Source organism: Pinus tabuliformis, chromosome 3_1 (genome assembly GCF_031772625.1).
Source record: "Pinus tabuliformis cultivar Carrire ecotype Pingquan chromosome 3_1, CPIR1, whole genome shotgun sequence".
Classification (NCBI taxonomy): Eukaryota; Viridiplantae; Streptophyta; class Pinopsida; order Pinales; family Pinaceae; genus Pinus; species Pinus tabuliformis.
In genome coordinates, this window is record NC_142301.1 from 917202004 (window position 1) to 917274092 (window position 72089).

The 72089-nt window shown below is 38.0% G+C and overlaps 2 pseudogenes; one reads left to right on the forward strand and one right to left on the reverse strand.

Moving 5' to 3' along the window:
* Positions 1-14515: 14515 nt before the first annotated feature.
* On the reverse strand, positions 14516-15846 carry LOC149190690 (putative inactive purple acid phosphatase 27 pseudogene; annotated as a pseudogene).
* A 9-nt stretch (positions 15847-15855) lies between these two features.
* Positions 15856-20291, forward strand: LOC149190691 (nucleotide pyrophosphatase/phosphodiesterase pseudogene; annotated as a pseudogene).
* Positions 20292-72089: the final 51798 nt, after the last annotated feature.

The following is a 72089-nucleotide window of genomic DNA, read 5'->3' on the forward strand; positions in this document are numbered from 1 at the left end:
GGTGTTTGTTCCGGATGTGTACTCGGAAAACATCATCGGGACAGTTTTGACAAACGTGCCTCTTGGCACGCCTCAGCCCCTTTACAGCTTGTGCACAGTGATTTATGTGGTCCTCTTCCTGTTGCTTCATTCTCTGGCTGCAAGTACTTCTTAACTTTCATTGATGATTTCTCTAGACGCACTTGGGTATACTTCTTAAAACTCAAGAGCGAAGTATTTACCACCTTTTTGGCCTTCAAAGCATTCGTTGAAAAACAATCCGGACATCAAATTCTTAAGCTAAGAACTGATAATGGTGGAGAATATGTTAAAAATGCATTCATCACCTTTTGCACCGAAAATGGAATTCAAATGCAACATACTGTTCCATACACTCCACAGCAAAATGGTGTAGCTGAAAGAAAAAATCGCACTTTAAAGGAAATGGCTAATTGTATGCTGCAATCTAAAGGACTCAGTCTTAGTTTTTGGGCCGAAGCAATTAATTGTGCAAATTATATAATCAATCGCACTCCTACTAAGGTTCTAGAGAATATCACTCCAGAAGAAGCTTGGAGTTCCATTAAACCAGATGTAAGTCACTTTCGTGTGTTTGGAAGTGAAGCATGGGCCCATATTCCAGATGAAAAGCATAAAGCCTTAGAACCTAAGAGTGAGAAATGTACTTTTGTTGGATATTCTGAAGATGTAAAAGGCTATAGACTTATTCCATTTAAGTCCAAAAATGTTATCATTAGAAGAGATGTAAAATTTGATGAAAATAAATCGGCCTGCGAGCCTAGTCCGGCGGATGTGCCACCTCTTCCCATCTCTTCTATCTTTGAAAACATTTCTTCTTCTGATGATGAAAGCGAGGATGATAATCCTTCCCCACCTTCTCAGGATCCTCAACTTCCAAGATGGGTCCGTGCTACTCGGGATGCAGCAGGTGATCTTGCCGGTGATCCTACAGATCAGCGACGTACACGTTCTCAGTTTGAAAGAGCCTCTTCTTTACTGGCTCAAGCTCCAGTGAATCATGATCCTGACACTTTTGCAGAAGCTTCAGGCCATCCACATTGGGAAACAGCTATGAATGAAGAATATCATTCATTGATGACAAATGATACATGGGATCTTGTTCCTCTACCAAAGGGACGCAAACTTGTTAGATGCAAATGGGTTTACAGAACCAAGTATGGACCAGATGGGAAAGTTAACAAACATAAAGCTCGTCTAGTTGCTAAGGGCTTTTCACAGGTTGAAGGCATTGACTACACTGAAACCTTCTCTCCAGTTGCCAAAATGAACTCTATCCGCCTTGTTCTTTCCCTTGCTGCCTCTTTAAAATGGGAAGTCCATCAAATGGATGTTAAATCTGCCTTCTTGCATGGGGACTTGCAGGAAGAAATCTATATGGAACAACCCATTGGCTTCATACAAACAGACTCCAGCCTCGTTTGTCGACTTAAGAAATCCCTTTATGGCCTCAAGCAAGCTCCTCGAGCTTGGTATGCCAAAATGGATAGCTTTCTTTTAGAATCTGGCTTTTCTAGGTGTCATTCTGACAATACTGTCTACACCAAGAAAGTGGGCAACTCTCTCATCATCCTTGTTCTTTATGTTGATGATCTTATTCTTACTGGTAGTGATCCCAACCTTATAAACCATGTGAAGTCCAGCCTTAAAAAGAAATTTGAAATGACAGACTTAGGACACTTACACTATTTTCTCGGTCTTCAAGTCTTGCAATCCCAAGAGGGTATTTTCCTTTCCCAGTCCAAGTATGCTTGTGATATTCTTCGTCATTTTCACATGGAAGACTGTAAGCCAGCCCCTTCTCCCTTTCAGTCTGGAGTCAAACTTTCAGTCTCTTGTACTTCTCCTGAAGTTGATGCTACCTTATACCGTCAACTTGTCGGAAAACTCTTGTATTTAACCCATACTCGTCCTGATCTTTCCTTTGTTGTTGGCCTTGTTGCTCGTTTTATGCAAAACCCCCGTGAAAGTCATTGGAAAGCAGCTAAAAGAATACTTCGTTATGTTCGAGGTACAATACAGTTTGGGATTCATTACAGTGCCAAAGCAGCTCCTCTGTTAGTTGGTTTCACTGATTCTGATTGGGCTGGTGACCTTGATGATCGGAAGTCTACTGCCGGTTATGTCTTCACTCTTGGTTCAGGACCTATTACATGGGCTTGTAAGAAACAGGCTGCCATTTCTCTTTCGTCAGCAGAAGCAGAGTATCGTGGTGCCGTGGAAGCTAGTAAGGAAGCCTTGTGGCTTCGTCAGATCCTATCAGAGTTTGGCTTTGAGCAGCAGCATCCAACCACACTTTGGTGTGATAATCAAAGTGCCATTCAGCTATGCAAAGATCCAGTCCAGCATCAGCGCAGCAAACACATTGAACTACACATGCACTTCATCAGAAAGCTCATTCTTGACCATGTTCTTGAAGTGCAATATTGTCCAACGGATGATCAGGTTGCAGACATCTTCACAAAGGCTCTCACAGAGGCGAAGTTCACTAAACTTCGATATATGCTTGGAGTTCAGGAAGTTGTCACTAAGGGGGGATAGGCTCTAGTGCCTCCTTCCTTCTCCTATTGTGTCATATTTGTAAATCCTTCAATCCTATCCCAAGTTGTTCTTAAGGGGGGATGTTAGGATATTCCGACACATAGGATATAGTTAAGTTCAACTTGGTCTAGTATAGAGTTAGGTTAGAGTTAGGTAAAGTGTGTTTCTTTACCGTTGTACATTTTGTAACTTACAATCCGACGGTCACGATATGTAGTGATCCGACGGTTCACTCTCACCTCGGTATTACCGACACTTGATCCGTGGCTTGACACCCGATTGGTCCATGAGTTCTATTTAAAGCGCATGGAGGGTCATTGTTCGGGCAATCCGTGCATGAGAGAAGCTTATGTAAATTTTCATTCTTTGATTAATAAATTGTCTGTACCCACGTTGGGACAGGCCGTGGACTGTTTCCCTCCTTGCACTCTGAGGGTTTTAACCACGTCAAAAATACTGGTGTATTGATTTGAGATCTGGTTGTGAGCGGTGTCCTTTTGGTATTCTTCTGTGGAACTTACCCTGTAAATTCCTACACATACAGGGTGCATTTACCAACACTCAAAAAAACAATCATCGGGAGAGATGTGAAGTTTGAGGACATAACAAATTTGAGGAATTCTTTAGAGTGTGAGATGACTACTAAATAGGAGGATGAGTAGTAGGCTCCCAGGTAGGAGGCCCTACCAACACCTCAGACTATAGATAAACATGTTGATGCGTAGGCCAAGAAACATAAGGACGAGGCAGGCACACAGTTGGAGGAGAGAGTTGAGCCCACTGAGGCCGTGACTCCAAGTAGTGGGAGAAGCAGAGTGAGATGGGAATATCAACTAATCTAGGAAAAACAAGAGTGAGTTGGTGTTCCTAGTACATCAGTTTGAAAAAGTAGACAACCATATAGGTATATAGGGCATATGGCGCTTATGATGAAGTTGTTGTATGCCGAGCCTTCAAGTTACCAAGAGGAAACCACTCAACAAGTGTGGAGAGATGCCATGGTGGAGGAGTATGCATCTATAATGAAGAATGATGTCTAGGTTTTGGTGTCAAAGCTAGAGGGAAAATGTATGGTGGGCTCTCGCTCGGTCTACAAAATCAAGCATGGGGTCGATGGGAGTATCGAGAAATATAAGGCAAGATTTGTGGAAAATAGGTTCTCACAAGTAGAAGGGATTGACTATGATGATACCTTTTCCCCAGTGGCCAAATATACATTCATAAGGAATATCATATTGATTGCAACTAAAATGGGGTGGAAGATCAACCAAATGGACATTAAAACAACATTCCTCAATGGGGTTGTTGAGGAGGAGATTTATATTGAGCAACCATAGGGGTTTGAGACATGCAATAGAGAGACAAACATATGCAAACTCAAAAGAGCCTTGTATGGGTTCAAACAAGCCCCACAAACATGGTATGTTTGGGAAAACAATTACCTTCAGGGATTGGTCTTCTCTCCAAGAGTGAAACGAACCCAAACCTCTACTACATTATTGTTGGAGGTGAGTTGCTCATTCTAGTATTATATGTGGATGATTTGATTTTTACAAGTGCAGGCGAGCTCATCTAAGAGTGTAAGAGATATCTTGCAGGTGAGTTTGAGATGAGGGAAATGGGGCCGATGCATTATTTCGTTGGGCTAGAGGTTTGGCAGGGAGATGGGGAGATATTCTTAGGGTAAGGTAAGTACACCTTAGAGGTTGTGAGGAGATTTCACATGCAAGATTGCAAGCCCATGACTACACCTCTAGTCACAAATTGGAGGAAGGTTGACATATCTAGGATGGGGTGAGTAGACCCCACAGTCTACTGGCGGTTGATAGAGTTGCTTATGTATTTTGTAAATAGGCATCCAAACATATGTTTTGTAGTTAACTCTTTGAGCTAGTTTATGGTTGAGCCTACTAGAGCGCATTGGGTTGCTGGAAAGCATGTATTGAGATATCTCAGGGGGGAAGTAGAGTACTAATTGTGGTATAAAAAAGTTGATGGGGTGAGGCTTGAGGGCTTCACCGATGAAAATTGGGTAGGGAGCTCCACATACAGGAAGAGCACATTAGGCCACTCATTTAATGTTGTACCAACTATTTCATGATTTATCTTGAAGCGGATATCAATCACATTGAGTTTAGCAGAGGATGAGTACATGGTTTTTAGTCTTATAGGGGATGAAGCTATTTGGTTGAGGAAGTTGCTCGTGGGATTGTTTGGGTAGGAGCTACATCCCACATGATAAACTGTGACAATAAAAGTTGAATCAAACTCTCTGAGAATCCAATGTTTCACAATCGCTCAAAGCACATTGACATACATTATCATCACATCAGGGATATTTTTGAGAGAGGTATAGTTACACTCTAATATGTACCAACAGAGGAACATACAACATACATTTTGACCAAGGTTTTCCAGGGAGAAAATTTGTTTACATCATAAATAAATTGGGTGTAGTGGATAACACCTTCCTCTCTAAGAGGGGTGTTGATTGGAGTATAATAATAAGGGATATACTTTTCTAGGTGCCAAGGCTAGCAGAGGGACCCACTTGATAACTGCTTAGCAGAGTATTAATCTATTTAACTATTTCCTAGATTTAAACTTAGGAAAAATTTAAAATCCTAAGTTAACTTATGATTTAATCTTATCCCTTCTTCAAGATCTAATCTCAGTTATTGAGAGTGATGCTAGGTTTAAGGTCGAAAATGTAAGAGGAGATAGAGCTAAGAAGTGATCAGTTCGAAGGGCACAAAGAGGGTGTGATTGGATCAATAAGAGAAGTTAGGGTTTTTAGTAGTTAGGGAGTATATCAATGATCAATAAGGAGAAAGGAAGGGATCAAATAACTTTAACCTAGCTCAGAACTAGCGTGTCCATACAATGAGCCATAGTGTGCAAGAGAAGGCCATTTTGTGTGGTCAAACCGTTTGCATATGTGCGCACAGAAGTAGAACCAACGTGACCATATGCTAGCATGTGTGTGTAGGGGTTGTATTGCGCCTTGTTTGGATTAGTCATTGAGTGGATTTTTTGTAGAAGGGAAGTATTCCCTTGTTGTATAAATCTTTGGAGTTTATTATTTATTGAGCTAATATAAAACACACATAGTTTGCAGGTTTTCTCTAGCGTTGGGGTTTCCTGGGTATATCTTGTGTTCTATGTGCTTATCTTCAAATTTATTTATTTATTTCTGTTGTGCATGCTAAGTTAGAAAACTCAGTGTATTTGTAATTTAAGTTTCCAGAACAATAATAGTTTGTATTTCTAGTTGGTCACTTAGAAAATTGCAAATCAATTACTCGGTTTTAAGGGAAACTAATAGTTCATACAAATAAATTATTGTAGGTCACACATCACAATGGGAATCCTTTACATAATTTCAAAATCATAAAAAATAATGTACTCTTAAATGAGCTAAGACTTGGGCCTCATAGCCTTGACTAAGACACCTTTGCACAAGATGAAGATACTGATAACACCAACATCTTATATGAAACATTGCACACTAGCATTATCATGCAACCTTTCACACTAGCATTATCATGCAAGAAGAAATACAACATAAAAATACAAGCTTGTTCACAATTATACAACTAAGAAAAAAATTGAGCAAATTTCTCAACCATCTTCAATGGTCATCTTCCAATAACCCTATCTCTTACACTTCTCATTTTTTTATATAAATTTGTTATATGGCACCAAAAATGATGGGAGATAAACCTATTTTCTTCCCTCAACCATTCTACCTATATTGATTGACACTTGATATGGGTTATTAATACTGAAATGATTAATGTTGTTGATATGTATTATTGTACAATTGCTTTGTTGATAAGATGCCATAGATTATTTGTTGCCCAAACTTTTTTATTAATCTCTTTGTACTAAGTTGGTTTGATTTGTTAAATTATTGAATGGTATATCATTTCAATTATATATGGTGAAATTGAATCTTTGTAAATTAATATTATGTATATACATTTCATAAGCACAATATCATTTTAATTGAACTAATACCAAAGCATTAGATTTGCACACACACACACACACACATATATATATATATATATATATATATATAAGTTGTGCACAATGCATGGTGAATACCCACACTGGGTTTTCTAGTAAAAAAAATAAATTAAAGACATTTATATACATGGAAATGAGGGTTCTTGAGGAAGAAATCACTAACCACGATAACAAAATATTTGATTTGGATCAAGAAATGACGCATAACACTCAACTACTATAAACTTTGAAAGATGGTGTCATAAAGCTATAGGTGGGTATTTCCCAAGGAATTCATATGAACAATTCCATTTTGAATACAACTAACATACCCAACCCTCCATTCTTAAATTTAGAATCCTCTCTAAAATTGGAAACCATAGTGGAATTTTTTTCTATTTGATGTTTAGTTGGATTCTCTACAACTTGATGATGGTTTAAGATAGTCTGATTTCTATTTTGATGTGCAATAATATGTATATTGGGACAAGGTTGAATTCATAAATATAAGAAAGCATGAAAAAGTTTTACTTTGGTGGATGCCACTCAAGCCATGATGTGAGATACAAGTTTAAAATTATTGTCAAGGACAAATTTTATACTATCAACTATTGGAAGGATTAATGACAATACTTGTAGTACTTGTGATAAAAGTTGAACAAATTGATATATACCATTATAACAATTAGTTTAAAGTGATGGATGAACAAACAAAGTTAGTCATTGGGTTCACTAGAAAATTGGTTACCTAGGTCAAAAGAAGTTTGAGATAGTTAATATCCACACTATAGATGTTACTTGTCACAAACAAAAGTTAATAGAAGAAATAAGAAATTAGAGGAAGCACCATTTTTTGATGCTAGTTCTACATAAGGAAATAAGATAGTAACTAAAGAAAATGTGTAGAAGAAACCATCCAATACTCTACACACTAGAATATTGGCTGCAAATATTTAAAGGAGGGGAAAATGTCATGCCAAAGAAGGAAAGTACATTTATGCATCTAATGTGAGTGAAAATGCTACTCAATATAGGATCAATTGAAGCTTCATTTGGAGAAGCACTCAAATTGTGCACATACAAAGAAGATATAAACATAGGTATTTGTGCTTGAATATACCATCAAAGGTATTTCTCTTATGTTTAACATCCATCCTTGTAAAAGTGAGTGTGACATTAGGCCTCCCCTTAGACGCGAAGAGTAGTGCTAACATCTACTATCTATCCATCTCGAAATATTCTTTCAAGAACCAATTTAATGGAGAATTCATCATCACCATATTCTATATTTGTAGCCAATGAGACAACCTAAAAAGTAGTAGCGAAGAATCATAGCTTGTCCATCGTCATGCATCATGAACCTCACCCCTTGTGTTGTCTCTACAAGAAAAAGGACTTGTGCATCCAACACAAGTTGAAGGAAAACTTCATCCTATAATCAATTAATTTTATTAACAAAGTAGAGTTCAATGTTGTAAATATGAATTTAACTACTATCATTTTTGGCAATCCATACTTGTGAGGTTACAATGAAATCTACCAATGGCTTAGAAATAAAAAAACTTTTAGAAAAATAGGACAAAGATACTTGGTGACAACATAGAAGAATCCAAAACCCTTATATTAGTTTTAGTTGTCAAATCGTAGATACTTTTTAAGAACTTAGAGGAAGTTTCATTGGTCATTCAACATGTTAGGGTCAATAGTTTTTTATTTGTCAAATGTCTTCGAATAGTATTGATTTTCAGTTTGAATAAGTCGAATGTATAGTCACTGTCGTTGCCATAAGTTCAAGAGTCACCATATGACATCACCATGAGTCTAGTCATCAAGTGATCCAATCGAAGTCATGAAGCATTATTGAGTCATTGGGAGTCACAATTACATATTGTTTTGAATAGTCAAGTCATGGGGTATGTGTCAGTTATGTGTCTGTTTGAAAAGTTCTCTCAAGTTCATCACAGTTGAAATTCTGCTACTCAAACAAAATGGACTTTTCAGAATATCCTATTACTTTTCCCTTTTCTAATCTACCCTTGCTTCCCTAATTCCATAACCTATATCTCCCAAATTTCCCATTTCTCATTTGTAAATCCCTTTCCCTATCCTCTACTCATTAATCATATGACTTCATATTTTCCCCATCCTATCCTAAACCCATCCCCTCAAAAGACCATAATTGCACACTATGCATGCCATAACCCATGTCTTCCCCACTATCCAACAACGTATGCTCCCTAAGGTTCTAATGATTCTTATGCCCAAATCATCATGCCATTCCCAATGGAGTGCCTTATTACATTGCGATGTGTGATAAATTAAATGATAATTCAAAATTAAACAAGTGACCACCTAATTTTCATCAAGTGTTCTTATGTTGGGCCATGTTGTGCAGATTATAAAACTGGGAGTTCACAGATCAAACCTTAGCAGAGACTAAGTTCAGTTTTCAGTGAGCATAGTCACACCTAGAACAAATCTGTGACCACTAGAAATCATCGTTGCACAGGAAAATTTGCTCACTGGTTCACTGCATACAACGCTGCTCAATTGCTACGCAATAGTTCCCTGGTGCTACACAGTCACAAACTAGTCTGATTCTTCATCTTCTGCAGGTCCTGAGCTAGGAGGCCTCGATGTTTGTCCCGAATTCACGTTAATGAGCCTAAGTCCTGGCCATTAGAGTCGTGACTATTCTTTCTTTCCACAGTGTTTCGCATACTCTGTGCCAGCCAGACAATGATTAAAGTTAAAGTGTGGAGAGTTGTTGTGTGTGGAGCCAAATTAGCAAAGGGTCTATGGGTTTGGTAAACTTGCCAGTAGTATTTCTAAATATCAGTACCCTTCGTTTCACATTGCATAGCATGTCATTTGTATAGTCTATGGTTATTGTTGTCGTATGCAGAGCCTAGGGTCATTATTGTCAAGTTCATTGTTGTCCAAATATCAGGAGTCTTCGTCATTGTCATCATTGTCATCTGCCACAAGGGTTATAAGGAAGCTTGTTTGTCTATTGCCCGATGTATAAGAGTAAAATGGCTCATGTTGTGAGAAAGGGAGGTGAAATCGTACGTGTCGGGCCAAAAACCCTAGCACTAGTCAATTCCATTCCAACAATTAGGGTTACCTTTGAGAATTCAGGTTGCATTCCTTTTTGTGAATAGATACAAGTTGTAGGTCACCATACATAGTTGGCTAGTCTATTTTCTTTAAATCTCAATGAGGGAAAGGTGAAATTGGGGAGCCTAGAACTGATTTTCACTGAGAAGCTAATTGTTTTAGATATCATTTTTGGGATTCAACTGCGTTAAGTAAGATCATTCATGTATGACCATTTCCATGAGAGGTAGTCGTAACTGACTAATTTCTCATGATTTTTGAATAGTTCACTTAGCACTCATTGCATCGGGTGATGCTCACAGGGGTGAAGAAGTGGGATTGAAACTAGTGAAATGTGGAGAACGAATCACATAGCATCAATCATCACTTCCGGGGCTTGCGCCCGGTAACCAGGACTTCCCAGGAGGTCACCCATCCCAGAACTCCTCTGGCTCAAGCGCGCTTAACTGTGGAGTTTTTCCCCACAATCAAGCCCACTTAGCTTGCTACCCCATTTGCAAAACCTTAGCAAGTATTGTGCCTCATGAACCATTCAAGTAGAGATCCCTTGACTCTTTTTGAATTTAAGTATGGGGGTTTTACGCAGTGCATTATATTAGATATCATTTTTGGGATTCAACTGCGTTAAGTAAGATCATTCACGTATGACCATTTCCATGAGAGGTAGTCGTAACTGACTAATTTCTCATGATTTTTGAATAGTTCACTTAGCACTCATTGCATCGGGTGATGCTCACAGGGGTGAAGAAGTGGGATTGAAACTAGTGAAATGTGGAGAACGAATCACATAGTATCAATCATCACTTCCGGGGCTTGCACCCGGTAACCAGGACTTCCCAGGAGGTCACCCATCCCAGAACTCCTCTGGCTCAAGCGCGCTTAACTGTGGAGTTTTTCCCCACAATCAAGCCCACTTAGCTTGCTACCCCATTTGCAAAACCTTAGCAAGTATTGTGCCTCATGAACCATTCAAGTAGAGATCCCTTGACTCTTTTTGAATTTAAGTATGGGGGTTTTACGCAGTGCATTATATTAGATATCATTTTTGGGATTCAACTGCGTTAAGTAAGATCATTCACGTATGACCATTTCCATGAGAGGTAGTCGTAACTGACTAATTTCTCATGATTTTTGAATAGTTCACTTAGCATTCATTGCATCGGGTGATGCTCACAGGGGTGAAGAAGTGGGATTGAAACTAGTGAAATGTGGAGAACGAATCACATAGCATCAATCATCACTTCCGGGGCTTGCACCCAGTAACCAGGACTTCCCAGGAGGTCACCCATCCCAGAACTCCTCTGGCTCAAGCGCGCTTGCCACAACCATACCTACAATGGAGAGAAATGGTTTAAGGGAGATGACCTAGATGCTACATTCTTCAAAGAGAATGTCAAACCACAGTATAAGAATAAATTTGATACCACTTTTCCCAGTACATACTTCCAAGATCACCATGGTTAGCTGCTTAATGTTATTAAGAGATATTTCACTTGCGAGGGAAAGTTTAGTAAAATCGATTAGTATCATCTCAGACTTTTGATGCATTTCACTAAAAAGAAGCCCATGAACCTATCATATTATTTGTCCAAAAGTTTAGTGAGAATGGCAGAAAAGGTGCAGGCTAAGAAAGAAAATCACAGGTCAAGTTTATTTCATTTCTCTTTGATCAAGATTTTGGTCATGCATGAACTTGACAAAAAGAAGATTTCATGGCAAAGTTTTTTGTCAGGTTTTGGTTTATTGCCTCAAACAGATGTATCGCTCATGGAGACTCCTGAAGATAAAGAACAACCTAAAGATGAACCGATATCTGAGAGAACATTAAAGGAAGAAAGTGAAAGAGAGAGACAAAACAAAAAACCAAGAAAGAAGTCAGGCACAAAGGAGAAAATACAGGTTCAAGCATAAGAGGTTCAGGTAACAAAAGGTCTAACAACAAAGATCCAATTGACAAAATTGAAAGCAGAGGAGACAATTAAGGATGCACAGTTCATATTGAGACCTAGAACTAGGTCAAAGGCCAAAGAAGTTGTTGAGGATCCAACTCCTCAACCAACTAAAGTTGCTCCAGGAGATAAACAGGAATATATAGATGCTCAGTTTGCATTAAGACCTATAAATAGGTCAAAATCCAAATAGGGTATTGAGAAATTAGTTGAAGATATAGTTGAAATGCCAACTTCTCAGCCAATAGATGATTTTTCAGTAGACAAACAAATCAAGATGTAAAGAAAGATCTAGATGTCCAGATGAAATAAGTGGATGATGAAATTGTTAGGATGAAAGATGCTCTTGCAAAGGTACAATTGAAGATGACCTTTTTGAAGAGGAAAAATGAAGAGTTTAAATATGCTGCCTCACAAGCAACTCAGGTAAAAGAAGAGTTAAAGCCACCCCTTAAGCCTACTGTATAGGATAAGGGTAAACAAGTTATAGATGTAGAGCTAGAGGAAGAGCCCAAAGTAAAGCCTAGAAGACCTATAACCAGAGCATCAAAACTCAAGCAAGGGTGGGTGCAATAAATGAAACAAATAGCCCAATCTCCAGATAAACCAGATTTTGATCAATGGAGGGAATATCACATGTATCTAGAGGAGCTTGAGGAATGCCAGATGTAGGTGATGCAAATATCACAAGAAAATGATGATTTCAAGAAAGTTGTTGGTCAACTGATTGTGGACGCTGATAAGGAAGTGCTACAGGCTTGTAAAGTGATTAAAAGAGTGAAACATTTCCTCAAGTGGGCTCTCCCTGTAAGGAGGCAAGTGAAACAATACTACATAAGGAACTTGGTTCTGAAGAGAAGGGTGAGGATCATGAAATGGAAGTTATCAAAGGCTTGGAGGTTATTAAGGAGGTATAAAGAAGCAACTGGATTCCATGCACCTAGAAACATACCTAAATCAAAGACCAAGCCACAAGTAGCAACACCAAAACAACCTCAACCATTAATGATCAAAGAAGAGAATACTTTGTCCAAAGGTACTGAAGTCAAGCCATCTTCCAACAAACCTCCATCTAGCAAGATAAAGAAGAGGTAATATGTTTTGTTGAATGATCCTAAATTTTGATGATTGCTGAAGATTGCCAGTGTTGCGCAACAAATTTATTTCAGTTTTTTCCAAGGTTGTTTGTGTCATTTTTGTCATCCTGAAGGCTTCCATGGGTTTCTAAAAGTGTTTATTATGTAGCTGGGTCAAGTTTTAAATTTTTAGGTGGTGTTAGCGCTTGAGATTTCACCCTAGGCTGAGGAAGGTAAACCTTCAAGGCAACATCAAACCATTTCACCTCGTAGCTAGCCCTACGGGGTATGAGAAGGCTCTCTCTGGTCAAACTCGGTAAAATCTTCAATGGCGAGATGACCCACAAAAGTAACACTGATATTAGGCTAGTAAATTGATTAGAATGATTGATTTGGGGTTTTTAATTAAATAACGGGGTTTTTCTGGGCTGCATGGGCAAAATCACAGCTTCAAACAGAGAAATATAATGAACAACACAGGTTGACGACTGAGGCAAGGTAGGCAAGGAATTTAGCATCAAATCTAGATTTTAAATGGGATGGCAAGACTGGTGAGGAGCTAAGGAGGGCAAACAATAACTTTGAATCCTCCTTAAACAGAAGAAAACATTGAATTGAACAAACTTAAAAGTGGAGCATGGCAGGCATGAATTCTCACTTTAACACTTCATTTGTTCAGCTAGAAATGATCGTGAAATGAAATGAAACATAACGGTTTACATATGTAACAGAGGAAAAACTAATGCTAAATTAACATACCACATGAATCTCAGAAGTTAGAGCTGTGAAATTTTCATTAAACATCCCTGCAGAAAACTGTACATTGAAAGCTCTGTTCCAGCACTCAGCACTCAGAAAAAAACTCCCCTCTTACTATCTGCTTTACAAATGAATTTTTAATACCATAAAATCAAAATGCTGCCCAAAAACAGGGGCGCTGTTTTAACTAGCACTACAAAAATCAACAAAAAAGCGTTACATCCATTCCACAAATAGAACAATGTTCCCCTAAATCTGCTGATGATTTGGCTTATTAGGAGACAAAATCTGGAGCGAAAATCTCATGAAATCAGGATTAAGGATTGAAATAGACAAATTCGTTTCTCTTGAAATCCTATGGCTAATAAACCGGAGCGCTGATCCCATTGAATAAAGTCTGGAAATAGGCATCGAATCCTATTCTGCTGTTCTGGCACCGTTTGAATAGCGGTCACAAAGCGTTCATTGCCTGTTGATTCCTTCTCTAATGATTTTCTTTTAATACATTAAATAAGTCTCTGTTGTAAAAGAAAACAAATCAACCCAAAAACTCCTGCGCTGTCTCACCTGAATTACATAAATAGAACAGGTAATAACTTTCCCCTCGAAAATCTCTAACCAAAAAGCCTAACAATTGGAGCGCAGACTCTTATGCATCTGGTAACAGGTGTCTTCGTTTATTTTTGGCTGAAGTGAAGGGCCAGGTGTCAAAGACGTGAGCCAAATTTTCCCACGTTGCTCTAGCAGCTTAAGAGCCCGGATTAAAACTAGGCGACCAATGCCAGCTATCAAACAACGCCTATCCCAAGTATGACCACGTTCCTCTGCTTCAGCGAATATTTTTCCATACATTCACATGTATCTTCAACCAACAGAGTTTCGTTTGACTTGCACATTTGATCTCATCCAGCAATGGAACTCAACGTTCACAGCATTTGATTTTATTTCAAATAGCAATCTCTTCACTTCAATTAGTGTTTTGATTCATTAGCACAGAGATGGAAATTCTCGCCAAGGATTTGACCACACCTTGATCACGATTTATTTGTGTGCATATACATTCCCAACTGAACTTCTCTTGTACTCAAACAACAACGTGGAATGGTTAAAAGAAGTCAGCTTTACGAAGCCGTAATCTTGATCTTTGAAGATGCTCCAAGTAGTTTGCAGAGAAGCATAGTCAGAAAGATGACTACCTCCACCGCTAGCAACTACATGAATTGTTGCATTAAACGTTCCTGAATAATGTGACTTTTCTGTACTCACACAGTAGTTTAAATAAACAGGGCATGATCTTTCATAGTTGTGAACATGACCAAAGAAAGCAATGTCCACCTTGTATTTCTGCCAAAGTTTTTGGTAAATTTCTCTTCCCATAGGCTCTCCAAATGCTCCATGAACAACAAGCCATGAATTTGAGGAATAACCAAGAACTCGATGTGAAATAAAGATAAGCCACGATTGCCTTTGTCTGTCAGCAGATGCTAAACATTCCTCTATGAATTTATATTGTTCTGTTCCTTCTTGCCAATCAAGTTCTGAATCTGCAATGCAGAAATGGAACATACCATAGCCGGTGGAATACCATATCTTAGCATCATTCAATGTTGGTGCATAAAATGTGCTTTTAGCTGGTACACCACATTCTCCACCTGAATCTATATTCTTATAAAATGAACCTGAATTAGGCCAATCACGTTCATGGTTACCACTTGCTACCATATATGGAACATGTGAAGCAATGGGCTCCACTTGTGCTGTGAACTGATCCCATTCCGATATGTAGCCATTGGCATAAGATAAATCTCCAATATGAAAAACTATGTCAATATTATCCCAGTCCTCTATGAGGCGATCAGTAGTATTTAGGGTGCCTGGTTGGTAGTCGCTATATGCATTAGAACCATCACGCTTTTCCCCATGTCACCAAAAATGATTACACGCTGCAAAGGATCTTGGCCAGGATATGGAGATGCTGCAAAATAATTTAGCTGGCCCCAAATATATGACCCATTGACTAGCCTATGGCCAACCTTGTAGTAGTATTTGGTGTTTGGCCATAAATCCTTCAAGATACTTGTGTATATGAAGCCTGGGTCTCGCCAGCCAACTGTGCGTGCAGGCTGACCACACATCATGTCACGGGTGTGTGTCAATGTTCCAGCTGGTGACAATCCCAATACAGTCGTATCCACCGCCATTGCTTTCAAATCTTTCCCTTTTGGTTTCTCACTGAAAAACAGAACTTGACCTTTATCATTAATCTTCATCAAACCAAAATCAGATGCACGACTGTCCTCAATAGGGATACAAGAAATTGTAACATCAGCACCACTGTCTCTGTGTTTCGGAACAAAATCCACGTAATCCATACGATACAAATGATCTCCAAACAAGATAAGAATGTCATCGATCTCTTCGTTTTTTACATTCTCAAAAAGTCAAGCAAATTGGCGGACGGCCTCAGTAGTACCTTGAAACCAAGTCTTTCCCAGCTCTCCAGGTCTTTGAGTGGCTGCTAAAACCTCCACAAATCCATCTCCAAAGTTTACTCCATTGCCAAAATTGTAGGCCCGTAATCATTTTTGGTGACATGGGGAAAAGCGTGATGGTTCTAATGCATATAGCGACTACCAACCAGGCACCCTAAATACTACTGATCGCCTCATAGAGGACTGGGATAATATTGACATAGTTTTTCATATTGGAGATTTATCTTATGCCAATGGCTACATATCGGAATGGGATCAGTTCACAGCACAAGTGGAGCCCATTGCTTCACATGTTCCATATATGGTAGCAAGTGGTAACCATGAACGTGATTGGCCTAATTCAGGTTCATTTTATAAGAATATAGATTCAGGTGGAGAATGTGGTGTACCAGCTAAAAGCACATTTTATGCACCAACATTGAATGATGCTAAGATATGGTATTCCACCGGCTATGGTATGTTCCATTTCTGCATTGCAGATTCAGAACTTGATTGGCAAGAAGGAACAGAACAATATAAATTCATAGAGGAATGTTTAGCATCTGCTGACAGACAAAGGCAACCGTGGCTTATCTTTATTTCACATCGAGTTCTTGGTTATTCCTCAAATTCATGGCTTGCTGTTCATGGAGCATTTGGAGAGCCTATGGGAAGAGAGATTTACCAAAAACTTTGGCAGAAATACAAGGTGGACATTGCTTTCTTTGGTCATGTTCACAACTATGAAAGATCATGCCCTGTTTATTTAAACTACTGTGTGAGTACAGAAAAGTCACATTATTCAGGAACGTTTAATGCAACAATTCATGTAGTTGCTGGCGGTGGAGGTAGTCATCTTTCTGACTATGCTTCTCTGCAAACTACTTGGAGCATCTTCAAAGATCAAGATTACGGCTTCGTAAAGCTGACTTCTTTTAACCATTCCACGTTGTTGTTTGAGTACAAGAGAAGTTCAGTTGGGAATGTATATGCGCACAAATAAATCGTGATCAAGGTGTGGTCAAATCCTTGGCGAGAATTTCCATCTCTGTGCTAATGAATCAAAACACTAATCGAAGTGAAGAGATTGCTATTTGAAATAAAATCAAATGCTGTGAACGTTGAGTTCCATTGCTGGATGAGATCAAATGTGCAAGTCAAACGAAACTCTGTTGGTTGAAGATACATGTGAATGTATGGAGAAATATTCGCTGAAGCAGAGGAACGTGGTCATACTTGGGATAGGCGTTGTTTGATAGCTGGCATTGGTCGCCTAGTTTTAATCCGGGCTCTTAAGCTGCTAGAGCAACGTGGGAAAATTTGGCTCACGTCTTTGACACTTGGCCCTTCACTTCAGCCAAAAATAAACGAAGACACCTGTTACCAGATGCATAAGAGTCTGCGCTCCAATTGTTAGGCTTTTTGGTTAGAGATTTTCGAGGGGAAAGTTATTACCTGTTCTATTTATGTAATTCAGGTGAGACAGCGCAGGAGTTTTTGGGTTGATTTGTTTTCTTTTACAATAGAGACTTATTTAATGTATTAAAAGAAAATCATTAGAGAAGGAATCAACAGGCAATGAACGCTTTGTGACCGCTATTCAAACGGTGCCAGAACATCAGAATAGGATTCGATGCCTATTTCCAGACTTTATTCAATGGGATCAGCGCTCTGGTTTATTAGCCATAGGATTTCAAGAGAAACGAATTTGTCTATTTCAATCCTTAATCCTGATTTCATGAGATTTTCGCTCCAGATTTTGTCTCCTAATAAGCCAAATCATCAACAGATTTAGGGGAACATTGTTCTATTTGTGGAATGGATGTAACGCTTTTTTGTTGATTTTTGTAGTGCTAGTTAAAACAGCGCCCCTGTTTTTGGGCAACATTTTGATTTTATGGTATTAAAAATTCATTTGTAAAGCAGATAGTAAGAGGGGAGTTTTTTTCTGAGTGCTGAGTACTGGAACAGAGCTTTCAATGTACAATTTTCTGCAGGGATGTTTAATGAAAATTTCACAGCTCTAACTTCTGAGATTCATGTGGTATGTTAATTTAGCATTAGTTTTTCCTTTGTTACATATGTAAACCGTTATGTTTCATTTCATTTCACGATCATTTCTAGCTGAACAAATGAAGTGTTAAAGTGAGAATTCATGCCTGCCATGCTCCACTTTTAAGTTTGTTCAATTCAATGTTTTCTTCTGTTTAAGGAGGATTCAAAGTTATTGTTTGCCCTCCTTAGCTCCTCACCAGTCTTGCCATCCCATTTAAAATCTAGATTTGATGCTAAATTCCTTGCCTACCTTGCCTCAGTCGTCAACCTGTGTTGTTCATTATATTTCTCTGTTTGAAGCTGTGATTTTGCCCATGCAGCCCAGAAAAACCCCGTTATTTAATTAAAAACCCCAAATCAATCATTCTAATCAATTTACTAGCCTAATATCAGTGTTACTTTTGTGGGTCATCTCGCCATTGAAGATTTTACCGAGTTTGACCAGAGAGAGCCTTCTCATACCCCGTAGGGCTAGCTACGAGGTGAAATGGTTTGATGTTGCCTTGAAGGTTTACCTTCCTCAGCCTAGGGTGAAATCTCAAGCGCTAACATAGTGGCGACCATACTGGGGAGAACAAACTTGTTTGTGTGTTGATGTGTTTGTTTCATAAGTCTTAGACGGAGCCTGAAGTTACGCCAGAAGCCTTCGAAAACGCTCTTGTTTTACATCAGCGTTAGTAGATAAACGCTGCTTCAGTCAATCTCTGTGAGCTTGTGAATACGACCACTTCGATTTTCATTTCACCCCAGTACATGTATCAAGTTCAGATCTGATTGCTGATGGTGGACAACAGTCAGATACATATGCAGGCTGAATCATTCACCTGGCGACTCCAACTCGATCCAGACATTTCAGTGCCTGTTGATATGTTCATGAAATGGTAGGGTATGTGGCAAACCCTGCACTGTGTGAACCTCTAAACGAATTTAGAGAATGGTTAGTAGATATTGAAATTAATGAAGAATTTTTCAGTATTTTCCTTCAATTTTTGAAATCTCCGAATTATCATCCTAGCGTCTGTGAGTTACTTGTTGAAAGAATCGAGAAAGAGATTCAAGATTTAGATGAGCAGATCCAGGCTTATGATTTCCAAGACCCTAAAAAGTTCTTGGAAATCCTTCCTTCACAATAAGCAATAACAAACTTGCCTATAGAGGTATACATTGACAGTGTGCAGCTGGAAGTATGCATTGCAGAGTTGGGGCAGCCAACAGAGTCCGGTGTTCGTGATCCTATTGCGGCATACATGGATACATTTTTCAGTTTGATTGACAGATCAGGCTGTCTTTTCCGTGACCAGGGTCACCACGTGCATGAAGGGCTGCCAACACTTGCATCTGTGACTTCGTGGCAGCATTCTCAAGTGGCTTCATTCTCAGGTTTACTTGAATGGTTAATATGGCATTTTAGCATTACCTGATCTATTATTTGTACAGCAGATTAGAGTAGGATTTGTAAATAAATAAGCAGCCATAAAGGCAGCATCTTGTTTTAGTTTGCTTGAAGATTGTTTGAGTTCAGTTTCAGTTGGGAAATAAGTCAAGAGTTGTGTTGATGATGACTCCATTGCCCAATGGGTGGAGGCACTGTCTGCTCTCCCAAAGTTCTGCGGTTCTTGGCACCTCCAGGAAGCTGCAGCTGCCATCCCAAGTGGAGCCAATGTTAGACTCCGTCTCATGTCAGCGATTGATTCTTCTTCAAAACCCTGTTTTGAAGAAGAAATCATTAATATGTTGTTCTAGATTATGTAATTCATCTCCAGCTCTTCAAAGGGGAGCAGCTTCCTCAGCTCTTATCTCTGCCAAAGCACAAACACAAGTCAAAACATCATCAGCAATCAGAGGCATCATGTTTTTTGACACTGCAGATATGTATGGGCCTTTCACAAATGAAATCCAAGTTAGCAAAAAGGGTTTGCTCCGTGAGAAAGTTCAGCTGGTCACTAAGTTTTAGAATTACGAAGCTGCATACAATTTGTTGAATGAAATGAGAGAGCTGGACTATATGGCCTACATTGTATTGCGGATGTTTGAGAACACAGAGTTTTGCATACCGTTTAATTGATGTACCAATGAGTAATTGTATCAACAGCGGAATCAATAAGGTTTATATGCTTACACAGTTTAATTCAGCCTCTCTTAATCGACACCTTGCGTGGGCCTACAATTTTGGCAATGGAGTAAACTTTGGAGATGGATTTGTGGAGGTTTTAGCAGCCACTCAAAGACCTGGAGAGCTGGGAAAGACTTGGTTTCAAGGTACTACTGAGGCCGTCCGCCAATTTGCTTGACTTTTTGAGAATGTAAAAAACGAAGAGATCGATGACATTCTTATCTTGTTTGGAGATCATTTGTATCGTATGGATTACGTGGATTTTGTTCCGAAACACAGAGACAGTGGTGCTGATGTTACAATTTCTTGTATCCCTATTGAGGACAGTCGTGCATCTGATTTTGGTTTGATGAAGATTAATGATAAAGGTCAAGTTCTGTTTTTCAGTGAGAAACCAAAAGGGAAAGATTTGAAAGCAATGGCGGTGGATACGACTGTATTGGGATTGTCGATTAAGAGAGGCTGAATTAAACTGTGTAAGCATATAAACCTTATTGATTCCGCTGTTGATACAATTACTCATTGGTACATCAATTAAACGGTATGCAAAACTCTGTGTTCTCAAACATCCGCAATATAATGTAGGCCATATAGTCCAGCTCTCTCATTTCATTCAACAGATTGTATGCAGCTTCGTAATTCTAAAACTTAGTGACCAGCTGAACTTTCTCACGGAGCAAACCCTTTTTGCTAACTTGGATTTCATTTGTGAAAGGCCCATACATATCTGCAGTGTCAAAAAACATGATGCCTCTGATTGCTGATGATGTTTTGACTTGTGTTTGTGCTTTGGCAGAGATAAGAGCTGAGGAAGCTGCTCCCCTTTGAAGAGCTGGAGATGAATTACATAATCTAGAACAACATATTAATGATTTCTTCTTCAAAACAGGGTTTTGAAGAAGAATCAATCGCTGACATGAGACGGAGTCTAACAGGTGGGAAAAGGAGACATAAGCACAAATTTGAAGTCGTGATATGCAGTGCTACGCAACTGTTGTGTACATGCTACACACAATTTTGTGTGGATTATTGAAGCTACCATGTGTCAAGGGAGGGGTGGTAGAACGTTTTTCTGCATCAAAAGCCTATTCATTGCCTAATAATCATCTAGGTGTCTTCTATTACATGGAAGGTCATGTCAACATGGCATGCTACAAAGTTGTTGTGCAATACATATTTGGAAGTGGTCTGTTGTTTCTTATTTTTATTTCTAAAGGCATGGTACTATGACTAGGACAAGATTCCCATGGATTAGAATGGTGTCTTGATAGGATAACAAGATAAGGGTTTAGTTAGTTTTTGTCTTTCTACTACTAAGAAAAGTTGAAGATATGTTTAAAATCTTTCTACTTTTATGATCTTTTCGATCTGTCTCATGGAGAATGCATTCGTTGTATCTAGACATGATATTTTTGAAGATGTAAGGCTATATAATGCCACATGATACAATTTACAAAGGGTTGGGTATTATTGTGAATTGTTTCAGACCCATTTGTGCCGTGATATTTTATTAATGATAATGCTTGATGCTGAAGTTATTCTAGTGATCATTGCAAAGATACTTGTGGTATGATGCTTCAAAATTGTTCTTCTCTCGTGTATTTGTGATCTTATTTATTTTCCTTCTCTGTCTTCTTTAAGGGTATAATGGAACAACTACATTAGAATTCATCTTGTATGCTCTTGTTTAGTTGTGTCGAATGTTTCAGTTGCAAATGGAATGTGTTATACCTTTAAATATTCTGTTTTCCCTCTTAATATTCACCCATTGAAAATGTAGTAACAAAAGTCTCATTTGTTCTGTTATTGTGGATGAGTTGTTTTTATGTTCATGTTCCACTGTACTACAAACTATTTTTCCTATTCGAAGTATGTGCTAGACAAGCCTCTGTGCATGTAATTGGTTGGTATATGCATAGGTATGACGAGCCAGTAATGTTATGATCACATGCATCAATTATTCCAAAACCCTTCACCAATTTCCAATTAAATTTTAAAAATACTCTTCAGATTTGGTCTCTGTCTTATATGTGCTTTCAAAGTCTCTATTTTTAGGTTTTTCTGAGTGAGGGAGCCCCCTCTGGCTAGAAAAGACCAGTTTCTAGCCAAAAGCGGTATGTGGTTACCTCTGTGGCCCTTTTCCTTCAACCTAAAAGGATTCATAGAGTGCTAACGCATCAAGTAAAGAAGGAATAAATGCTTGCACTTTCCAATTGGTCCTATAACTTTATGGAATAGACCTATGCATTTGCACAACCTTGAGAAGAATTAACATAATGGGAGAAGTTATGAGGGTAGGAGTATTTGAATAACTTACTACAATGGTATGTGAGATTATTTTAAGAACCTTAATGTATGTATCAAAGTGGCAAAATTGAACATAGCATTGACTTGCAATAGCATGTTACTCTAGCTAATGAGGTATCAAACAAGACTTCATTACTTTAGAATGAAGAGATAAAGAGGTAAATTCAAATTACTAGATAAAGTACACATTCACCCAAACTCTTCGCCATGTGGATCAATAATTGTGTTCACTTTTAAAAAGGATGACACATGAAGATAGTGCATGTATTATCAATTTCTTGATAAAAGCATCATTAAGAATTGACATTCATAGTCACACAAACATAAATCACATATTAGATAACCTTCAAGGTGTGAAGCATTTCAATAAGATCAATTTGATGTTAGGTTTTATTATATTCATATCAAAGCATAATTTACTTGAAATAAAACCTTAAGGCACAACAAAGACTATTCATATGATTGGTGATGTGATTTGGTCTTACTAATTCCATGTTAACATTCAATAAATGATAAACACAATGTTTAGACCATATCTTAAGTCATTTGTGATTGTCTGTATATATGACATTTTTTTGTTCAATAAGACATGTGAAGAGTTCTTGCACTATATTAACCAAACATTTTCATCATGCCATATAAAAAACTATTGCCAATATTAAGCAGTGTACTTTCAACCATCAGTAACTTATTTACCCCACCTTCTACATGAACCAAGATGGAATGAGAATTGATCTAGTGAATATTTTTTCCATAGGTAATTGGTCATTTCAATGGGCATTCAATACCTATGAAGTTTTATGATAATAGATAACTACTCATTAAAATTCATTCCTCACTTTCCCTACATCACACACCCATGTAATGTGTTTAATTGTAACCATGTCTAATTCAATTTAGAAGTTGCGTGATCCAATTCATTTGACTATATCAAGCAAAAAGTACTAACAATATTAGGAAACAAACACTTACTAGATTATTTTACAGAGGTGATTTTCATATTTTCTCACATACGAAAGTCTTTTAGTGGAGGTTTTAGTGAAGGTGGCAGACAGATGTTTTTGAAAAAAACATCTTTAATGTGCTAAAAGATCATTGGACAAAAGTGCATATAATACCATAAAACATTAGTGCTTTGATGATGATAGGATTTTCCATTCCTAATCATTCATTTATCACCTTTTTCATGAGAAAATAACCCATTTTATCCATTTGTTTCCATTCATATTATCTCAATTACCCATTATATTTAGTATGATTAAATTAGGTGGAAAGGGACAAGTATTTTTATAATATGCTGACAAGTTTACATATATTGGTGTACAATGGTTGGATAATGTGTGTTTTGCAAGCAACAATTAGATACCTAATTTTGTCTTTTATGTATTAGAAAGACAGGCTGCATAGATCTTAGTCAACAATCACAAACTAAAGGTGCTCTTTTGATGGTGACCAAGTTGGGAAGTTTTCTATACAATATTAAGGCCGCACCAACATGTACAACCATATTATAAAGTCTTTTTGCATCTAAGTGACTTTTTACTTCTATAAATATCTATTTTTCTCGATTACTGCTTTTCCTACCAAGTCAACCCTTGTGATTTCTTACTTCCACTACTTTAGACCACTTGGACCACGAGGTTGAGAAACAGGCTAAAGGTGGGGAACCTCGGAAGTAGTTAAAATAATTTTTAGGATATATGCTAAGTTTTGGGACACCTATCAGTTGAAACTGAAAAGTGTTCACCTCTATATCAGGAAAGAACCATTAGAATTTAGCAAGTAGTTGCATCAATTAGTAGTTTTTTTTTGTATAAATGTTAAAGAACTGAACTGAGAAAGGTTCAACTTTTTGGTAATTCTATTATTTCCTTTTGAATACAAGAAACCAAATGTTTGTGATCTTTTGTGTGTGTGAAGTGCGTTTTTATAATCACCAGTTGACTGTAGAGTAAGGGCCACTATTCAAGCACGACGATATTACTTTCTGGTATATTTTCTTGTGAGTATTATTTTTTTCCTTGCATGCAATTCCATTTTATGCAATGATCAATTTCATGTACTTAGGATATATTTCAACCATTTATTGTGTGTACACATCATTTTTTGTGAATATGTTTCCACACTACAACAAACTTTTTAAACATAAATCGTAGATAAAATATGTTATATTTGCTACATTGTGTATCTTTCTATATAAATATCACTTATTTGAATAGTTCATTTAATTCCTTGGCACTAAATGAAATTTGTTTTATCAATAGTAGAATACTTCATTTTTCTTCTTTCTTTCCGTTACATGAAATTGTAATTTATTTCCAACTGTAACGAGTTTATGTAGCAAGCATTACAATTAGATTTACTCTTTTTTGGCAATACATCGATTTTCATAGTTAGCATAATTGTTTTCTTGTTCCTGTGGTAGAATTTAGTTTAGTTTAATTCAACCATAGTGACCTTTTTTTTTAAAGTCTTGTTTGCATTATATGTAAATATTTGTTCATAAGTTGTAAATAATCTACTTACTCGATTACGTTAGTAACATCATAATAACCTAGAAATGCACAGATATTACTGAGTGTTTTGTAAAAGTAAACTATCCCAGATTGGTATTAAAATAGGTTCATATAAAAGCATTGTATGAACCTATCACTTTTTTGCATCGTTGCTAGCGAAACACCAATTTTTGGGGTCTTTTTGGTGTAAGATTACTTGGGGTGAGTTAAGAATGAATGAGGAGAAAGAGGGATAAGTTGGGTTGATTTCTTCCTAAAACCCCTCCAAGACTAATTCCAAAGAAGGAAGTGAAGCAGGAAGTTGCTTCTACTTCAGGAACCTCTCAACAAGAGCATCAAGCAATTGTTAAGTATGAATGTCCAGACTTTGACCTTTGGGATTTGCATAAAAAAGAGAACTTGAATCTACTAAGCCTAAATTTAGACTATCTTGTTCAACATGGGTGACTGTGAAGAAGAACAAGATAGGAGAGGAGAAGAAGAATAAGAAGAATAAGAACCTCCTTTTTCAATAAGGGAAAGTGAAGATGATGCTAGTATGAAAATAAAAAATCCCTTGGTTCTTCCTATATTTTATGGACTGTCCATAGAAGACCTTGATACCTTCTTATTTGAATTCAAAGTTGTATGTAGAACTTGTGATTATAAAATAGACTCTCAAAATTTAAGGTTGTTTCCTTCAAATCTAAAATATGCTACTCTAAGATGGTTTATGGGACTAAAAGGAGGTAGTGTAAGTCCTCAGGAGGAGATGAAAGAAAATTTTCTTGTAAAATATAAAAGTTATTGTAAATCAAGAGAAACAAGAGATAATTTTTTTAGAATGACAAAATTGGACGAAACCTTTGAAGAATATGTTGAGCATTTTTATATCAATTATAAACATTCAACAATTTGTAAATTGGATGGTGAATCATTGAAGCTAGTATTGATAAGAGGAGCTAGAGAAGGCCTATTGGAGGCTCTGATCTTATAGTTGTTACAAACATTTATTAGCTTTCTTATGATGAGATTAGAGAGTTATTTAAGAATTAATTAGGAAAATATGAGAAAGGGTAGAGGAACAAGGGGTTCAATAACCTCCACATCTAAGAATAACTCTAGAATAATGAAAGTTGAGATTGGAAATTTATCGGAGGATATGAAAATTGATATATTGAATTCATTGTCTATGTAGTTATATGGTTTAGGGTGAAAACACGAAAATAGGAAATAGTTTTTGGTATGTAGGGATAAGTCACGCTATCTTTATTGAACTCTCGACTGAGAAAAAAAGCCCAATATATTTTCTCACCCAAGAGCTTAAAACTTTCTTAGTCGAATGTTTAAAAAAGGTTTCAGTTGAGAGTGTGTAGGGTTAATGTCGAGGTTACAACCTCTCGAAAGGGAGTTGAGCAAGTTTTAGGTTGAGAGGTTTGGAGAAAATTTCTCGAACACAAAATCTCAGTTGAAAGTTTAGATTCTAATTAAAACTCTTGTTCGAGAGTTTAGATTCCATTTACCACTCTTAACCAAGAGTCCTAGATTCTAATTAATAATCTTGGCCGAAAGTTTGGAAAAAAATAATTCCTTGGGCACAAACTCTCGGGTGAGAGTTTAGATTCTAGTTAAAGTTCCTGGACGAAGAATTTAGATTGCATTAATAGTTTTGGTCGAGAGTTCAAGATTTTAATTAAATCTCTTGGGTGAAAGTTGAAATTATATAAATTGAAAAAAATGAAACACAGGTAGCCATTTCTGCCATGCCAGAGATGGCCTGAGAAAATGACAGAGCTGGCCCTTCCCCGTGATAGGAATTTGTGTTGCATAACTAGTTATGGAAGGAATTTCCCGCGAAGGTGACTTTTCGAGTGCGCTCCCACTAGTAAGTGCTCAAAATCAGCCTAGGGAAGTGGCCAGATTGACAATTTGATAGAGCAATGTAAATTTGATGAATTTTAATTGCTTGTGATGTTTTTGTTTCTTTGTTCTTTGTGAAAGAGTTGTTTGGAAACAATCATTTTTGTGTATCCCATGTTCCTTTTTACTTTTGGATAATGATTGGTTTTGTTTATTCTTTAGAATCTTTATAGAATGGAATCAACCCTATTTCTCGCTATTCACATGAAATGTGAATCTTAGGGTTGGTATTAATGGGACCTTGCCCGCCTTAACTTTGGTCATTTTTCATCCATTCTTATCTTATCGGTTAGTGTGAATACCTCCCTATTATAAGGTATGAATACCTTAGTTGTGAAGGGTAAGTGTTTGGCCATATAGTGTAATGGTTGGAGGACTTAGAGGTTCACCGGATCTTGACTTAACTTAGTCTATGTAGTGACAAATCGAAGCCCAAGATATATGCAACAACCCACTTCACATATCTACTAGCTTGTCGATCAAGGGGTAGGCCATTGTGGACTACAGAGACAACCCTATTGGAATCAATATGAAATCAATAGTGAGTGGGCAAGGTGGCGCCTTTAAATTGAATTGGAATAAAAATAATAACTAGAAAAAGTGATTGTCATAATTAAACCTATGACTCAAACTATTTTTTCCATCCTTTTGTTTTGATCATATGAAAAAGAGGTTGAAATAAAAGACCAACCAAACCTTTAAGTCAAGATATTGCACTAAGATTCATATCATGCATCTCTTTCTTTCCAATATTAACAATAATTTTCTCTAATCTCAATCCTTGTGATTGCACAAAACACCAAAATCTGAACTTTGATACTTGGAAAAATATTGAACAAAACAATGATAAGGACTAAGAGGGTTATGTGTGAAAGAGAGGACTTGATAGTATAAGTCCTTGACATCTGATTCTTTGGTCTTGTTCTTCTTAGGTGTATCTTCATCAGCAACATTCACATGATCCCTCTCTCTCTTCTTATTTCTTGGATTCTATGGAAAATGGTTTTTGTAGGACCCATTTTGTGACAGTGGTAACATTCAATCTTGGATAGGCCTACTTTCTTCTTTGGACCTTAAATGACCTTCTTGAAGGTTCCCTTCTTCTTGTGATGAGCATAATAGGTATTTGAGGTGTTTTCTTCTTCCCCCTTCTTGTTGTTTACTAATGATATTTTGGCTTCTTCTTGACTACATGCATTCCACATTTGTTCAAATGTTGGAGTATCCTTCAAACAATTAAGTCTTGATGCAAAGGCACTCCAAGATTTTGGTAGTCCTAGAAGGGCAGTAATTACGAGCTCCTTTTCTGGGAAAAATTCATCTCTTGCTTGGAGTTCATCTTTGATTCTAGATATCCTTATAAAATATGATGAAACGATATCATCATTTGTCATATTAACAATTCGTAGTGCATTTTGTAGGCTTCCTATTTGACCAATGTTCTTGATTGTGAATAATTTGGAGAGAGCTTCATACATTTATTGAGTAGAATTTATGTTGGATATGTATGGAATTAGGTTGTCCTTAACTCCATCCACTATTAGGTTCATAGCCACAATTTCAATTTCTCTAAACTTTTCTTTCTCTGCATCACTTGATTTATTAGTAGGCTTCTTGATTTTTCCTTGAATGAGATCTAAAACTTTGTTCTTTTCGAGGATGAGATTTATCCTCCTTTTCCATTCCCTGTAGTTGGAGGTTCCTTCTAGTTTGTTTTCTCCCTTCATTGAGTTAGGCATAATTCTTGTAGATAGTAGGCTTATCCCCTTATATGCTACCTTTAATGATCTTCCTTCCATCTCCTTTTTCCTTCAATAGATCTTCAGGCTACCTTTTTCTTCTTCTTCACCTTAGCTCTAATACCATGTTGGAAAATTAGAAAGGCAAAAATATTTTCTCTTGCTGATAATTACTTGTGATTATTATTATAATCTTTATTCTGTTCTTATTTTATCTTAGTTCATCAAGCAATTACCAAAACCAAAACACAAAGATCAAGAACACTGGATGTAGGCGCACAATCAGGGAAAAACCCCTATATAGGGGAAAAACCCATTCAAGAACTCTTCCTTCAATAATTCAAATGAGATGGACCAAGACCCTATACCAACATACCTTCTTCCTCCACTAAATCAGCCTCCAATATATTTTAGCTCACTTCAATAGTCTCTTCTTGTCCAACAACTTCAACCCAACATCAATCTAGAAATTTCGACCGCAACTTCACTAGGAGCTTCAGAATTTCAGCCTTCCCAACACTTGCAGGATTTCGGCCCTTTCAGCAGCTTCATAGCTTCACACGTCTGGGAAAGGAGAGAGAGTTTTGACTCCTTATGCTTGTGATGGACCTCCTTATTCTTCTTCTTCCTTGAAATTTACACTTTTTCTGGCCCCATAAGTTGCAAATCGAACTTGTTGTGAGTGCGTGATAAATGAGGTCGAGTTGTTGCCTTTATATAGTGATTTTGCTGCCCAATTTAGGCCGACTTGGTGGAGGAGATATAATCAACCTATTTTACAATAAAATAAATTTCTTCTTTGACAAATAAATCCCAAGAAGGGTTACTTACAATATGACATGGACAAGGACACTTGACATAAACCATATAAGCCTTCAATGGAGGCTTTTCCCTAAAAGCAATTGACCAAAGCATGAACCCAATTCTTTAATAAGTCAATTTATTTAATAATAATTTTTATTCTTCTTTCTTTTGATAAATATAGTAAATCATGACTCAAATACAATTATGAAGACTGACACTAGTTACATTCTTCAACATCGTCTACCCATACTAATTGTTACGACTCCCATAGATTGTGAACCGTCGTCAACGGGTCCCCATTTAGGGGTGATAACTACAAGGCTCAACTCTACTGCAGGTTGATTCTCACCTTCAACGTGCACCTCGGTTCCCTCATTAATCTCTCCTTCCTCCCAGTCTTCCTTAGTTCCTTTGTTATTTGGAGCACTTCGGAGAGGAGGTTGTTCCTCGTTTTGAATGTTCTGCAAAGCGCTGAACAAATTCGATGGAGTAGAAGCTCCATTGTTTGGAAAATTGGGTTGTTTGTTCCTAGTGGATTTTCCCTTGTTATTTCCTTTGCTTTGTGTTAGGTTCCTATACCAATAGGAGTCATAATTTTTGAATGGCTGAGATTAAACTTGTAATATGTACATACCTTTGCTTTCTGTAAATGTTTTCCATATTCAAGAAATTAAAAAATGTAAAGAGGGTATGTCCTAAAAGAAAAATCAAAGGACAAAAAGAATAAAAAATGGTCAAAAAAGATGAAAAAATGAACCCCAAGAAAAGAAAAGACCATGAAAGTGTGCAAGTCAAAATGCCACTCCTAGTTACTTTTGATGCAGAATAAATCATTGTGTGCAGCTGGTTACCTTTGCCACAATCCATGATAGTCAAAATGTTTAAACTTGACTATTTCATGTTTTCAATTTCATGCTTATAGATAGAGAATGAAATCTGACCAAACTGTTTAATCCTGGCAGATAATTAGATTAGGTAGAGTGAATAAAAGGAGCTCAACTGTTTAATCTGATCCCTTGGATGTAATAAGGTTATATTTAGTTAGATTACTATTGTAAAAGAAAAGAAAATGTTTTTATAAGGGTTTTCCAGCTTAAGTGCACCCTAATAAAGAGAAGTAAAAATGGTAGGATGAGTAGGTGGGTAAATAGAAGAAAGGTTGCAGAATTGTGATGATTGTTAGATAAAAGCATATTGATCACCTTCATCATCAATGTTCTAAATATGGATGAAAATTGGACATGCGTCAAGCCCACAAAGTCAAATTGATTAACTTCCCTCACTCATTACACCTTCCACTTGACTAATTTCCAATAAAAAGTCTTAAGTACCCAAAATCTTAAGTCAAAGGGGCTCAGAGCATTTCTTTGACTTCTGGAGGGATCGGACCCTCGGCCCAATGATTTACAGGTCCTAAGTACTAAAAACCCCCTCATAAACATTCACCCCCTTCAATTCACTCATATTCCCAAACAAATCCCTTTTCCTAAGAAAAAACATCATTTTCCTAAGGAAAAGTCATTTTCCCCTAATAAACCCCTTTTTCTAAGGATAAAACCTTGTTATCCTAGGAAAAGTGATCACCCCCATGAAAAAGACCCCTTTTCTCAAAAAACCCAAAAATACTTTAAGCCTAAGTATAATGTGTTTATGACAATAGCAAATGAATGAAATACATTACACTTCAACGCTTTTTCATTTTCATTATTAACTTTTAACTTTATATGTATTAAATCCCGAAAAAAGAAATAAAACCCTTTCCCCGTATAGTTATAAAGTAAAACCTTATATTAATACCCCATCCCCGAAAGTTTGAAACATAAACTTTATAATAAACCAACCCGACTAAAAGAGTTAATTAACTGATCTGCGGTTAATTAATAATCTAACCCTCCGCCAATCAAATCACCCCCGATGCCCTAAACCCGCCTTAAACCACCATTTTATTAAACTCACCGCGCTTAAATGTTGGTCGGGCCCCTCCATTACCCTTCATACCAAATCCCCACCTCGATCACTGTGCGATCGCCTCCCCTTTAATCCAACAGTTGTTAAGCATATCGAGCGGCCTCCAACACCCGACCTTTACCCGCCCGATATGGGCTGTTTTCCTTTGGGCCCTGATGCTACGTGGCGCTTGATGAGTGGGATTGGGTGGCCTACCCCCAAAACCACCCAGCCCACAAAAGTGGTGCGAGCAAACCCGCTTACCGCCTCCCACTAAACGATAAAGCCATCACATCTCCCACTAAAAGCCAAAAGTACTTTTCCCCATGTGCCCGCCAAATCATTGACTTTGTGAATAAAACCAAAAAACCTCGTTATTTTGTTTTATCATGGAAAAGAATGCTCTAGACCTCCATGCACGCGACTGAATATGTTCAATTGCCAACCCACATCCAACCGCCAACCTGCAGAAGCCACTGAACTTCCAGTCCACCCTCCAATTCACTAAGGCCTTCTGCAAGTGTGCACAGTCGCCCGTCAACTAGTTCAGAGCTGAAATTCCCTGAAATTCTAGGTATTTATCCAAATTCAACGTAAACCCTGTCTCATTCCTGAACCTGTTACTTTATTTCTTGGAAATTATTAAGGAATTAAGTAAAAGAACCGCCCTGCGACCCCGAAACTACTCTGTATTTGAACCAAATTGCCCCAATTTGACTGAAAACCCTTTCCCCATTCTTAAATCCACAAGAACTAAGAATGGCCGCTCCAGTTGCTATGGATGTCTGACTAGTTTCAACTCCCCATCTGGATTTAGACCATCTCCCTTTGGTGGACAAAGACTTCCAAATCAAGGACACCTCTGTCCATGAATCCCCACTGAAATTATGTTGCCGGTACAGAGACCAATACCTAAACCATGCAGACAAAATAGGTCTTTGGGAGTCTAATTTACCCAAGTACCAATTCCCTCCAGTACATATCTTTCCTGAAATTGTCCATTATTGCCATACAAACTATAGTCCCAGCCAAAGAGCAGTGATGTCCCCTGACCATATTGTACTTTTTACTATCACTACTGAATCCATCAATGAAATGCTGCAGTTGTAACCAGGACAAAATTTGTCCCCAATTTCCATTGGAGACCTTCTAGACAAATTCCCCAAGATTACCCCTGCCAGACTTGCTGAAATATTCCAAACTTTTATTGTGGAAGAGAAACATATTCCAAAGGATCCTCCCCCATACATGTGGATCATATTTTCTAAACTTGGCCAGGACATCGTTTCAATGATATCTAGTGTCTTAGGCTATACTACCAGTGAGTATATTGATGAAAGCATTCTAGCCTTCATGTTCATCTTCACTCTAGGACAACCCCCTGCCATCATATATGATTATGCCAAATTCATAGCAGATAAAATGCATGATCAATTCTTGAGAATGAACAATGAAAGAGTATTTAAGTACTCCTCAGTTTTGTACCACCTTTTCTTATATTATCAAGTTGATAAATTCCCATTTACTCTTCAAAAACTTGATACCAGAGGCAACCCTAGGTCAGTAATCTTCTGGACTCCTCTGATCCACAAATTTGAATCACCATATCCATACACAGACTTCATAGATATTTTTGTACATCTTGTAGTGACCATGCTACTAGGAATTTCTCCTCCAAGAATCAGTTCAGATATCAGGAGGATCCTACAGCTTTCAAAACAACACAAAGTGGGAGATTGGTACTTGTACCAAAATCACACTGAAATTAGGATCTATGGCTGTGAGTTAGCACCATACAAGTTACCCAGATACCTCCCAATGAGGTTATTTGCTCTAGAGTACTACAGACAGATAATCAACTCAGATGAGGTACATTTTGTGAAAGCCAAAAAGAAGGCTCAACTCAAAATCAAAGATCAACTAGGCCCCTTTGTGTGCAATAGTCGAGAAGCTGGAAGAGAAGCAGAAGAAATCCTTCAAAGGCTCAAATTGAAACAAAGCTTCATATGGAGATATGACCTCTTTGAATTCATCTGCAATAAAATACAGAAAAACAAGTTGTCTCCCTATATCCACCACAGAATCCCTGAGATAGAAAAATATGCAAATCAATTGGAATGGGTGGAGAATACTCTAGTAGACAGAGATAGCACTGAAGTTGCTGTTGAAAATGCATTAATTGATCTAGAGAGGAGACTTGATGAAGATTCTTTCATACAGGTACTAGAAGAATCCCAAGCCCAAAGGGAATCATAGGCACACAGTGAACAACAAGCAGAAGAAGGACCCCAGGTTCAAGAAGAGTCAGAACAACCAGATCTATCAGAAGAATTGACTCAAACAAGACTGCTAGAGCCCATCATGAGTACTCCCCCTATCGTGCAAACTCCTCTCAATGAGGAGAGAAACCTCAAAAGAGACAGGGAGGAGGCCACTCCTTCAGGCAAAGCCATTTCACAAACATATGTCAAAAGGCAAAGGTTAAATCCTTTCTCTGAGCAAGAATTCATAGAAGAAACAGTTGGAGCCATAAGCACAGAAAGAGAAGAGAGCAGGCATGCTACTCCCTCTGGAGGAACACAAGAACCTTCCACATCACATGCTCAGATGTTGGAAAAACAAAAAAGTGTGGAACTGTCCTCATTAAGGATTCCAGCTGACCAAGACTAGGATATTAGAGAAAAGTAAAAGGAAATAAAGGCCAGGAATGACAGGTTAAAAGCCAAAAGCTATGCACAGTACCTCAAAATGGCTCCCACCAACCAAACAAGGCTTATGTCAACCTTTGATGTGAAAGAAGGAAAAATGCAGATGACTTTCCTGAAGCCCACCACTCAGCAGCTAACTACCAGAAGAGAGATTATGAAGTGCTGACAAAAGACATACATCCTATTGACCAGATTGAATTGCATAAATAGATAGGAGAGATTGTATATTCCACGTTGACAAGCAGAGCCATTGCAGCCCACCAGTTACAAAATTCGTTGAATAATATATCAGCACAGTTTACATTAGAAAAGGCCTCCTCACAGGCCAAGGATACCAGAATCAAGTCCTTGGAGGACTTAATCATAGAGTTGGGACATGATCCCAAAGATGTAAAAGCTACAGAAAGGTTAATTAAAAAGAAGAATGATGACATAAATGCTTTGAAAAAGAAGCTCAAAATTCCACATCTTCATCATCCATTAACAACAGAAGTATTAGAAACTCAGAAGGAACAAGAAGAGCTTATGGACTTGGTCCTTCAGCTAAATGATCAGCTGAAAGAAACTGAGAAAGAGTTGGACACATTGATTCAGTCTAAACAGAGTGAGTTGGACACCACTCCATAGACTGTTATTCCCACAGTTTCTACTGTAGTTCCCTCAACATTGGTAGCCTCTTTAGCACCAACAACTCCACCTGCTACATCACTGCCAATAACAATTGAGTCTACAACAACAAGTACTTGAACAGAGAAGACAACAGAGTTAGTGAAAGCCATGGAGGAACTGTCCATCCAGGCAATAGAGCTAAAAAAGCTTAAGGAGAAAATAGAAAGCCTAGAACCTGACTGTAAACTTGCCCAAATATAGCAAAAAGAAGAAGCATAGAAAGCCCTAAGGATGGGTGAGAAGGTTAAGTTCCTAGAGAAGGACCTAACATTGCAAAAGCCACTAGGACAAACTAAGGAAATGCTCTGGGCCAATATCATTGACTCTGTCAATGATATTTTGCCATCAATTCAAGTAATATTCAAGCAAACATAATTGGTGAAAGTGGCCACCGAAGCAATACAAAAGATCAACGAAGACCTGGGAGACCAGCCTGAAGAGGCTAATCAACTCATAAAATTCTTGAACAGCAAAAACAGGGAGGAACTAAGTGAGCTTGGTGTGGAGGACAGAACTGAAGCCATCATTAAAATCAAGAAGGTTCTTTCTAAAAGAAACCTTATTTTTATGAGAGTTTTTTCGGCGTAAAGCACCTGATATTTCATTTGCTTAACCTAGAGAAAAAAATCCATAGCATGCAGGTTGGTATTGACAGATTCATGGCAAAGCTTCAAATTTTGAGGGATAAAGGGCTTCCCAATCCCATGGTAATCGATGACAAACTTATGATCCAATTGGACTATGTTGACAGATTAAAGAAATTGTCCAAGGAACAAGCAAGCACTTCAAGAGTTAAAGCATTGCCAACAGGGAAAGTATTATATGATACTTTAGAAAATCTATTCGTCCTACAGCATGAGGTTAAACATCTATTTGTCACGAAGCCTAGATTTACCCAATACACAAAGGCAGACGAGATATATAGAAGGATGCTCAAGATAAAGTTACCTGAAGATGAATGGTGGAAAAAAATGACAATTTTACTATAAGTTACCACAGTAAATCTAAATGACATCCAGATGAAAACAGGTAAACAGGGTCAAAGAGTAACAGGTAAAGAGTATCAGTCAAAGGTTAAAGAGAAAGATGATTCCAGCGTACACATATTAGCCAGCTTAAAAGGGTTCAAGTTCAACTGCAACAGCTAGCACAACCACAATAAAATGGACAACATGATGCCGTTTTCCATCTGTCTCTATCTTCATGCTTGAAGATATTTTGATTTCCTAGATTAATTCTCATATTGTTTTAAGATATTTTGCAAATACTTTTTGTATAAATACTTAACCTTTCTAAGTATTTTGTGTGGATTCAAAGACATTTCTATAGACATTTTCCTCTCAAGTTAAAGTGTTATTGTATCAAGACTGGATTGGCTTGTTGGATCAAAGAATAAAGTAAAGACATTTCACAAGATTCTTGTGTAAAGCAGAAATCAAATAAGTATTCTCTATCTCATTTGTATTATTGTTTCTCTTTATGTTTATTAATAATCATATGTGTTTCTATGAAATCTGAATGTTAAACTAGGAATGATATTTCAGAACTGGCTTTAATGCTCTCTGTCTTGACTATTTACATTCTTAATGTTTTCTGCTAAACTATCTTAGTCTGGGAATTCTTAATTGCTCCCTTCCGTAGTTTCCCCCCTAGGTCTATAGTAAAGGATTCTTAGTTGCCCTTTTCTCATGATCACTTCCTACTCTTCATCTTGATCCCGGTCTAAGGATTCTTCATTGCCCTTTCACCCTGGTTAGGACTACCTCATCCATTTGAACCTGAAGATTTGCCTTTTGCTTTGCTAGCCTGCCCTGTGAACTCTCCCTTTAGTGATTGATCTGATCCAGTTAAGCCATCCTTTGATTGACTCCATAGCCCAATGGATTGAAAGCCTTGCTCTGTCCATCTGTTCCTAGAATTCCACCACCCAACCAAAATCAAAACCTTATGAACACTAAGAACTAGCCTAAAATCCCTCCAAAACAAAGTTAAATTATAAAGAGAGAGCCCTCTCTAGACTTAGGTTGGCTAGAACTCGAGTTTAAAAGATTATGTTTGTGGTTACCTTGGATTATTCCTTCTTTTTATAACTTCTAGGGAAGACTTCTGAGTGATAACATAGTGGCGACCATACTGGGGACTCAAACCCTCAGTGTTAATAAACCTTTGAGAAATTTCAAATTTTTATTTCAAGCCTCTTGAAGGGTTTATTAGAAGTTATTTATAAAATTTCACAAAAAGAAATACTTAGAAAAAAGCTTGAAATCTGGCTTCAAGGAGAACTCATTATACTAGGGCCAATCCTGATCCAAACCCTCCCCAAGTATTTGACAATCCTAATCTAATTTCAAGAATATCCAAAAGACAAGAAAGTTCAGTCAGTCCTACACCTTCAATTAAAGCAGATTCCTGCCCGGATGAGTGGTTGTTTTTAGAAGACCTCCCCTTTGACGAGTATTTTAACCTTTCCCTATTTAGAACTAGGTCTGAAAGTGCACTTAATGACATAGTTCTAGATCCGGAATTTACAGCTGAATTTGAAGTCCAAAGGGAAAACTTGTCAATTGATCACTATCTTCTAAATTCTCCTCAGTCATCCCTCACTACTGTTAAGATCCCTGAACTTTCTGAAATAGCTTCAACTTCTTTTAGTTCACCATTATTCCCTCACACCTTTGAAGTTCATTCCTCACCTCCATTTATACCTTCACTTCCCCATCAACTTACCAGTACACATCAGTCACCCATTATTCCCAGTTCCTCATTACCCCTTGTATCACCCTCGGGAACCCAAACTCCAGTTCTCAGTCCTGCCCAGCTTACAGCCGTGGAAAATAGATATGCCCCTCTTGTGTTACCTGCTCCACAAGGTGCCATGCCACAAGACTACCAGAGTAAAATTGCCCTATTTGATGGCACAGGATCCTACACAGCACAACAGCATACAAGAAAGATGACAGATCATTTCGAATTACATGAAATTGATATTGGAGATGTCCAAATGAGAATTTTTGCCCAAACTCTAGCTGGTGATGTGAGAACATGGTTTAGATCTTTGCCTAACAATAGTATAGATAGTTTAGAAGTTTTTTACCAGCAATTTTTAAATAGATGGGAAAAGAAAAAGAACCCTCTTCAAATTCTTTCAGAGTATGAAAACATTAGGAGAGGACCAAATGAAACAGTTTAGGACTACTGTACTAGATTTAACAGTGTATATAATGCAATACCAGTTGACCTTAGACCCCCACCTGGCTTAGCTCTAATAAAGTTTCCAGATGGGTTTGACACTGATATGGCATTTCAACTTAGAGAAAGAAATCCACCAACTCTAGAAGATATGCAGAGTGTAGCAGTTAGTGTAGAAGCTAATCTGCTAGCAAAAAGAGCTAGGGTTAGGAATGAATGAAGAGCACCCTTGAAAGATGAAACCTCACCCTTTGACCTTAAAATGGATGCCCTAGCCAAAGGAATGGAAAAACTGATGGATAGGATGGAGAACATCGAAAGAAAGCCTCACTGGGATAATCAACAGGCACCTCCAGTGAGAAATCCAAACTTTAGAAAGAATCAAAACCAAAATACTGGAAAAAATGGGCCTGATCAGAATATTAGACCTCCTTTCCAAGAAAACTATGCTGAAACTTCCCATTCAGAAGACCCTGAGCAAGACACACAAATTAACTTAATGGGATTAGATGAGGAGGAAACAATATTCTTGACTCAAGATGATCAAGAATTACACATGCTTCAACAGTTCCAGACCCAATCTGGAGAATCATTCGACTACAAGAAAGGGTATGATTCTGCTATCTTCGAAGTGCATAAACAGTACAATTTGAGGAGCAAAAAGAACACTGATACTCCTGACCAAAACAAGAAAGCAGTACCAAATCAGCCTAAGAAAATTAAAGCAGTTCCAGTTACAAAAACTCTCCAAATCCTCTCTAGACCAAATCAGAACCCTCCTAGTCCCACCATTGTAGATGTAACCAATGACCAACCTTCTAATGAGCAACCCGCCACTTCAGTTCCCTCCAAGGAAATAGTGGAACAGTCTCCAGAAGTTATATTAGAAAATCCACTAAAAAAGACTCTAAACACTGAAAAAGAAGAACAAACTACTCCAAACCCTGCTGTTAAAATTCCAAACATTCAAACAGAGAAATCCCCTTTGCCTTTCAATTTGGGGGTAGAGGTAGCCAAATTGAAAATCTCGGTTCCCTTAATAGAGTTGATTAAACATGAAACTTACAAATCTCAAATAAGCAAATCCTTAAACTTCATTGAGAATGAAGACTCTGTTAACCTATTTGATGATCAACCTGAGCTTATTTTCGGTCCTGATGTTAATGGAAAACCAATAGAAGGAGGGATACCACCCTTTTACATTAGCCTTAACATTCACGATAAAATCCTACACAATGCTATGCTAGACTCTGGGGCTTCACACAATCTAATGCCTAAATCTGTTATGGAGAAATTGAACTTGGATATAACTAGGCCTTACAAGGACCTGTTTTCATTTGATTCAAGTCAAGTTAAGTGCCTAGGACTAATAAAAGACCTGTGTGTTTCCCTAGTACAATACCCTGCTAAGACCATTCTTATGGACATAGTTGTTGCTGATATACCACCTAAATATGGCATGCTGTTGTCTAGATCATGGGGGGCCAAACTCCAAGGATCTTTACAACTTGACATGTCATATGCCACAATTTCAGTCTTTGGACATCCTAAAAAACTGTACAAAGAGACCCTGATGAAGTATGTAGTGAGTAGCCAGGAGAGGCCTCAAAACTTTCCTATATATTCCATGCATTCTGACATCGATTCTTTCATTCTGTACAATGCTGAACCAAACCAAGAAGATACTTCAAACAACATTACTTCAGAACCAAAAGAAATTGCAGTTGTAGCAGAAAATCAAATTGTCCAAATTCAAGAGCTTTCAAATAAAAATATGATCAAGATACCTTAGTCAAAGAAGATTTTGTTCCTCGAGACAGTAAGAATTATGAACATGAAATACTATGGCATCTTGAATTCGATGGGTCAGTGAACAAACTAGGTGCAGGAGCAGGAGTGTGGATTTATAACTTAGAGAATGATCATTTAGAGGGTCATGCCTATAGGTTGAACTTCAAATGCACTAACAACGTGGCTGAGTACGAAGCACTTATTTTAGGTCTCAAATTGGTTAAAAGGTTAGGAGCCATAAGGGTCTCTATTATGGGAGATTCTGAGTTGGTTATAAAACAAATCAACATTGTATATATGACTAGAGATCCTAGGTTAGGTTTTTATAGAGGAACAATTTTAGAAATATTAAATACTTTTTTAGAAACTAAGCTTGCAGTCATCCCAAGAAAACACAATATGCAAGCTCATAGTTTAGCTATGTTTGCTAGCACTTGTAAGTTACCATTTCAACCTAACCATTAGTACATTGTTGAGGTTAGCCACAGACCTGCCATCCCTGACAACTTAAAAAACTGGCAAGTATTCACTAATGACCAACAAATAAACAATTTTATAACTGTAGATGAAGAATTTGTAAATAGCAACATAGATATTGACATGACATTAGATCTTAATTTTATAGATAAAATAGAAATTAACAAATTAGAAGATGAAGAGATAGATAGATTCCATCCCACAAAGTTTACAAAATTAGATATTCAAAACCTAAAGAAAATTGAAATTGATGAGATAATTGACGAAGACTCTGAAATCATCAATCTCAAAGACAATTTCTTGCCCAAAGGATTAACTCCTTTGGAGGATTTGTTTGATTCAAACGATGTCCCTAGAAAGCCGAAAATGGAACCCTTAAAATCGGACATAGAGGAGTGTAACATAGGCTCTGAGGAAGATCCTAAATTGATAAAACTTTCAAAGTCTTTACCTCCTAATGAAAAAGTGAAATACATAGAACTGCTAAAGGAATTCCAAGATGTTTTTGCTTGGAGTTATGAGGACCTTAAGTCCTATGACACCAGCATAATACAACACACCATCCCCTTAAAAGAAAACCAGAAACCTTTTAGACAGAAGCTTAGAAGGATTAATCCCATTCTATTGCCTTCTATTGAAAAGGAAATCAAAAGAATGTACGAAGCCAAGATCATAGCACCAATTAGATTCTCTGATTGGGTTTCTAATTTGGTACCCACAAGAAAGAAAACTAGTGAAATTAGACTGTGTGTTGACCTTAGGAATCTCAATAAATTTTCACTCAAGGATAACTACCCCCTTCCCAAGATGGATCACATATTATAGAGGGTAGTAGGTTCAACCAAAATCTCACTGTTAGATGGGTTCTCTGGTTATAACCAGATTTTAGTCCACCTAGACGACCAGGCAAAGACTGCATTCACCACTCCTTGGGGCACTTTCATGTATGTGAAGATGCCTTTTGGGTTAAAGAATGCAGGGGCCACCTTTCAAAGAGCTATGGATATAGCTTTTTCTAAGGAAATCCATGACTTCCTTGTAATATACTTAGATGATATCACTGTATTCTCTAAATCTGATCAACAACACCTAGATCATCTAAGGCAGGTCTTCATCAAGTGTAGAAAGTATGGAATTTCTTTGAATCCTAAAAAATCTTTATTTGGGTTGGAAGAGGGAAAAATGTTAGGCCACATAATCTCTAAAGATGGTATCCAGATAGATCCAGCAAGAATTGAAGCCATCTTACAGATACCACATCCTAGGAGCATAAGAGAACTACAAGCCTTTTTAGGTAAAATAAACTTTCTGAGAAGATTTATTTCTAACTTAGCAAAACTAATTAGATTATTAAATAACATGTTGAAGAAAGATTCGACTATTAAATGGACACTTGAGGCTAAGAGGTCTTTTGAAGATATTAAGCTAGCCTTAACACAAACACCAGTTCTAATCAGTCCAATGTTTGATAGGGATTTCATTATATTTTCTTTCGCCTCAGAACACACAATTGCTGCAGTCCTACTGCAGAAGAATGATCAGGGTTTTGAACAACCTATTGCCTTCTTTAGCAAAGCCCTGAGGGATGCACCTTTAAAGTACAATATAATGGAAAAGCAAGCTTTTGCTCTAGTCAAAGCCATCAAAGATTTCAGAGTTTACATCCTATATTCTCATGTAATAGCTTATGTTCCCAATGCTGTAGTCAAAGACATCCTAACACAGGATGGTCCAGATGGGAAGAGAGGGAAATTGATAGTTACTATATTAGAATATGATCTAGAAATTAAACCTACAAAATTGATCAAAGGCCAAGGTTTAGCCAAGCTCATGGCTGAATCGAACTGTCAGGCCCTAGACATAAATTTTATTGCAGAATTGGATAATGAAGAGGAGATGGCGACTCAACCGATCAGCCAGGCATTTACTGACTCACCATGGTATGCTAACATTATATACATTCTACAAAATTTACAACCTCCTCCTGAATTATCTAGAACTAAAAGTAGGTTCTTAAAAATGAAATCTTTGAAGTTTTTCATAATTGACAATGCTTTATTTTGGAAAAATCATGAAGGCATCCTTCTTCACTGTTTATTAAAAGAAGAATCTGACAAAATATTACAGGAGTTTCATGTAGGTGACTGTGGGGGACATCTTTACTGGAAAACCATAGCTGACAAGATCCTAAGAGCCAGTTTTTATTGGCCCTCTCTGTTTTCTGATGTAAAGAAATTTGTAACCTCATGTCATAAATGTCAGATTTTTGAAGGAAAGAAGAAGCTTTTGCCCTTACCTTTGAATCCAATATTTGCTGAAGCAACATTTCAACAATGGGGTATTGACTTCATTGGTGAAATCCATCCACCTTCCTCTGCCCAACATAAATGGATTCTCACTGCTACAGATTACTTTACCAAATGGATAGAAGCCATACCCTCAAGACAAGCCACTGATACTGTCATAATAAACTTCCTTGAGGCCAACATTCTGTCCAGATTTAGATGCCCCACCAAAATCATCACTGACAACACAACAACTTTCAAATCCAAGAGAATGATTGATTTCTGTAACAAATATCATATAACCCTGGGTCACTCCACAGCCTACTATCCCCAAGGAAATGGACTAGTAGAGTCTTCCAACAAGAGCTTAGTGAATATCATCAAAAAATTGTTGGAGGATAACAAGAAAACCTGGAACAAGAAGCTAGTAAATGCCTTGTGGGTAGATAGGCTGACCACAAAGAAATCCATTGGCACCAGTCCTTATCAATTAGTTTATGGAATGGAGGTTGTTTTCCCATCTTCCTTGGGAACACCAGTGATGAAATTACTCCAAGAGGTGCAAGTTGAGCCAAATGATATTCAAAGGAGAATCAACTAGACAATTCACTTACAATAGACCAGGGAAGAAGTGTATATCAGATCCCAAGTTGTGCAGGAAAGGATCAAGAAAGCTTTTGACAAAAGGACTAAGGCAGAAGATTTTTACCTAGGAGATAAAGTTTTGAAATGGGACTCAAGAAGGGAGGATAAAGGTAAACATGGGAAGTTTGACTTCCTATGGAAAGGCCCTTATATCATTTATGCTTTTAGGGGCAATAATGTTTTTTTCCTCAAAGAATTGGATGACACAGAAGTAGAAGGAGGACTAGTTAATGGTTGAATGCTTAAGCACTACATAGATCCTAGTTACTGATTTCACTAATCACTTGTACATATTCTATTTTTCAAAAAGTTTAGTGTTGATTGGATGGTAATTTTTGGAGTTGAAGCCCGAAGAGAAGGCCCTAAGCTTCAAAAGTTTCACTGTCATAAATAGCAATAATGCAGAAAAGTGAAAAGGAAAAAGTTGCAAAGTAAGATCACAGTAATTCAGAAGGCCATTGATCTACTAGTTCTTGACATTTCACCAGGAAATTCCATCCCTAAGTGGAGCCACTGTTAGGTTCCTATACCAATAGGAGTCATAATTTTTGAATGGCTGAGATTAAACCTGTAATATGTACATACCTTTGCTTTTTGCAAATGTTTTCGATATTCAAGAAATTAAAAAATGTAAGGAGGGTATGTCCTAAAAGAAAAATCAAAGGACAAAAAGAATAAAAAAGGTTCAAAAAAGATGAAAAAATGAACCCCAAGAAAAGAAAAGACCATGAAAGTGTGCAAGTCAAAATGCCACTCCTAGTTACTTTTGATGCAGAATAAATCATTGTGTGCAGCTTGTTACTTTTACCACAACCCAGTATAGTCAAAATGTTTAAATTTGACTATTTCATGTTTTCAATTTTATGCTTATAGATAGAGAATGAAATCTAACCAAACTGTTTAATCTTGGCAGATAATTAGATTAGGTAGAGTGAATAAAAGGATCTCAACTGTCTAATCTGAACCCTTGGATGTAATAAGGTTAGACTTAGTTAGATTACTATTGTAAAAGAAAAGAAAATGTTTTTATAAGGGTTTTCCAGCTTAAGTGCACCCTAATAAAGAGAAGTAAAAATGGTAGGATGAGTAGGTGGGTAAGTAGAAGAAAGGTTGCAAAATTGTGATGATTGTTAGATAAAAGCATATTGATCACCTTCATCATCAAAGTTCTAAGTATGGATGAAAATTGGACATGCATCAAGTCCACAAAGTCAAATTGATTAACTTCCCTCACTCATTACACCTTTCACTTAACTAATTTCCAATAAAAAGTCTTAAGTACCCAAAATCTTAAGTCAAAGGGGCTCAGAGCATTTCTCTGACTTCTGGAGGGACCGGACCCTCGGCCCAATGATTTACAGGTCCTAAGTACTAAAAACCCCCTCATAAACATTCACCCCTTCAATTCACTCATATTCCCAAACAAATCCCTTTTCCTAAGAAAAAACATCATTTTCCTAAGGAAAAGTCATTTTCCCCTAATAAACCCCTTTTTCTAAGGATAAAACCTTGTTATCCTAGGAAAAGTGATCACCCCCATGAAAAAGACCCCTTTTCTCAAAAAACCCAAAAATACTTTAAGCCTAAGTATAATGTGTTTATGACAATAGTAAATGAATGAAATACATTACACTTCAACGCTTTTTAATTTTCATTATTAACTTTTAACTTTATATGTATTAAATCCCGAAAAAAGAAATTAAAACCCTTTCCCGGTATAGTTATAAAGTAAAACCGTATATTAATACCCCATCCCCAAAAGTTTGAAACATAAACTTTATAATAAACCAACCCGACTAAAAGAGTTAATTAACCGATCTGCGGTTAATTAATAATCTAACCCTTCGCCAATCAAATCACCCCCGACGCCCTAAACCCGCCTTAAACCACCATTTTATTAAACTCGCCGCGCTTAAATGTTGGTCAGGCCCCTCCATTACCCTTCATACCAAATCCCCACCCCGATCACTGTGCGATCGCCTCCCCTTTAATCCAACGGTTGTTAAGCATATCGGGCGGCCTCCAACACCCGACCTTTACTCGCCCGATATGGGTTGTTTTCCTTTGGGCCCCAATGCTACGTGGTGCCCGATGAGTGGGATCGGGTGGCCTCCCCCCGAAACCACCCAACCCACAAAAGCGGTGCGAGCAAACCCGCTTACTGCCTCTCGCTAAACGACAAAGCCATCACATCCCCCACTAAAAGCCAAAAGTACTTTTCCCCATGTGCCCGCCAAATCATTGAATTTGTGAATAAAACCAAAAAACCTCGTTATTTTGTTTTATCGTGGAAAATAACGCTCTAGACCTCCATGCACACGACTGACTACGTTCAACTGCCAACCCACGTCCAACCGCCAACCTGCAGAAGCCACTGAACTTCCAGTCCACCCTCCAATTCACTAAGGCCTTCTGCAAATGTGCACAGTCACCCATCAACCAGTTCAGAGCCGAAATTCCCTGAAATTCCAGGTATATATCCAAATTCACCATAAACCTTGTCTCATTCCTGAACCTGTTACTTTATTTCTTGGAAATTATTAAGGAATTAAGTAAAAGAACTGCCTTGCGACCCCGAAACTACTCTGTATTTGAACCAAATTGCCCCAATTTGACTGAAAACCCTTTTCCCCATTCTTAAATCCACAAGAACTAAGAATGGCCGCTCCAGTTGCTATGGATGTCCGACTAGTTTCAACTCCCCATCTAGATTTAGACCATCTCCCTTTGGCGGACAAAGACTTCCAAATCAAGGACACCTATGTCCATGAATCCCCACTGAAATTATGCTACCGGTACAGAGACCAATACCTAAACCATGTAGACAAAATAGGTCTTTGGGAGTCTAATTTACCCAAGTACCAATTCCCTCGAGTACATATCTTTCCCGAAATTGTCCATTATTGCCATACAAACTACAGTCCCAGCCAAAGAGCAGTGATGTCCCCTGACCATACTATACTTTTTACTATCACTACTGAATCCATCAATGAAATGCTGCAGTTGCAACCAGGACAAAATTTGACCCCCATTTCCATTGGAGACCTGCTAGACAAATTCCCCAAGATTACCCCTACCAGACTTGCTGAAATATTCCAAACCTTTATTGTGGAAGAGAAACATATTCCAAAGGATCCTCCCCCATACATGTGGACCATATTTTCTAAACTTGGCCAGGACATTGTGTCAATGATATCTAGTGTCTTAGGCTATACTACCAGTGAGTATATTGATGAAATCATTCTAGCCTTCATGTCCATCTTCACTCCAGGACAACCCCCTGCCATCATATATGATTATGCTAAATTCATAGCAGATAAAATGCATGATCAATTCTTGAGAATGAAAAATGAAAGAGTATTTAAGTACTCCTCAGTTTTCTACCACCTTTTCTTATATTATCAAGCTGATAAATTCCCATTTACTCTTCAAAAACTTGATACCAGAGGAAACCCTAGGCCAGTAGTCTTCTGGATTCCTCTGATCCACAAATTTGAATCACCATATCCATACACAGACTTCATAGATATTTTTGTACATCCTGTAGTGACCATGCTACTAGGAAGTCCTCCTCCAAGAATCAGTTCAGATATCAGGAGGATCCTACAGCTTTCAAAACAACACAAAGTGGGAGATTGGTACTTGTACCAAAATCACACTGAAATTAGGATCTATGGCTGTGAGTTAGCACCATACAAGTTACCCAGATACCTCCCAGTGAGGTTGTTTGTTCTGGAGTACTACAAATAGATAATCAACTCAGATGAGGTACATTTTGTGAAAGCCAAAAAGAAGGCTCAACTCAGAATCAAAGATCAACTAGGCCCCTTTGTGTGCAATAGTCAAGAAGCTGGAAGAGAAGCAAAATAAATCCTTCAAAAGCTCAAATTGAAACAAAGCTTCATATGGAGATATGACCCATTTGATTTCATCTACAATAAAATACAGAAAAACAAGTTGTCTCCCTATATCCACCACAGAATCCCTGAGATAGAAAAATATGCAAATCAGTTGGAATGGGTGGAGAATACTCTAGTAGACAGAGATAGCACTGAAGTTATTGTTGATAATGAATTAATTGATCTAGAGAGGAGACTTGATGAAGATTCTTTCATACAGGTACCCGAAGAATCCCAAGCCCAAAGGGAATCACAGGCACACAGTGAACAACTAGCAGAAGAAGGACCCCAGGTTCAAGAAGAGTCAGAACAACCAGATCTATTAGAAGAACTGACTCAAACAAAACTACCAGAGCCCATCATGAGTACTCCCCCTATCGTGCAGACTCCTCTCAATGAGGAGAGAAACCTCAAAAGAGACAGGGAGGAGGCCACTCCTTCAGGCAGAGCCATTTCACAAACATATGTCAAAAGGCAAAGGTTAAATCCTTTCTCCGAGCAAGAATTCATAGAAGAAACAGTTGGAGCCACAAGCACAGAAAGAGAAGGGAGCAGGCATGCTACTCCCTCTGGAGGAACACAAGAACCTTCCACATCACATGCTCAGATGTTGGAAAAACAACAAAGTGTGGAAGTGTCCTCATTAAGGATTCCAGCTGACCAAGACTAGGATATCAGAGAAAAGTACAAGGAAATAAAGGCCAGGAATGAAAGGTTAAAAGCCCAAAGCTATGCACAGTACCTCAAAATGGCTCCCACCAACCAAACAAGGCTTATGTCAGCCTTTGATGTGAAAGAAGGAAAAATGCAGATGACTTTCCTAAAGCCCACCACTCAGCAGCCTAGATCAGCAACTGACTACCAGAAGATAGATTTTGAAGTGCTGGCAAAGGACATACATCCTATTGACCAGATTGAATTGCATAAACAGACAGGAGAGATGGTATATTCCACGTTAACAAGCAAAGCCATTGCAGCCCACCAGTTACAAAATTCGCTGAATAATATATCAGCACAGTTTCAACTAGAAAAGGCCTCCTCACAGGCCAAGGATACCAGAATCAAGTCCTTGGAGGACTTAATCATAGAGTTGGGACATGATCCCAAAGATGTAAAAGCTGCAGAAAGGTTAATTAAAAAGAAGAATGATGACATAGCTGCTTTGAAAAAGCAGCTCAAAATTCCACATCTTCATCATCCACAAACAACAGAAGTCTTAGAAACTTAGAAGGAACAAGAAGAGCTTATGGACTTGGTCCTTAAGCTAAATGATCAGCTAAAAGAAACTAAGAAAGAGTTGGACACATTGATTCAGTCTAAACAGAGTGAGTTGGCCACCACTCCACAGACTGTTATTCCCATAGTCTCTACTGCAGTTCCCTCAACATTGGTAGCCTCTTTAGCACCAATAGCTCCACTTGCTACATCACTGCCAATCACAACTGAGTCTATAGCAGCAGGTACTTCAACAAAGAAGACAACAGAGTTAGTGAAAGCCATGGAGGAAATGTCCATCCAGGCAACAGAGCTAAAAAAGCTTAAGGAGAAAATAGAAAGCCTAGAAACTGACTGTAAACTTGCCCAAATACAACAGAAAGAAGAAGCACAGAAAGCCCTAAGGATGGGTGAGAAGGTTAAGTTCCTAGAGAAGGATCTAACATTGCAAAAGCCACTAGGACAAACTAAGGAAATGCTCTGGGCCAATATCATTGACTCTGTCAATGATATTTGGCCATCAATTCAAGTAATATTCGAGCAAACAGAATTGGTGAAAGTGGCCACCGAAGCAATACAAAAGATCAAGGAAGACCTGGGAGACCAGCCTGAAGAGGCTAATCAACTCATCAAATTCTTGAATAGCAAGAAAATGGAGGAACTAAGTGAGCTTGGTGTGGAGGACAGAACTGAAGCCATCATTAAAATCAAGAAGGTTCTTTCTAAAAGAAACCTTATGCTTAACCTAGAGAAAAAATGCCATAACATGCAGGTTGGTATTGACAGATTCATGGCAAAGCTTCAAATTTTGAGGGATAAAGGCCTTCCCAATCCCATGGTAATCGATGACAAATTTATGATCCAATTGGACTATGTTGACAGATTAAAGAAATTGTCCAAGGAACAAGCAAGCACTTCAGGAGTTAAAGCATTGCCAACAAGGAAAGTATTATATGATACTTTAGAAAATCTATTTGTCCTAGAGCATGAGGTGAAACATCTATTTGTCACCAAGCCTAGATTTTCCCAATACACAAAGGCATACGAGATATATAGAAGGATGCTCAAGATAAAGTTACCTGAAGATGAATGGTGGAAAAAAATGACAAATTTACTATAAGTTACCACAGTAAATCTAAATGGCATCCAGATGAAAACAGGTAAACAGGGTCAAAGAGTAACAGGTAAAGAGTATCAGTCAAAGGTTAAAGACAAAGATGATTCCAGCGTACACATATCAGCCAGCTTAAAAGAGCTCAAGTTCAACTACAACAACCAGCATAACCACAATAGAAGGGACAGCATGATGTAGTTTTCCATCTGTCTCTATCTTCATGCTTGAAGATATTTTGATTTCCTAGATTAAGTCTCATATTGTTTTAAGATATTTTGCAAATAATTTTTGTATAAATACTTAACCTTTTGAAGTATTGTGTGTGGATTCAAAGACATTTCTATAGATATTTTCCTCTCAAGTTAAAGTGTTATTGTATAAAGACTGGATTGGCTTGTTGGATCAAGGAATAAAGTAAAGACATTTCACAGGATTCTTGTGTAAAGCGGAAATCAAATAAGTATTCTCTCTCTCATGTGTATTATTGTTTCTCTTTATGTTTATTAATAATCATATGTGTTTCTATGAAATCTGAATGTTAAACTAGGAATGATATTTCAGAACTGGCTTTAATGCTCTCTGTCTTGACTGTTTACATTCTTAATGTTTTCTGTTAAACTATCTTAGTCTGGGAATTCTTAATTGCTCCCTTACTTCCGTAGTTTCTCCCCTAGGTCTATAGTAAAGGATTCTTAGTTGCCCTTTGGTCATAATCACTTCCTGCTCTTCATCTTGATCCCGGTCTAAGGATTCTTCATTTCCCTTTCACCCTGGTTAGGACTACCTCATCCATTTGAACCTGAAGATTTGCCTTTTGCTTTGCTAGCCTGCCCTGTGAAATCTCCCTTTAGCGATTGATTTGATCCAGTTAAGCCATCCTTTGATTGACTCCATAGCCCAATGGCTTGAAAGCCTTGCTCTGTCCTTCTGTTCCTAGAATTCCACCACCCAACCAAAATAAAAACCTTATGAACACTAAGAACTAGCCTAAAATCCCACCAAAACAAAGTTAAATTACAAAGAGAGAGCTCTCTCTGGACTTAGGTTGGCTAGAACCTGAGTCTAAAAGATTAGGTTTGTGGTTACCTCGGATTATTCCTTCTTTTTATAACTTCTAGGGAAGACTTCTGAGTGATAACACTTTGCACCTTCCAGTTCCCTCCTTATCCCTCTGTTTGTTTTTCTCCTTTCAATGGCGTTGGTTTATTACAATCCCTGGTGAAGTGGCCATATTCATGATAGTGGCAGAATTTGAACGATATTTTTTCGTAGTCCAGAGTTTGCAATACTTCCAACCACCCAAAGTAGGGATGATATCTGAGGGAAGTCCCTTCTCTAGATCCACTTCTACACATTTATTGGCGCAAGCAAACTGGGAACCTTTTTGGTTCAACTCTATCCATATATTTTCCAACCCCATTCCCTATTTCTCTAAGACAATCATCACTCCAAAGGGAAAGAGGAAGGCGTGGTAGTTTCACCTAGACTGGTATCGTAGTTGGAATGTCTTCATCTGGATTGAAATCCAGGTACCACTAATTCAAATGCACCCCCCTTGATCCTAAAAAATATGGGACGTTTATGAAAATCACATCCCAATCCTCCTTTAAATCAAACAAGAATGCCAAAAAACCATTACCACAAGAATATAAACGAATCTCCACTTTCATCTTCGGTTTCTAGGTTTTCTCAATCTAATATTCCATAGAGTGGGGTGATGGCCACATCCCCGTAAACTTCCATACTAACACTCGATGAGATAAGGCTACAATTGTTTGGATTGCTCCGTTTGGGAGAGCTACTTTAGGAATGTCCTTGACGTTATTGATGAACTTGCTATGCAATTTCTTTGCCTTTGGGCGATTGGCCAGAGCTGCAATCAACGACTCAAATATCGAGACATAATCTTGTGTAACATTAGGAGGAGGCAGCAGAGGGGGATGCCCCCCCTGAGAAGCCATTACCATAATCGCAATGAAGCTTTAGAAAGTTTTTTCTAGGTGCAGAGCTCCTCTCCACAGTGAATTACTTCTCATTATGTTAATTTTTTATTTATACCATACACACTTAAATTATACAAATTTATATATTTATAAATAGTTATAATACAAGTATAATATTTCAATAAAATATAAAAGTTATATATATATATATATATATATATATATATATATATATATATATATATATATATATATATATTTATTTATTTTTTTTTTCATAATTTTTTCATTTATACCATACACGTTTAAATTATATAAATTTATATATTTATAAAAATTATAAAAATTTGTATATTTATGAAGAGTTATGATAGAAATATAATATTTCAGTAATATATAGAAGTTAAATATATAAAATAAAAAGAAAAAACATATGTATGTTAAAAAATATTTTAATCTTTAAATTATATATATATAATTTCAAAATATATTTGCATCTTCATATTGTATATAAAAAAGAGTTGCAATAATTTTTAGCATTATATATAATAGAGTTACAATAGTTTTTAGTATATATATATATATTTATTCAAATTTTTTAGTATGTCGAACTTAATGCCAAATTTTATTTTCAAAATTTTAACTGTTGATTTTTTATCAAACTTTAAAATCATTGAATTTGAACATGAACATGAACCAAGTGACTTAGAGAGGAATTTATGGTGTTGAGGAATATAATGTCACAAAAATATGTTTATGATAAACTTTCCTCGACTCTAGAGGAAATAAGGAATCTCATAATTCTGAATAAAGAACTGAAGCAACTGTTAAAGAAATATGAAATCCAAGGTCAGGAAAATGCAGTCATGGAGTCCCATCTAGAAGAAGCAAGAAGGATGGAAGAAATGTACCGAAGCAAACTAAAATAAAATGAAGATCATTGTGAATCTCTAGAAATCAAGAATATCTCCTTAAGAGATAAGCTAGAAAAGGTCAATAATCAGATGACGAATAAAACAAAAGGGAAACAGGAACTCTTGGAAACCAGGGAGCATGAAGTTGCTATTGTTGAAACACAATTAAAAGAATATAAACAAAATGAGGATTCCCTGATGAATCCGCTAAAAAAACGATGCAAGACTCTGAAGAGAAGAATCACAAAGTATCAAAGTAGAAGTATAAAATCTACGAAATTTTTATTTACTATAGTGAACAATCTCAAAAATGAAAACTAGTTTCTTTCCACTAAAACATAAAATTTCTCTACTTCAAATTTGTAACAGAATATGAATAGAAATAAAAGCACAATCACACAATATAAAAACACTAAATTGTCTAGGGAACCCAATTGGGAAAACTATCTTCTTGTTATTGAGAATTATTATTGAAGAAGAATGATCAATGGATCTCTTACAATATAATAAAGTTTCATTAGAGAACAACCATGTTCTCTCTGTTTACACTAAGCTGAAACACCCTTACTTGTTCCTTGATCCCTGCCTCCTAACCCAAGGAATTTGTCCTTCTTCAAACTCCCACAAGCTCCACACACAAATTTGTGCTTCCTATTTCTTGGTCTCACCAAATCGTGCTCACCAAAACAATGATCAACAATGTGCCTTCGCTCCTTCTTTATAGCAATTCAGATGGCTAAAATTAGTGAATTTATAATTAAGGAGTTTGGCTTTGTGATTGATTAAGTTACCATGAGTTAACTACTCATGTAACTCATCCTATCTCAAATCAAGGACTTGAGACTCAAACATACGTTCTTTTCCTCAATTAACTCACACTAGAATACTGATAACTCAACCTTCCACTTTAACCTATTAGTTAATTGCTTCATAACTCGTCCTAACTTTTAGGAACTCATCCTAAATGATAGGAAATATCCTATTTTTTAGGAAATCAAGTATCACAAAGAAGAAATTCGATTTTGACTCCTTGAATTAAGACGCAAATCAAGGAATCACCTTTTTACTACTATTTTCAACACACCCTCTTAGTGAGGAAGGTGGTCCTAGAATAAGCTCGTCCACCTGGATCTTTCTCCAATACTACCATGTTCTTCATTGTTGCAGTTGATCCCTCTAAACTAGAATACTTCCATGCTTTCTTCCGCGGAACTTGTTTTGAAGACCTGTTCTTTCCCACCATGTTATGCGAGTCCACCTCTTTTGTCAGAAGTGCCATGTACCCTGTGTACCTATGTGTTTGCTTCTTGATGTTGGGAGACTCAACTCTCCTATGATCTCCCTTAACCAAATCCTCTGCCCACTTGGCTTGAAATTTCCCTATACTGGAAGTATCTGACTGAGTGTATGTATCAATCACCCTTGGCTATGGTCCTCCTCATCATCAACCTACTGGTTATCCCAACTTCCAACTAGTTTAGCCTAAAACTGAGATACTAGTTGAGGCTCCATCTTGAAAGTTCTATCCTTCTCTTGCTCAACCACCACTTCTCTACTCTGAGAACTCCCTGCCTTGTTGCTCAAGGTTGCACTTGTCTCTACCTACAAATTTTAGAGATTCTTCACCCTCACACCTATTTGCTACTTACATTTAGAAGGTAAGTGCTGGAGGTACGCGTTACCTCTGTTGAAGATGATATCATATCCCTTGTCCTCAAAGGTAGCTATAGAAACAAGATTGTACTTCAATCCTAGAAAATAAAGAACATCTCCGATGTGAAGAGAGTTACTTGAATCCCTCTGAAAGTTGACAATACAAATTCCTCTAGCTGCATATATGCCATCATCTCCTAGCTCAATCTGAAACTACATGTCCTTCTCCTTCAAGTGGCTGTAACTCTTCTTGTTCCCGGTGATGTGGAAGCATGCACCTGATCAATATACCATATGCTGCTATCTGTTGAGCTTTCCATGCAGACAATAAATAAGAAATGTTTCTTGAATTGGGAAGAAAATGCATCTACCTCTGTTGATGCAATAACATGATTCTTACTGGACTCCTTCTTTCAATTAGGACACTTACTAGTGTATTTTCCAAACTCATGGCAATGGAAGCTCTTGATCTTACTTAGATCCTTCTTCTTTCCCTTATGACTGGACTCGACCTCTCCTTGTCCCTTCTTTCCCTTGGCCTTGCTACTCTTGCATGTAAGGGAAAAGTTCTCCTTGTCCTTCTCAACCTTGGCACCCTTTCCACTGCTACTAAAAGACTCAAATAGACTAATCCTTAGCACCTCCTGAGTGGAGTTACTCCGTGGGCACTCCCAATATGAAAACTTATCTTGTCCAGCAATCCCTTAAACAAAAGCAACCCACTCCTTGGTAAACCCATTTATAGCAACTTGTACTAGCTCTCCATCCACATGCTTCTCTCCTACAGTTTCTAGCTCATCTCAGACTCCTTGAATCCTTGTGAGATAAGAAGTTACAGTCTCACCCTTCAACATATTGATTATCCTCAGTGTCTCTTCGAGAATAATCTTTTGGTTCTTGGAAGGGTCTTGATAGAGCTTGATTAAGGCATCCCAAATCTCCTTAGTTGTATATTGACCTGCAACATGAGGGACTACATGATCCCAGAGTCCATCTAAGATCATCCTCTTGGTCTTGGCAATCTACCTTTGGAAAATCCTTAACTCATTTGGATTCGAATGTTCTACAACACCTTTCTCAGTGAAATCCTTCAACCCAAACTCATCCAACAAGAACATTATCCGAACTTTCCAATGATCCAAAATGGATCTTGGATAGACTTCTAAGCCTAAAGTGTTCCTCACAGAGGAAAATCAAAGTCAAGGGCTGCTCCTAGAAATAGTCCCATTGCATAGATCTTTTCATTCTAAATCTGATGCAATTTGAATGGACTAAAACGGACTTCAGATGATGAAGTTATCGCAAAAGGAAGATTGCCTTTGTCTTTTGAAAAAGGAGGCATTTCTTCTAAAAATGGCATAAAAGGCCTTATATGGGAAATCGCATCGCAAACGGTTCAAAGGGCGGATTTAAAGCCAAGGCAGAAGGGACCCTCGATCAGCGATCCCCGACATATTGCAATCGGAGGTAGGCTGCATGCGATATCAGAACCCCAGACTATGGGACATTGCGATTGCCGATTATCGGATCGGCGGATCGGTGTCGACGTAGTCCATAGCCAAATGAAGAACCCTTGGGCCATTACAAATGCGATATGCGATAAAGCAATGGGTCGATGTGTGATCGCACAACAACCGTCGGATCGGGAAAAGAGATCAACGACCCAGATTTAATCGGCGGTAGGGAGATCGGTGATCCCCGATACAAAGGGCCATTGCGACAACAATATGTGATAGCGATATGCGATATCGACCGTCTGATCAAGGAGTAGATCAACGGTCCAGATTTAATCGGTGATCGACAATCCTCGATGCTATGGCCAATGCAATTGCGATAGCGATATTCTGATAAGGGCCGGACCCAATGGGTTTATAGACCCGATTCCATAAGTTTTGAAATTTGGGAATTCAGGATTTTCAATGTATTCCCGTGTATTGAGGTTTTTGACCTCCCGCCTATGCAATTGCGATATGCCGATAAAAGGCAGACGCGATAGGGTTTATAGGGGTGATTCAATAATATTTGAAGTCTGGATTTTGCGCCCGATAGTGTAATTCCGAGTAGTCTCTGTGTATTGGAGTTATGTGCTATTTTAGGGTTTTCGCCTGAAGAAAGGCCCTGATTCCTTTGTAGCTGTCCCTGATCATTGTGCCATGCTACCAGCGGGTGTTTTGTAACAATGATGCGTTTGTAACGCACAGAGCCACAGAGCCAGATGGCCAAGCGCAGAGCCAGAGAGCCAGAGGGTCAGACGCAGAGCCACAGGGAGCAGGGAAAACGCAGAGGCAGAAGAATGGTTACACAGAGAGGAATGGATGGAAGTCGCAGAGTTGGAGGATTCCTCACAAAAATACAGAGAGCACGATTAACAGGGGGCGCTTGATAGAGAGCTCAATATATGTGCGTAGAGGCTGAGAGAACACAGGAGCTGAGAGAGAGCAGAGAGTTTTGGAGTCATTTGGAGGTCGAGTGAACCAGAGAGCTCAATTGACAACAACGAGTTGTTGTTGAAGGTCGCTGGAAGGTTGCAGAGAGTCGCTTGGAGGTCAAACGAACTACAGAGGCACACAGAGGCCGAGAGAAAGCCAGAGCCAGAGCTGAGAGTGAGAGCTAGAGCTAGAGCCAGAGCCAAGAGCCAAAGCCAGAGCCGAGAGCCAGAGTGAGAGCCAGAGCCAGAACGAGAGCTAGAGCTAGAAATCCTAAGAGCCTCAAAGCCGGGGATAAGATGGTGTTCTAAGCCCTTTGTTTCTGTGTAATCCAATGGAGTTGAGAGTGGAGCTTGTAAAATAAATTATGCCATAATCCTAGAGAGCCTAGTCGAGTTGACTAGAGCTCAAGGAGACGTAGCCCAAGAGTTTTGGGTGAACTCCATATTATATTGTTGTCTTATGTGTTTGTTATTTGCTGCACTGTTTTACTATTACATGTATTTACATATAAGCATAAGCAACATAACTTAAAGCACTTAACAGTTAAAGGAAAATCAAAAGCATACACCTATTTCAAGCACTTTTTAATTCTACAATTGGTTAATCATAAGATCTTGGGAATATTTAAGCTTTGGAAGTGGGACAGGTTCTTGTAAGCTTGACAAGAAGCCTTAGTGCCCCATTTTCAGATTAGGTGGTATCAAAGCTTGAGATTGATTAACCTCACCTTCAGGAAGGTGACATCAAAGCTGGTTATACCAGAGCAAGTTGTATCAGATCAGAATGCTTGATTGACAGAGCAAAGGATTGCTTGTCGGAAAGGTGTTTGGGCAGTCAAGGATTGATTGTCTGATTGATTGTATGCTTGTTTGCAGACTGACTATTGTTTGAGTTTGCAGAGGTGAAGGGAAAGCTATTGTTAGCTGAGTCTAGGAGAGGACAAGAAGGAAGAAGGGCTGAAGGCATTCTTCTTATCCCAAAGGACCTCAAGGCAATCCTTGAAGCACAAGAGGTTTGTTGCAAAAGGTTGCTTGAATAAAGCTCTTTGTTAATCTTGTTTGAAGTTCTTTTGTTCATTGGCATAATGACAACTTCTACAAGTGAGTCCTCAAATTCCTCCTTCATCACAAGATTCTTTGATGAAGACATGAAGCAAGACTTGTTCACCATGATGGATAAGGTGAGAGAAATGTATGAGGATGGAAGGAAGAGCAGCATACTTAGAGAGCAGTTGAATTCTGTGGAGGAAGAGAAGCAGTTGCTTTCTGACAAATTGTAGGAAATGGAGAGGCAACTTCATATTACAAATATGAACCTGGAAAGGATGCATGAGTTGGAGACACAGCTCTTTGTTGCCAAAGAAGCCTTAGTCAAGTATCAGCTTGAAGAAGAGGTAAACAATTCCTGTTTGTCTTCAAATTCTTCTAAGAATGCTTATATTGGTTCTTTTGAAAAGCATACTAGAGGCATAGGTTCCAAGTTAATGTCCAAGATGGGCTATGAAGGAAAAGGCTTGGGCAAACATGCACAAGGTATTGTTGAGCCAATAATGGTTGAGGAAAGGCCTAAGTATTTGGGTCTTGGCTATGGATAGTCTTATGGAGAGGGTTCCAAAGTTGCCATGAAGGCCATTGAAATATTTCCAAGAAGGAGTTTCATTGCAAGTCTTCTACCTCAAGAGTGTTAAGATTGTATTCGTGGAGAATGCAATAGCTTGAAACATCATTTGCAAGATGCAGGTGTTCATAAGCATACACTTGAACCAGAGAGTTGTGGAAACTCTGAAACCATTGAAGAGGTTGATGGTGTTCCAAAGGGAGATACTTCTTCATTTGATTCACCTCCTCATGAAGGCAATAAAGGTGAAAGAGAAAGGTATAAATTTGGTTTTAACCATATTCCTTTTGATTATGTTCAGCATGGTAAATTTCCATATAAGTTTGGGAAAACAATTGCATGTTCCTTTTGCAGTTTGGATAACCATCATGTTTCTAGATGTTGGAAGAGGATAGCCAAATGCAAGAAACTTTTGAAGGAAAAGAAGCAAGAAGCCAAAGGTCCATTGGACAAGGTAAATCATGTTGTCAAGAGGATGCACATGTGTTGCACTTACGGCCATAAGCAAGGACATGTTGCTGTAAAATGTTTGACTCTGAATCCAACAATGCTTCCACAAAAGCCAAAGAAAGTGGAAAGAGAAGATGGCAAAAATGGAAAGGAATATTCCATGATTGATGTGTTTTAGGATGATTCACATGTTGATGTTGATGTGTAGACAAAGGAAAGACCTTTGAAATGGATTGGTAAGAAATGGCTAGAGTTCTTATCCAATTAAGACTGCATGTCTATTGATGCATCTATTTGCATTTCTTTGTTAATGGAATGCAAGTTTCAGGGTTTTACCAAGAAGGTGAATGGAAAAAGTTGAGTAGGAGACTCACTTTGTTGTTGCAACATTATGTTCATTTCAGCTTTGAAAGTATAGTGTGCTTAAGCGAAAGTTGAAGGATGAAATGCGTGCATAGGCATGATGTGCATGAACACAGGGATGTTGATGTTTTCCTTGTATTTGAACATGTATGTGTAATTAACTTGAAGGGTTGATTGCTTTGTTTTAAACATGCATGTAATATTGACTTGAGAAAAGTTGATTTGGTCTCCAAGATGGAGATAATGATGAAGTGTTTCATCTTTTGAAAAAGAGTCCTAAAAGTCTTTTTCCACATGCTTGACTTGAGGGGTCAATTATTTTTTAAAGACATGTTTGTGGGCTTGTTATCTAGTCCCTCATTTGTATGTAGATGTAAGACATGGAGGTTTTCACAAGATGTGAAAATCTGTTTCTTTCGTTGAAGCATAAGTTTAGGCCATCCAGTTGTTGTCTGTATTTCTGTTGTTGTTAACAGTTGTTGTTGACAGCTTGTCAAATAGGTACAAATGAAATTTTTTTGAAGCAGATGTAACTTCACATTTGTTTGAGCCACCTTGGATCAATGATCAAGGAAGAGAAGTTCAAACTACCTTCTGTAACCTTCTCAGCAGGAGTTCTACATGAAGTCAAGGAGGAAAACAGTTCTTCCTAAGAGGGCCAACACATCCAGGAAGGAGAGTGGTCAAAGGCTTTGGTTCAGAGGCACTATGCAAGGCAAGTGTATGGAGGCTGAAAGAAGAGGGTGCTGTTACTCTCATTTACTGTTCAGATCAGTATGTCAGTCTTTTGGAGACCAAAAGTTCTTTTAGTGGGAAGGCGTGATCCAAAATGGATCTTGGATAAACTTCTAAGTCTAAAGTGTTCCTCACAGAGGAAAATGAAAGTCAAGGGCTACTCCTGGAAATAGTCCCATTGCATAGATCTTTTCATTCTGAATCTGATGCAATTTGAATGGACTAAAATGGACTTCGGATGATGAAGTTATCACAAAAGGAAGATTGCCTTTGTCCTTTGAAAAAGGAGGCATTTCTTCTAAAAATGGCATAAAAGGCCTTATATGGGAAATCGCATCGCAAACGGTTCAAAGGGTGGACTTAAGGCCAAGGCAAAAGGGACCCCCGATCAACGATCCCCGACATATTGCAATCGGAGGCAGGTTGTATGCGATATCGAGACCCCAGACTATGCGACATTGCGATTGCCGATTATTGGACCGGTGGATCGGCGTCGGCGTAGTCCATAGCCAAAGGAAGAACCCTGGGCCGTTACAAATGTGATATGCGATAAAGTGATGGGCCAATGTGCGATCGCACGACAACCGTCAGATTGGGAAAAGAGATCAACGGTGCAGATTTAATCGGCAGTCGGGAGATCAGTGATCCCCCATACAAAGGGCCATTGCGACAATGATATGTGATATCAACCATCCAATCAAGGAGCAGATCAACGGTCCAGATTTAACCGACGATCGGTGATTGATGATCCCCGATGCCAGGGCCAATGCGATTGAGATAGTGATATGCCGATAAGGGCCGGACCCGATGGGTTTATAGACCCGATTCCATAAGTTTTGAAATCCGGGAATTCGAGATTTTCAATGTATTCCCGTGTATTGAGGTTTTTGACCTCCCGCCTATGAGATTGCAATATGCCGATAAAGGCAAACCCGATAGGGCTTATAGGGGCGATTCGATAATATTTGAAGTCTGGATTTCGTGCCCGATAGTGTAATTCTGAGTATTCTTTGTGTATTGGAGTTATGTGCTATTTTTGGGTTTTCACCTAAGAAAGGCCCCGATTCCTTTGTAATTATCCCTGATCATTGTGCCATGCTACCAATGGGAATTTTGCAACAATGATGCATTTGTAACGCATAGAGCCACAGAGCCAGATGGCCAAGCGTAGAGCCACAGAGCCACAGAGCCAGAGGATCAGACGCAGAGCCACACGGAGCAGGGAAAACACAGAGGCAAAAGAATGATTGCACAGAGAGGAATGGATGGAAGCCGCAGAGTCAGAGGATTCCTCACAAAAACACAGAGAGCCCAATTAACAGGGGATGCCTGACAAAGAGCTCAAGTTATGTGCATAGAGGCTGAGAGAACGCAGGAGCTGAGAGAGAGCAAAGAGTTTTGGAGTCACTTGGAGGTCGAGTGAACTAGAGAGCTCAATTGACTGCAGTGAGTTGTTGTTGAAGGTCGCTGGAAGGTTGGTGAGAGTCTCTTGGAGGTCAAGCGAACTACAGAGGCATGCAGAGGCCGAGAGAAAGCCAAAGCTAGAGCTGAGAGCGAGAGTGAGAGCTAGAGCTAGAGCCAGAGCCAGAGCCAAGAGCTAGAGCCCAGAGTGAGAGCCAGAGCCGAGAGCCAGAGCAAAGAGCCAGAGCCAGAGTGAGATCCAGAGCCAGAAAGCTTGAGAGGTTCAGAGCCAGGGATAATATGGTGTTCTAAGCCCATTGTTTCTATGTAATCCAATGGAGTTGAGTGTGGAGCTTGTAAAAGAACTTATGCCATAATCCCAGAGAGCCTAGTCGAGTTGACTAGAGCTCAAGGAGACGTAGCCCAAGAGTTTTGGGTGAACTCCATATTATATTGATGTCTTATGTGTTTGTTATTTGCTGCACTATTTTATTGTTACATGTATTTACATATCAACATAAGCAACAGAACTTAAATCACTAACAGTTAAAGGCAAATTAAAAGCATACACCTATTTCAAGCACTTTTTAATTCCGCAATTGGTTAATCATAAGATCTTGGGAATATTTAAGCTTTGGAAGTGGGAGAGATTCTTGTAAGCTTGACAAGAAGCCTTTAGTGCCCCATTTTCAGATCATCCAAACACCAAATTTTTTTGACCCATAAAGTCTATCCAACTCTCTCAATCCTACCTTAGCGTGTGTCATTCTGGCTACTTAGAGAACTCACCAACACCTAACCATTAACAGTGTTGTAATACTTCAAAAGAGGTTTTACTTAGGGCTCATAGGTTACCCACTATGATTGTCAATCATTCTTCTCCAATAGTCAACTTAGGGCCTATTCATAAACCCACTTGGATGGTCCTTAGTCCTTTAAGAACTAGTTCTTAGGGCTTATTTTCTTCTTCCCTTCTAACATTCCTTAATTTCCTTTATAAGTGAGTGTATTTAGGGCTCCCTTGGAACCTAATAAAACCCTCCTTACTATCCTTAAGATGTCAATCCAATATTGTCTTAAACTGGATAATCACCTAGAAAAACCAACCACCATAGAAGGACATATGCACTTCGGAAAGAGTCCTTCTTCCTGCCTATGAAACACTTTGTCCTGTGCACTTTCCTCATAATTTTTGGTCCTCTGGTTAGGGCACACTGTGATACTATAAGTCTAATTTTGATTTTCGAAAGGGTCTTGATAAAGATTGAATAAGGCATCCCAAATCTCCTTAGTTGTATCTTGACCTGCAACATGAGGGACTACATGATCCCAAAGTCCATCTAGGATCATCCTCTTGGTCTTGGCCATCTGCATTTGGAAAATCATAAATTCATTTGGATCTAAAGGTTCTACAACACCTTTCTCAGTGAAATCCTTCAACCCAAACTCATCCAACAAGAACATTATTCGAACTTTCCAAACACCAACATTTTTTGCACCATAAAGTCAATCCAACTCTCTCAATCCTACTCTAGCGTGTGTGATTTTGGCTACTTAGATAACTCACTAACACCTACCCACTAACAATGTTGTATTTTTTCACAAGAGGTTTTACTTAGGGCTCATAGGCCGCCCACTATGACTATCAGTCATCCTTCTCTAACAGTCAACTTAGTCCTTCAAGAACTAGCTCTTAGGGATTCTCTGCTTATGCCTTTCTAACAATCCTTAATTTCATTTATAATTGAATGTACTTAAGGCTCCCTTGGCACCTACTACATCCATCCTTATTGTCCTTAAGATGCCAATCCAATATTGTCCTAAACTGGACAATCACCTAGCAAAACCAACCACCATAGAAGGACATACGCACTTTGGAAAGAGTCCTTCTTCCTACCTCTGAAACACTTTGTCCTGTGCACTTTCCTAAAAAAATTTGGTCCTCTGGTTAGGGCACACTGTGATATTATAGGTCTGCTTCCGTCATGGTTGGAAGTCCCTTCTTTATCTAAGCTAACCCTCCTCAACAGTCCCCAACTTCTACACTATTGCTCCATGATAATGCACCCAATTTTTTCTGCTGATCCAACCCTGAAACAAACTTCAATTAGGCCTCTTATACCTACAATAACTTAGAATTTCTGTAGCCTATTTGAAGAGAATTTCCAGCCCTAACCATGCACAAAAACTGCCCTTAAATCTGCCAACAGACTCCTCTAACTCGGCCTGCTCCAACACAGAAAGAACCAAGAAAACTCATCTTTCTTCTTTTAGATAGACTCCTATAGAGGTTGCGACTCTCCTAGCACAAACATCCTCCCTCTTGTGATGATTCACACCTGTGATTTAATCTTGAATATGTTCTAGGAGCTTTGATACCATGTAGAAAATCCATGAAATTATAATCTGCTATAGTGAACAATATGAAAACTGAAAAACTAATTTCTTTTCACTAAAACACACAAGTTCTCTACTTCAAATTTACAGTGGAATAAGAACAGAAATAAAATCACACTCGCACAATTCAACAACACATAATTTTCTAGGGAACCCAACTGGGAAAGCCCTCTACTTGTTATTAAGAAATATTATTGAAGAAGAATGATAAGTGGATCTCTTACAATATACTAAAGTTTCATTAGAGGACAATAATGTTCTCTCTGTTTACACTAAGTTGAAACACCCTTGCTTGTACCTTGATACCTGCCCCCTAACCCAAGGAATTCGTCCTTCTTCAAATGGCCATAAGCTCCACACACAAATTCATGCTTCCTATTGCTTGGCCTCACCAAAACAATGATCAACAATGTGCCTTCACTCATTTATAGCAATTCAGATGGCTAAAATGAGTGAATTTCTATTTAAGGAGTTTTCTTTTGTGATTTAAGGACTTGAGACTCAAACACACATTCTTTTCCTCAATTAACTTGCACTAGAAGGCTAATAACTCGACCTTCCACTTTAACCTATTAGTTAACTGATTCACAACTCATCTTAACTTTTAGAAACTCATCCTACATTATAGGGAATCTCCTATATTTTAGGGAATCGAATATGACAAAGAAGAAACTCGAATTTGACTCTTTGAATTAAGGCACAAATCAAGGAATCACTTTCTCGCTACTATTTTCAACAACTTGAAATCCTAATTTGAAGAAGCAAAAAGAATGAAAGAAGTAATGAAGATCCAAATAATGAAGAAAGAAGAATAATGTGAGGGGCTTGAAGAGAAAGTTGTTTCATTGAGAGTTGTAGTAAAAAAATCTCAACAAGAACTTGAAGACTTTGTAAGTATTGGATAACATTCCTAGCTGTTAGAGATATCCATGTGACAAAACATGTATTAGTTATACAAGCGAGTCATCCAACAAAGAAGACTCAAGCCCCAAGTCCCCAAAGGATGAATTTGAAGAAAAAATTGAAGATAAAGTTGGCATTCTTCAAAATCCAAGTCATAGAGAAGACCATATTAGAAGTGTTTCTACTCTGAGAAGTTATGTCTGTGTTCTCAAGGAGCCCCATAAAAAAGAAGACATTGATGTAATGAAGAACAAGCATCATCCAAGGATCAAATATCCTCCAAGGAAAAATATCTTCAGAAGATCTTCAAGGGAACCTTTTTCATCCAGGTATCAAATTATATTTCTTGGTTATTTCTTTTCGTGTAAAAATATCGGTCATAAGGCTAGGGATTGTGAAGCCTATGATAGAAAATATTATCAAAACCTCTAGAAGCAAGTTTTCAGGCAAACAAGATTCATTTGGCTTCAATATCAGAAAATGTATGTCAATTTCTCCTCTATTCAAGTATTATACAAAATGCTTTAAATGACACGATCTTGGTCAAATTGCACGAGATTGCAAAATGAAAAGGTTACCTAAGAAAACTAGGGAAGGAAAATGTTCTACCAGACAAGGAGAAAGTCACACTAGAGTTTGGAGAAGAAATCAAGTTGAGCTAGAAAATGAACATCATGAACCTACCTTGAGTGTTCAAGGAATTGATATGGGTTGTTGATCAGTTATGTGCCCTAAGATATAACCCATGATTCAAGTTTTTCCTAATGAAAGAGTTCTATTTTTATTATGTCAAGTATACATTTGAGAGGGATTTCAAAGGTCACAACCATAATAAGAAAAAAATGGAATGCTCCTGGAGATCAATCCTAATAAGCATGGATGATGTAAAAGGAAGAAAATGGACTTTAAGTATGAAGGAGAAAAAATGAATGAATCATGGTAGAGCTTTGGCATCGAGTTAGTAGAGGTCTGCAATTTATATATAATCAAGTTTCACCATGGGAAAGTTCAAGATTTGACCCTTTGTTTGGTTCAACATCAAGTTGGAAGAGGCCCGTGGTTTATATATATTCAAACTCTGACCCTCTAAATTGATTTGGCATAGCCAATGTTTTGTATACAATCGAGTTCCATCGTGGCAAAGTTTTGGCATTGAGTTGGAAAAGTCCTATTTTTTACATACATAGTTGAGCTCCCCCACGACATAGGTCGAGCTTTGGCCCTCTGTTTGGTTTAGGAATTGTGTTGACAAAGGACAACATATATGAGTGATATGGCACTCGAATTAAAACAATGTTTGCATCGTCATGAGGAACATATGGAGACAGGTTCCATTTACATATTTTTTGGTTAGGGGATCGAATCCTATCCTCTTCTCCTTTGAAAACAAATCTATCATATGAAAAGTGGTTTGATTTATTATAATTGTAAGAATAATCAGATAACACAGGTGGTATCGGCTTGGACATGGGTAGTCAAGGTCTCGGGTTTGAACCTAGTCAGGACAAATTTATATTTATATTATTATTTTTATCTTGTCTGCAAAAGTAAATTTTGTCGAATGATTAAGAAGCTGGAAAAACACATTTTGTAGAAGGGTTGTTGGAAAAATGACCATTTTGTAGAACATGCCCTAACAAGGACATTCTATTGTGCACTTAATTTATTTTTAAAATTTATATAGTTTTTGTGGTTTTCTGAGCTCATTTAAAAGCAAAATTTAATTCCGAAAGAAGAATAATGTTCATGAGTCAGTGGTGAACATTTATGAAGGCATAAACAATGTTGATGATATACTTTTGATGTATAGGGGGCCTATGTGTATATTTTAACCCTTTACAGAAATTACCTGCAAACGAATTCTTAAAATAGAAAAAATATACAATGGTGAGAATAAAAAAAAAATATACACAAATATTTTCCCCTAGATCCCAAAATTGGGACTACCAGATTGATTTTTCATTATATTCCTTTCAATGTTACAATACATATATATACACGTTGAAGCATTCATAAAACTCAATCCATAACCCTGGATTAGAACATAACCGTAGTTCCCTTGACCAAATCTACAAAATACAATGGGCAAAAAACCATCATGTCCAAAAACATGTGCAAAACCCATGAAAAAAACATGGGTAGGTATGCCCACCATTTGTGGGTTTGCCCCCCATCCATGGGTCCGCCCAACTATTATTGGGTACACATAAAAAAATTCAAGTGGCGCTTCCCTAGACCCTGTGCAGGGGGGCTACCACCCCCCCTACAAACCCCCCAATAGGGGGGTCTACCACCCCCCCTGGCTAGGCCCAACACAATGTACAACACATGGGGCTAGTTGTGGAAAGAATATAACACACACCCAACAGTATGAGAAGGTTACATTGAGTGTTGTGTAAATGACCATAACTGGTTCCAGGAAAAGTTTTATGTAACTAGATTGACAAAGAAGTTGTAACATAGTATGGACAAGATATGACAACATTATGACCGTGATTCCAGTGACAATGATTGCAAGTTGTGACATTATTTATGAGAGCATATTCAATGATAGATAACTATTGATTATGCATGTGGATCCAATTTGAATATTATGAAAAGTGGTCCACATGAAGTTGAAAAAATAGGTGGGTCCCTCAATCGGGTTGAAACCTACAACAAGTCAAAGTTTACACATTCTTGAGGTTAGTGCTTCAATCGGGTTGTAGCTTATTGCAAGTGGTTGCTTGCACTTTTCGAGGTTGGTGCCTCAATTAGTTTGTAGCCTATTGCAAGTAGTTGCTTGCACATCCTGAGGGTGGGTTCCTCTAGTAGGTTGGTGCTTCCAAATCTATGTAATGAATTGAAGAAGAAGAATAAATGAATTTGTGGTTTTCTCCTACAAAGGTTTCCACATAAAAGCTTGTGTTCACTTGTGTTAATGTGATGATGGTTTCTTAATTCATGGATTCATTTAATGTTATGATGCAAATTGTTATGGTACACTACTATATGATTGTTTATTAATTTTTTTTTTTGAAATGATGAATTTTGATACCACATTGATTCACACCCCCACTTCTCAGTGTGATACTTAGTCTAAAAAATAAGTCATATCAAATTGAGTGAAGGGGACAATGATTGAGTCATTTCTAGAATATTATTTTAATTATTTCAAGATCTTCCGTCTCTTCCTAAACTTTTAAAATATACAACACTATATTACTATTAATGGTGTCAAATAATTATATTTTAGATGGAATATCTTAAAATTGTAGGTAGAAACCTTGCTTATGAAATATTCAAAGAAAGGAAGTAATAGGAATGAGAAGACTGAATTTCTTTTATTAAATAATAAAACAAATGCAATTTTTTCACTGGAGCATATAAATGTAATCCTATTGTCGCTGTGACAAACACCCTCCAAAATTTTGCTTACACTTGAATTTTGGAGCCTACTGAGGATCTTGTGATCTGTTGTTCCATGGTCACTTCATGGTCATCTAATGTTTTGCAAAGTATTAAGTCTTCTTCTAAGTGTCAAATTCACTTTCTCACACATGCTCTGTATTCGATGAATTCACAAACACTCACTTTTTTATGAAAACTTAGATAGACATTATGTGACTCTTGAAGGTAAGGCTTGCACAATCACTAGCGACAGTGACTGACTGCACAACCCATAAGCACAACGTACTACTCATTATATGTTGACAGTTAGTACACACTCTCCATTGATAGTCTTCCTCACTTCAATTGCAATTGTACTTCTATTTTGGTGAGCTTTCTTAACAGTTGCTTTGGAGCACCTTTGTTTTTGCAAGTGTCACTTTCACGTTTGAAACTATTGTTTTTACTTGCATTCACTTTAATAAGTGTTGTTTTCATGTTATATTATCTCTAGCATGTGTCACTTTAACTCTCTTTAATCCTTTGCAAGTGTCGTTTGTACACTTCTCTTACTTTCGCAAGTGTTGTCTTGTGGTTAGGAAAGTGTTTAATCTAGTCAAAGGGAGTCATTTGTACATTCTGGAAGGGTAGTTTTGATGCATTCTATTATACTATTGGGTTCTATCTATCATAAGGACATGCATTAGACACATTCCCAAAGTTTTGAGCAATGTTTCACTAGTGTCGTCACTTGTATCGCAAAGTGTATCTTAAGTGTTGCACTTGGAGGTAAGTGTTGTTTTGTTGCCATTTCGATGAGGAAATGATGATTTTGGGTGGTAAATGCTTCATTATCAAGTGGTTGATCATATATAAGTGTGTGATCATGTTCAAGTCATGTTCTAGTCCCCTCTCTCTACTTTTCGGTCCCACACTTAATCACTTTCCAAAGATGACCTTTCTCTAGTCAACCTTCTCCCATTGTACTCCCCTAAACTGCACATTACAGAGTCTCAAGCCTTAGTCAACCTATCCTACCTCTTGGAACTATGTAATGCACAATCACTACCTCTAAAGACTATGCATTACAGAGGTACAACGCTCAAATGTTGCCTCCTTCCCCTCATAACTACATAATTCTGCCTCCCAACTAGTTTCTTTCTACGCATTGCGTAATCCCAGTCTGCAGTCTGTCTCCCTGGCTCCTTGAATTGCGCAACTATGCAATCCAACTACCCAGTCTCCCTCTAGAACTGCACATTACATAGTTATAGTGGGCAAGCCTCCCTCACGGTGAGCCTCAGTTGTGAAATCCTGCTTCTCATGCCTTCAAAACTATGCATTACGTAGTTGCAAGCCCCAATTCCTCACTCCTGTCCTCTAGAATTACACATTGCATAATCCTTGAGCCTTCCTCCTGGTCCAATACTCAGTTCCAGGCCAGTCAATGATTCTCATGAAGAAAGTTAGACTAGGATATTTCTGGACTCATGTCGTCTTATCATAAGTGATTTCACTTGTAGGTACTACATGTTTACATGCCAGGATGATGCTCGAATAAGAGGAGCGAGAGACTTGCTAGAAGACACTGGGGAAGTTGTAAAGACAAGTTGATCATTAAGAAAGAAGATGAAGGGACACAAGATTAAAGTTCAAGATCACATAACGACTCCATATCAATCAACCTCTTGGATGATGAAGATGAAGCACATGCAAGATCAGTCACAAAGACATCAAGGAGGCAACGAGAAGAGAAGATTGGCTTGGAAACATCATCATGAAGTTCCATGTCATCAATGCCAATTCATGTCTTGTTCAAGTGTCATCACAATTTCATATGAGTCAATGTGTCTTGCCACATCATTTGTGGATGTAATGATGTGATTATCAAAAGGAAAATGGGAAAATGTAATGTGTGGAAGTCCAAGAGTCATATGTGGAATATGTAAAGTCACACATGGACAAATGATTCATATAGAAGCTCAAAGGTCATGTAAGAATCTGAAAATTCATAGTAGAAGCTCAAGAGTCATGAGGGAGGTCAAAAGTCACATGGGAGGTGGAGAGGCACCTCATTAGTTATAAATACACCCTCATAACTCAAGAAAAGGTTCCTTTGGAGTCATAGACTTTGGAGAGCTAGCCTTGTCTTCTCTCACTTGGCATAGGAGAGAAGATCATTCTTTGGAGAAGCAAAGGAGTGACTTAATGTTCCACTATTGGAGCTAGTGGCTCGCCATTGTAACTGTGTACTTGAATGTTTCACCTAATAATTAGAAGGTTATTGAGCCAACACATTTTCATGCATGTATCATGAATATTGCAAGACTATTCTTTAAATGTTTCCGGTATGTGATATCTTCATATGTACTAAAAAAATTGAACTATTTCATTAGCTTTGGTGCTTATCTTGTTGAATGTGTGTTTTATTTTCTTTAATGATTGTTGTCTCTATCTGAACTACTTTTCTACATAACTAACGAATATTTTATTGCTCTCATGTGCCTCTCTTAGGATATACCATTACTTTCCTTCTAGAGACTCACTCTTACTCCCCTCCCATGAAAGGCACCTTTTACATATTGCAATTGATGCTTCACAATGTCAACTTGCTGATTTCAAAGGTTACGTGTGTTGGAAATAATACTGGGGAGGGGGGGGGGTGAATCAGTATTTGAAAATCAATAACGTTTTATTGTCATACTCAAATTTATATACACTACTTCAGTGAAGGTAACTCGCATGTACACGCAACTGTCTTTAAAGCAACCACATATCCAACAAACTTATGATTCAGTTAATTTATCATATGTTGATCTTTAATCAGTGCATCAGTACTTCATTAACCATATAAAGAGTAACCATGTGCAGTAATAACAGAATAAACCATCACACATAAGCAACACACATGAACACTAAGATTTAAGGTGGAAACCCAATGTGGGACAAAAATCACCTGCTGTTGTCTTCTTTTAATATAAGAAAAACATATTTACTATCTTGTACTGGTGCAGACTCATACTAGTACGCAGGCACCCACCTGTAGAAGGCTACAACCTTCTCTTGATCTCTAGCTTCTACTGGAAGGGAGCTACAACCCCCTAGCTCTTGTACTAGTCGATCCATTTACTAATACATAGGCGCCGACCTATAGAAGGCTCCAACCTTCACTCGTTTTCTAGCTGCTACTGGAAGAGAGATCCAACCCCCTAGCTCTTATATTAGCCGATCCATTTACTAGTACGCAGGCGCTAGCCTATAGAAGGCTCCAACCTTCACTCGTTTTCTAGCTGCTACTGGAAGGGAGCTCCAACCCCCTGGCTCTTGTACTGGCTGATATGTTTACCAGTACTTAGGTGTCGGCCTACAGAAGGCTACGACCTTCTCTCTTCCTCCAGGGACCATGTTTCATAAATTTTCAGACTAGATACTTCTGAAACACAACACCACAATCTGAAAGCCTTGTTTCATCAAATTTTCACACTAGACCCATCAGTAATATTGAAGCTCAAAATCAATCATCACTGCAATACAACCATCAAATACATCTGCATCAACGAATCATTGAAACTCAATCATCAATCTCTGAATCAACCACAACTGAATCAATCAATCATTGAAAACCCATCATCACAGAAGCAAATCACAATCAATCGATTTGAGTATTCAGAACACAGTCACTAGAACACAAAGCAGAACCTAGAACTCTGCATTAACAACTAGAACCAACTGCAACTTCAAACATCACATTTCATAATGTATATGCTACTTTGATGTGCTGAGCTAGCGTGTATACGTGCTTTTACCAAAGCGAACCAGCGTATAGATCTGCAAATACTAACTTAAAACTTCACAACTATTCCAGACTTTCAGTCATACCCAGATCATAACATTTACAGAATAAAACATGCGTTAGTTTTCAGATCTAGACTATCCATGATCAAACCACATAATGATAATTCATTTCAGGCCTTATGATCCCGATCCATCATCCATCATCAACCACTTAGGTGCATCCTTAGTTCAGATCAAGAAAAACATCATAAACCCATAACCTACATATTTTATTTTGATTTAACTCTTCATAAGATATTCAATACTTACACACCTTGGCCTAATGATCTTCTCCTCCTTATATAGTTTTAGGCCGTTCTCAATACCTCAGACCAAAACCACTTAGGACCAATACCTTGGACCAAATACCTCGGACCAAAACCTTGATTTTCCATCCCATATGCGCTTTTCCTTCTGTGAAAGTGCGTGTATACGTATATGCTATTTTTGTTCTGTGTGCCCATGTGTATACGCTACTTTGACAAAGTGAACCGGTGTATACTTCTCTTTCTTCAATCTCTGGAGTCTGATCTGTAATCCTTTGTTGTTAACCTCTTGCATTATGAACTGTCATCTGTGTGAGTTGCCATCAAGGACAACACCTGTATCATAATGCCAACAATCCCCTGCTTTGGACTTGATGGCAACAACAAAACCAAGACACTCTCCCCCTTTGACATCAAGGGAAAAGGGAGGACCTCCCCCTTTTTACATGCTGAAAACTGTCCATGCTCCCCCTGAGCACATGCAGAGTCTGCAAAAAT